The sequence below is a fragment of the Marmota monax genome, unplaced genomic scaffold (genome assembly GCF_021218885.2).
Source record: "Marmota monax isolate L192 unplaced genomic scaffold, Marmota_monax_Labrador192_F-V1.1 WCK01_AAM20220418_F8-fsc00033, whole genome shotgun sequence".
Lineage (NCBI taxonomy): Eukaryota > Metazoa > Chordata > Mammalia > Rodentia > Sciuridae > Marmota > Marmota monax.
This window is the reverse complement of record NW_026694282.1, coordinates 10,350,604-10,422,692: the sequence shown is the minus strand read 5'-3', so window position 1 is coordinate 10,422,692 and position 72,089 is coordinate 10,350,604. Positions and strand designations below refer to the sequence as shown.

General features: G+C 35.6%; 1 protein-coding gene and 1 pseudogene across 2 annotated transcripts; both read left to right on the top strand.

Moving 5' to 3' along the window:
* The first annotated feature begins 24,709 nt into the window (after nucleotides 1-24,709).
* Izumo3 (IZUMO family member 3) lies at nucleotides 24,710-27,052 on the top strand. 2 transcript variants are annotated; one of them, XM_046467310.1, is made up of 7 exons: nucleotides 24,710-24,941; nucleotides 25,081-25,155; nucleotides 25,296-25,385; nucleotides 25,590-25,607; nucleotides 26,056-26,136; nucleotides 26,547-26,637; nucleotides 26,914-27,052. In XM_046467310.1, exons 1-7 carry the CDS (start codon nucleotides 24,710-24,712, stop codon nucleotides 27,050-27,052), a joined length of 726 nt encoding a protein of 241 aa, XP_046323266.1. The 2 variants fall into 2 exon arrangements, with proteins under 2 accessions (XP_046323266.1, XP_046323267.1); XM_046467311.1 differs by lacking the exon at nucleotides 25,590-25,607.
* A 16,116-nt stretch (nucleotides 27,053-43,168) lies between these two features.
* LOC124108880 (small nucleolar RNA U3) lies at nucleotides 43,169-43,254 on the top strand (annotated as a pseudogene).
* Nucleotides 43,255-72,089: the final 28,835 nt, after the last annotated feature.

Below are 72,089 nucleotides of genomic sequence, written 5' to 3'. Positions count from 1 at the left end.
GCACTAACACTTGGTTTTTCCTCTCCTACTTTTTCTGCCTTTCCAAGTCTCCAGCCTTCTTTCAAGCATGAAGATGCAGACTGTGTCACTCTTTCACAAAGTGATTTGTCACTCTTTCACACAGTGATTATCAACATGCTATATTCTTTATCTATCCAGCATCACTATATTTATTAATCATAAACACCAACATTAAAAAAAATGCAGGCTCACCTATGAAATTCCAAACACTTCTTTAAACAGTTAAATCATCTAAACTTTGCATCAGCTTTGCATCTCAGTTACTATTGGTATTCCCAGAGATGTTGAATGATTGCCCAAGGGTATAAAACTAAGTGTGAAGGAACTTAAATTCCTAACTCATTTGTGTTAGACCCTAGAATTTATACTAATATTTATGCTATATTCTCTTTTGTAACAATGTATTGTAATTTTCTGTTTCTGTATCCACAAAATTGCAATAAACTTTAATGCATGAGCTATGTCTTTGATATTTGAATCCAACATCTTAATAATTACCTTGCCCAATAGGTGATCACTAAAATGTATGATGTTAAAGAGGAGATGAATTATTCATACTCTATTTCTTGAGATACTTATTGCTTCAACTATTCCATTATGAAGTGCCAAAGGGAAGTGGTAAGGACAAATGAGAAATAACTTGGGTAAAGGCAGTATATTAGTCAGAAGAACAGAGCCAACAGGATATGTATATGTTACTACAGAAGGGGATTTTTTTAGATTGATTTATATAATCAGAATCAATAGTCCCACAATGGTCATTGGCAAACCAGAGAGCTAGAAGAACCAATAGTTGCTTACCCCAAGAAACTGGAGCCTCAGAAGAAGAAGGGCAAATAATATAGCCCCAGTCCAAGTCAGAAAGCCTGGGAAATGCTTGGATAATCATTGATCAGAGTTCACATTAGAAAAATGAAAGAGCTGGAATCTGATGTCCTTGGGTGATAGCCACAGCAATGGGCAATGATACGCCTGTGCTCAAGAAGAATTGAGCTTGAAACTACCTCAGCTTTCTCTAAGCCTGAAATCCTGATCACTCTCTGAAGAAATGCTGGTCAGAGTCCACATTAGAAGAATAAAGAAGCTGGAGATGGATGTCTTTGGGCATGCCTAGAGCAAAGGACAGGCCTGCTCAAGAAGAATTGAACTTCTTCCTTCTGCATTTTGTTTCATCCAGGGCCCCCCAGCCTATTGGACTGTGCATCCTGCATTCAGAACAGGTCTCTTGCCTCAGTTTTTTTGTTCCACATGTCAATCATCTCCGGGAACACCCTCATCAACACACCCAGAAATTTCTCAATCCTCAGTATCTCTTAATCCAATCGAGCTGACAGTCCAGATTAATCATTACAAATCCACCCCTGATCAGCCTGACACCCAACCGTCTCTTTGAATCATACCTAATCATACTTAATGTCATATGTAATATTGTTATTATATTAATAGCAAGGTCATAATTTTACTTATCATGCAGGTATAACTACCCTGCATATAGCTGAAAACAGACTATTTCCTTTCCCAGAATAGGAGGCAAAGTTTTTGAGTGATCTTACTCATCTGACATTCCACAATTTAAATAATATAATGTAGATTTAACAATTATGTACTTACATTAAGAATATTATATGGAAAAGGAATAAAAGAGGACAGAAAACAAAATATATTTACTTAATACATATGGATGTATACACAAACATATTCTTAACAAAATGGGAAAGAAATACTTATGAAAATTGTGGTGAGCCGTGTTTGTAGACCGTTGCCGCCATTAGAAGATGGCGCCGGTCTCAGTTGTGGATCTTGGTAAACAACTCCTTATTTGGGAGAGTTGGCGTGCTGTCCCTCAACACCCTATGAGAAAACCCCGCGTGGCAGCTTTGGACTGGACTTGAGTAAGCTTTATTAGGCTATGCTTGGGCGCTCGGCGGGGGGTCACTAGAAGATGATACTTGAATCAAGGCCTGAATAAACTGCTGAAAGAAGAATCCTGTGTCGTGTTTTCCCTTGCCGGCGAGGGGTCGTGACAATTGGTGGCCCGTACGGGGAATTATATTCCTCGAACCCAGGATCCAGAACTTTCAGCAGTCAGGGTGGTGCACCGGTAAGTTCCCAGGTAAAGTGGGAATCCGCAAGCAAATAGCGGGGCGCTCTCTCTGTAAATAGAGAGAGAGCGGGAAAAAGGACGCTCCCCTATAAAAGGAAGAGAGCGGGGAATTCATAGAACGGAACGCTCCCCTGTAAAAGGAAGAGAGCGGGGATTTTTGTACTTTCACTTTCTTTATAGCTCTAAAAACATTATGGGCGCTACCTCTTCAAGCCCAATTTTGTTGGCCCTAGATGGGTTGATTCGTTCAAAAGGACTTAAGGTAAAGCAGAGCACTTTGCAGATGTTTTTGAGAGAAGCTGCCGGGGCTGCGGCCGCGGTCTGGGCATGAGGATGGCGGTGGGCTCAGTCAAGATGCAGCTGCCGTGCGAGAACCCGGCCCTGGCCGCGGCGGTGGCGGCGGACAGCGCTCTGCGCCGCAGTCCCAGCGCCCGCGAGCCGGAGCGCGAGCAGCCGCTGGCGTCGCTGCGGCCGCGGCTGAAGGACCTGCCTGCACTGCTGCGGAGCGGGCTCACGCTGCGGAGAAAGCGGAGCGCCACCGGGGGCCGGGACCGGACGGAGCCGGTGTGGGTTCCAGAACGCCTGACAAGAAGAGTCCCGACAAATACATCTGAGTTAAATATAACCACTTTGGCCATTACTTCCCAGGTGTTAATTCCGTTGTCTCCTTCTAATGAGACCTCTAATGCCACTCATTTTAAGGCTTCTCCTTATTGCACCCCTGAGTATGGCTTCCCTCCTATATTTACACCTTGTCAAGATCACTCTTGGGAGAAACATCAGGTCGCCAAAGGTTTTTCCCTTTCCCCCTCTCTCAAAAGGTACTTGTATAATTCTTCCAACAATAATTCCTCTATAGGAGCGGGCTGGTCTTGGTTTCAATGGTTGATTTCCAATGAAAGGGGGGCCACAGCCGACATCTCTGCTTTGGCTCAATTACGAGGAGTCCAAAGTTGGCTGTTTAATGTTTCTGGCAGTACCCAAGACTCGGGGTGGGGTAGGAGACTCAAATCTATTTCACACAATGCACAATTAAGTAATGCAACGTTACCCTCTGCAGCAGTCTGTCTCCAATCTCCGTTTCTGTTCCTTTTGGCTAATGTTACATCACAGGGGATGCTTAATTGTTCTAATACTACCTGTTACTTGTCTGAGTGTTGGAATGGATCCTGGCCTATGGCAGTGGTTATGAAAATTCCAACTTTTGTCCCGATCCCGGTTACTGCGGATCCAGAGTCATTTCCTATTGTTGAACTGATTAGAGCCCGTAGAGATTTTGGAATTACGGCAGCTATAGTGACAGCTGTGGCAGTGTCTGCTGCTGCAGCAGTTACAGCTGGAGTAGCCATGGCCAGCCAGGTTCAAACTGCTGCCACTATTAATCAGGTCATCCAACAAACTTCCAGCATTTTAGAGTCTCAAAGTAAAATCAATCAACATATTTTATCAGGAATTTTGGCCGTTAATCAAAGGGTGGATCTCCTTCAAGCTCAAGTTGAGGAATTGTCAGACCTAGTACATTTGGGTTGTGTTGATCATCGTGCACATCTATGTATAACATCTCTCAGATTTAATGACTCCAGAAATACCTCTCAAATCATCGGACAGTACCTGGCCGGAAACTGGTCCATGGAAGCAGAGAAGCTGATCCAGACTCAACTGACACAAATTGCCATGTTGAACAACACTCATGTGGACCCTGTGACATTGGGCCAATTTACGAATTGGCTGTCTTCTGCTTTTCTTTCTTTAAGGAATGGGTGGGAGTAGACATTTTTGGAGCGATGTGTTGTTTTGGGGTTGTCCTTTGTCTGTGGCTTTTCTGTCGCCTAAGAGCTCGTCATAGCCAAGAAAAGACTATGATCGTCCAGGCTTTTGCAGCCCTAGAGAATGGTATCTCTCCACAAGTTTGGCTTGCGCAACTTAAGTAATAATTTCCTGGGTTTTGGCCATTGCACCCCAAGTTATCTTTGACATTGCACTGGGATTGGCATGCCCTCCTCTTCCTGCTTTCCCAGTTATGGAAGGCCCATGCACTCTGCAGGCCTTGTTGCCATTGCACGCAGGCGGGCTTCCATGCTGGTGCTGCACTTTATGCTTTGGACCCTTCATTTTCTCAGGGGCTGAGGGATGGTGTTGCCACTTCCAACCTCATAGTCACTGACCGGCTACTTGTAAAATCCCCCTTCCTTTTCACCGTCAGCACGATGCAGGATGCGAGGCAAGGCACTGCACTTGAGTGATCCGATCTCCGGACCTCAAGGGAAGCATGTCCTATTGCATACGGGTTTGACGTCCACGCCCCGTCCCACGAAAAAAGGCGTCGGCTGATATGGTGTCAGATCTAGGGAAGGCGCCTCCTTGGGACTGAGCCATACATTGCAGCCATGTTTGCACAGTGGGATAGGACCTCTACTTTCGCCTGCATTGTTTTTTAAGAGATAAGGGGGAACTGTGGTGAGCCGTGTTTGTAGACCGTTGCCGCCATTAGAAGATGGCGCCAGTCTCCGTTGTGGATCTTGGTAAACAACTCCTTATTTGGGAGAGTTGGCGTGCTGTCCCTCAACACCCTATGAGAAAACCCCGCGTGGCAGCTTTGGACTGGACTTGAGTAAGCTTTATTAGGCTATGCTTGGGCGCTCGGCGGGGGGTCACTAGAAGATGATACTTGAATCAAGGCCTGAATAAACTGCTGAAAGAAGAATCCTGTGTCGTGTTTTCCCTTGCCGGCGAGGGGTCGCGACAGAAAATCATAATTCTCATTTTTGTAACTGGTCACATGACCATAGTTGCTACATATAACTGCTGCCTTCTACTACCCATTATATATTCCCTCTGCCTTTAGCAAGCATCTCAGAAGGTGTTAATTCTTTACTGAATGGGTTACTCACCTATTCCTTTTCAAAGTGCCTAAGACACTTGTCATTCTGCCTAGATTGGGTTGTTGTAATTTCCCAAATACCTTAATAATAGGCTATGGTAATACGAAGGATGACCTAAGGGATCTCCTACACTCCCTGCATACTCTTCCTTACCTCTATTGTGAAGTAATAGTCCAATTTCCCCTTGGTAATCAGGATAAATCAGCTCAACCAACATCATAACTCATTCTTAGCCAGTTGACTTAAAGGCATAAGGAGCCCCAAATAGCCTTTGGGAAGTCTTAATTTCAAGTTCAATGGAATTATTGGTGTGCCCCCTGGTACCACTTCCCTCTTTGGATCTAATAATTTTATGCCAGCAGAGCATAAGTTTGCAGAGACAGAAAGCAAATATATAATCAGGTACACGGCCTGAATTTCTATCCACTAAAAAGATCTTCTTTCACCACTATTCTCAGGAATGTCCCAGAAAGGGGCTACAGTAGGTCAGCTGTCCACTTTTGGTTGGTAACCACATATGGTGTCTGTAAACCAGGCTCAGTCTTTCTTCCTCTGTCAACTGATCATAGGGTGCCACAGTCTGGCTGGGCACACAATCACGAGCCACCACACAGCTTGTAGATTCAAACAGCAACTCTTTATTCCCGAACTCACACCAGCCGTCTACAATCACGTTCTGGGGAAATCCACGTTCTCTGCCCAAATCCACCTCCACTGGGCTTCTATCTCCAAAATATACTGTCTGAATCCCGTGAGAACTCAAGGGGAACTCAGGCAGCAGGATACGCCCTATTCCCAGCAGGAATAATCTTAAACCTTAAACCTGGAACCTAAACTGGGAACGCCCTAAACACGATTATCTTAAAACCGGGAACACCCTAATCTGCCTTGGTCCTTGAGCAAGGTCACCTACATTCAATGTCACTGCAACATGTCAGCAACATGGGGTACGCTGGCAAGGAAATTGTCATACCTACTTGGCTAATGGCTCCCAGCAATAGGGCGTACCCTGTGAGGCCAGAGGTTCATGCTGGGATACAGAGGCATTATAGCAGGAGGAGGAACCATGGTCATTTGGGTCACTTCTTCATGCAATTTACTTGTACCTTCAGGACCTACTCAGCCCAATCATGTATATACCACTTCCATTTGATGGATGGCTTCTGGCACATTCAACTGGCTTGGTGGGTCAGATAATACCAAGTCCATGATGGGAAGATTAGGTCACATGGTAACTTCTTGGCCCATAGCCAAGCATTCATATTCTGCTAAAACCAGCAGCAGACCAAGAGCTCTTTCTCAAAAGGAAAGTATTTGTTTGCAGATGACAGCATGGCCAAGCTCTAAAATCCCAAGGGCCTCCTCTGTGATTCACTTTTAGGGTCTGCCAAAGGCTGCAAAAAGCATCCCTATCCGCCACTGATATCTCAAGAACAATTAGGTTTGCTGGATCAGGGGGCCCAAATGGCTGAACAGCTTGTCTAGCAGACTGAACCTGTTGCAGAGGTTTCTCTTGTTCAAAAATTAGCAGATTTTTTTTTTTTTAGTTACTCAGTAGATTGTCTGGAGAACACAATCAAGTGAGGAATGTGCTATTTCCAAAATCCAATAGACCCACCAGGCACTATGCTTCTCTCTTGTTTGTAAGAGGAGCCAGATGGAACAGTATATCCTTTGTCTTACAAGGAATATCTTGGCATATCCCACTACACAAGACTTCTAGGAATATTACTGAGATAGATATTCCTTGATTTTTAGTTGAATTTATTTCCCACCACCTGATGCAAATGCTTCACAAAGTCCAGAGTGATTGCTATCTCTCACTCACTGGGTCCAATCAACATAATGTCATCAATGTAATGAACCAGAATAATACCATTTGGAAGAGAAAGGTGATCAAGTTCTCTGTAAATCAAGTTATGACAGAGGACTGGAAAGTTGATACACCTCTAAGGAAGAACAATAAAGATATCACTGGCTTTGTGAGCTGAAAGCAAATTGGTTCTGTTCAGTCCTATGAATAGGTATGGAGAAAACGTACTTGCCAGATCAATAGACTTACACCAGGTACAAAGAGATATGTTAATCTGCTCAAGCAAAAAAACCATATCTGGTATAGCAGATGCAAATAGAGCACCTGATTAAGCTTATGATAATAAACCAGCATTCTCCAAGATCTGTCCTTCTCCACAGGCCAAGTAGTAGAGTTAAATGGGGTTTCAGTGGGAACCACCAACACAGCATCTTTCAAGTCCTTGATGGTGTCAATAATGTCTGCAGTTCCTACATGAATATTATATAGTTTTAATTAAATATTTTACCTGGTAGATGCAACTCTAAAGGCTTCTATTTGGCCTTTTCCACAATCCCCCTCACTCCACAGATTTGAGAACCAATGTGGGGGTTCTTAAAGGTTCTGAGTATATCTATCAGAATTATGCATTCTGAGACTGGGGAAATAACCACAGGATGAGTGTGGACCCACTCTGAGTTGAAGCTTAGCTGAAACTCCATTGATCACCTGACCTCTCTAATTCCCTACTTTAACTGAGGGATGACAATGATATTTTGGCTCTCCTGAAATTGATGTCAATTAAGATACATTGTCCAGTAGTCCTCAAAATTTCTGATAATTGCCTTTTCCCCATTGTAGTTACCCTGGTAAAAGTTGTGTGTGTGTGTGTGTGTGTGTGTGTGTGTGTGTGTGTGTGTAGGGGGGGATCTCCTTCAGGAAGAATGGAAGAAAGATTAATAATAAAACTTTCTGGGTCCTTCCTCAAGGAGATCTGTCCTCCTCCTCTTCATTTGAGTGGGTATTTAAACTGGTTCAAATCTAGGAATTGGTTGAGGGGCCATAATCCTCTGTTGTTATGATTTAAGGCAGACTTTTATACCTTTGCCCTATAATTCTCCTGCTTATATAAATCCAATAAAAAAAATGTAGTCAGTTTCCAGTCTATTTCACTTCTGGGAACACCATGATTGATTAGCCAGTGTTATAGAGCTACACAAGTCAGAACTTCCTGTTCATTGCTTCTCCTTTGTTACTTATTATGTAAGTATGACCACCTTGCCTTTGATGGTTGAATGCCACAACTTGGCCCTTGCCACTTTCAAATATAATTAAACCCATCACATTTAAGTTCCCCAACTGAATGACTGTGGCTCCCAAAGTAAGTTTTGGCATACAGAAAATAACAATGACAGAGCTATTCAAGTATGCTGGTTCAATTTAGGCCATGCTTTGATCCATATTACAGGGACTCACTGGACCTATTTTTGAGTCAGAAGCAAAATCTCTCTAGTAAAAGGTCTCTTTCCAGAACTTACCATTATTTTATGGTCATAGGAAAATTGGTTAACACATACTGGTGAGGAAGTCAAACTACCTTAATGGAACTTATAGTACATAGCTTTGGAAGTAAAGTACATGATATAAGACAATCATAAATATGGTGCAACCACCATGCAAGACATTCTAATCCTACCATAAAAAATAGATGTGAATTAGAAAAATCATCATTTTCTATATAATTTTGAAAATTTCATGCATTCATGTTCAAAATAGAGGTATAATTGCTGCTAGGAAAATTATAGGTGAAATTCTTCTAAAGTTCCTAAAGGAATTGAAGTACAACCATTCTCAAGAGTACAAAAATTTGATCTACCTTGTCACCTTAAATAAATTACATGATTCATTCCATTATGTAAATAGGTGCACATATTTAGGTTTTTCTTCACAAGAAAGCAAACTCCATGAATGTATGACAATAGACTCCCTGCCTTTTGAGAAATGCTGAGGTATGAAACAGAAATAAATTGTCAGCTAAAGGACAGAAAATACTGAATGCCAAAAGAATAAAGGACAGTCAGTGAACAGTGGGGTGGAATGTTAAGACCCATCAATAGAGGAAGGATTAGAAGAAAGTGAAAACTTGGGGAGAAGGCAAGAAGTTAGTGTTGTTGTGAATATTTCTGTTCAGGAAATCAGAGTAATCTAATATATTTCTGGTGAATGACATATTGGCATATGTGAATGTTTGAACATGACAGACATATATGTGTGACTGGTTCTCCTGCTGAATATCTGGAAGGTCCAACATTCAAGCTGATCATATAAGACCAATATTAAGATTCTAATTTTTTTATATGGCTACTTCCTTTAACTATTAATTCCTAGTTGGTTTGATTAAAATTACAAAATGTGGTCCATTTTCTAACATAATCAATTTATTTTCCCATTGCCTTTAAAAATCCTTGTTTTCTTCATTAATAATGTTCTTCTTCAGTCCCAATTAAATAATAATTTTTCTTCACTCTCCTTTTATTTAAACATTTTAAAGAATTACCTCTTTTTGTTTTCATTTATTTATCTCCAAATTTTAACATTGTCTTTATAATATTTCGCATTTTATAGATAGGTAAATTGAGATGCAAAAGCATATAAGTAAATTGTGCAAATCCATACAGTTCACAATTCTTAGACTCAAGAGTTGGACCTGGGCAGCCTGAGTCCAAAGATCAGTTTCTTAACAACTTTTTTAGGCTACTTCGGAATCTTCCTGCCTGAATATATTCCAGTGTTACCCATCTCTGTGAAAGTCCCTTTTCTGGTACCTATCATAGCATACAATGAGAAACAGTGTTATTCTTTCTCTGTCTTATTTGACTGCCAGTTAAATACACTCTGCAGAGACTTTTCTCCTTAGTGTTACAAAAATCTTCAGTATAATTCATATCTTAACTGCTCACTTAAGACACAAAACCAAGCTAATTCCACTAGTTAAAATACTAAGGACTTAGTAATAATTGAAAATCTAAAAATCCATCAATCCACTTCCATGGCTGCCATGTCTGCATCTCAGGTCCAGTATAATAGTCTCTTTCATCTTGACTATTAACCAAAGAGTTTACTGCTACCCCTACATACATTCTGGCACTTTTAAATGCTTTCCAAACTGAAGCTTGAGTACTCTTTTCATACATAAATCCGTTTCATATCAGCTGCTGCTTAAATTATTTCAATAGACTCTCCCTCTTCTTAAGCCAAAGATTAGAATCTGTAACCTGTCCTGTGTAGGCCAGCTCATGCCTCTTTCTACAGGTTCATAACACTGTTCTCCGCCATGATTCAATCAAACTTCTTTCAGGTCCTAAATTAATTATTCTCCTTTTTATTTCAAGGACTTTTCCTTCTCTTTCTGGAAAGTTCTATCAAAATTCTTTTCCTTTATAAACTCCTAGTCATTTTTTGTATCTCAACTGAAATTTGTTTCTATTATAGGAAGGAAGGAAGGAAGGAAGGAAGGAAGGAAGGAAGGGAGGGAGGGAGAGAGGGAGGGAGGGAGGGAGGGAGGGAGGGAGGGAGGGAAGGAAGGAAGGAAGGAAGGAAGGAAGGAACCTTGCTTTCATACTCATGTGGAAGCCAGAATCCTGTGCTCTTCTAAAACCAGACTTTATCCTTTAGGGTCTTCTGTCTTTCTTTGAATCACTCATTTCCCTGTATAATTAGACTGTAAGCTCTATAAGAGTATGCTATGATAGGGTCCAGAAAAGGGACGTTCACAGAGATGGGTAACACTGGTATCACTATCTATTGTAATAAATATATCAATCATTGATTGATATATCCTTAGTACCTAGTTCAATGTCTACCATGTTATAAAAATTAAACAAATACATTACTACAGTTATTTCACTTACTGGACTAGCCTGATTTTTTCTATAAAGCCTATTAGTATGCTAATATTTATGAATAAAGTCTGTCCTTAAAATTATCCTATTATTAAATATCTCAACATGGTACTAATTAGATAAGAAAAAAATATTAAGTACGCATTTCAATTTTATCATGCTCATAAACATTGCTAAGGATGGACTGACAGATTCTTCTTTTAGGTCATAATATCTTCATAATGCCCACATGGATCAATCAGCATTATTCTTCCATGACCTATGTTCATACCAACAGTCTCACAGACACGTGGCCTGGGCCATAGGGAAGACAGAGTGAGTCACTTTAAGTGGATTAGCATAAAACTAATTTTCATAACTCGAAAAAATCACTGGTTAGTGTTAAATCACGTCATATTATATAGAACGTTATAATAAGGTTGCTCTACTCTATGGAGAGTTAATAGGATGACAGTTTTTCAGAGTAGAAAGAACACAGGTTGGAGCTCAGATAGAGCTGCACTTGAACCATAGGTCTGCTAGAGATCAACTTTATGACATGGGCAAATGTCCTAATATTCACAAGCCTCATATTTTATCTACAAATATGGGAATTATAAATACCTTTTTCACAAAATTGTAAAGATTAAAAATATAGAAGACATAATGCTATAACTATGGTTTCTAGCAGCAAAGAAATTATATGATTTATTAATCCTGAATCATCCAAAGATTAACTTTGATTTTGTTTTTATCGCAAAACCTCAGTTTTCCTCCACAATGATAATTTCAGTTATTTCTTCATCAATAAACTCATACTTTCTATCTCAAGTATTCCAAAGATTTTTTGATAATGTTTTGCCAGTAGATTATTTTTTTAAACAATCTTCCATTTTTCTCTCATTGCAATGTACTGTGCATTGATAACACAAATTACAAGAAGTCTCTGTATAAAATTAAACCAAAAGCATATAGGAATACCGCCTATTTGTATTTGTTCAAGTGTTAGTGGGCATTCTCACTCATTTGCAATTCAAAATTTGAATAAATCAGGTGATTTGGTTTGTGTTCTTTTCTGTTTAATGAGTTTTATTGCCTGAAGTGAGAGAAAACTGTAAACTACATTTCAATTCCTTAAATATATAAAGTGAACTACTGCCTAGTCATACAACAAAGATTGGTCAGTTATTAGTATTAAGTCTAAATTTATTTCTTTATATCATCTTACATAAAATCAGCAGCTTTTGAGTGATATTCATCTTCCAAAGAAGAAAACGGACAATTTAAAAGAAAATGTCTTTTTCAATGTTAGACTTACATACCATTTTTTACCTGATGTAGTTAATTTTTTAAAATTTTTCTTTCAGGTTGAGTTATAATTAGTTTAAGACTACTAACTGGAATATTAACAAAGGGATTCTTATTTCTCCAGTGTAATTCACACTAACCCAAAATCTGAAGCTAGTACAAGGAGTAGGCATTAATTTACAATGTGTGAAGCTAAAACTAGAAATAATCTTTCCATGCCCTATGATCTCCTCTCCTTATCCCTTCAAAAAACTTAGCATCTGCACACAATTAGTGTTGAATAAATATTTCATGAAGAAACAAGTGGATGAGGAGGAAGATGGCTTAAATTAAATGCCATAAGGTTCTTTACCATAACTGAACTAGGCTGACTTTGCTTAATTTCTCCTCTGATGCTACTTATTTCTTCCCAAAAGACTATAACCAAGAATTATGATAAATATCTCATTTTAATGATATCTGGTAGTACATACATTTCAGTTACTTCTATATCACTATTGATTGTAATAATGAGTTTGGATAAGGTTTTATAAAAAAAAATTCAATATACTTTGAGGAACACTAATCCTTTAGTCATTGTCAAGCTTCATTTGGGAAATTTCATTTTATGATGAGGATAGGTGCAGTACTAGGGCTATACTGTATAAATAGGGAATGAGAATTCAACATTATATGGCGGGGGGGTAGCTGAAATTAAGCAGAATGAGATAAGACAAGGATTAAGAGGAGCCCTGGAGAAGGCCTGTGATTATGGGGTCAAAAAATAAACAGCATTCTGCAAAGAAAATGAAAAGAGTAGAAAGAAAAAAAAACTGTACATGAAGAAAATTGAGAAAAAAGAAAATTATATTATTTTGCAAATGATAGTGACCCTACCCTACACAATTAAGATTATAGCATTCTAGAACAATCTTTATAAATGAAGAAACTAAGGCTTACAGACACCCAAAAAATTATGCAACATCTGACAATTGTCAAATCAGAGTGGAAGAGAAATTATTTTGTACTACCAGTAAAATCAAGAACAACTGACATTTAATGAATTCTTACATTTCATAAATATCAGGTACAGTTGTTAATTGAATTTAACTCTCAGAGATATATTTTATTATTATCTCCAAATCACAGATATAAAACCTTAGGACCCTAAGGGATAATTAAATTCCCCAGGATGATAGAGCCTATACTTTCAAGCACTAGATATATATATATATATTATTTGTAGTTAGACACAATATCTTTATTTTATTTGTTTATTTTTTATGACCAGGGTGCTGGGGATCGAATCCAGTGCCTCATGCATACTAGGCAAGCACTCTACCACTGAGCCACAAACCCGGCCCCAGCACTAGTTATTTCAATGGGACAAATGATGTTCGAAATTCCTCTAAGTCACTTGTCTGGAAAATAGAGATATTAGTTATTTCAAGATATTTTTTGTTAATCTGTATTTTTCCTATAGAATAAAGATCACAGGCATCTGAATTCAGGTTTGGGCTTTCCCTCTAGCCTACAAATATTTTCCAAGTACTAATTCAGATCAGTATAAAAAACTTCCAGATTCATGTTAGCAATCATCATCAAATGTTTCTTTATAATTCAAATTCATTATGCATGAGAATTGGTTCAACTATTCTAGTCATTTGCTTAAATTTTTGTCACTTTCTGTGTTATCTAAGCAAAACTAAAGGTATGGTGTCCCTCTTAATAGGACTAGGATGAAATATGCACTAAGTAATTGAAATGATGAGATTCAGCTAGTATGGACATTGGAGTGGCATCCAAAATCTTGCCCTCACAGACCACATAAGCTTTGACAAGTAATTTTGCCTTTTGGAAGTTTTGTTTTTTTAACCTATTAAATGGAGCAGATCTGACCTTTGTTTATGGGATTTGGATAAGAATAAAATGGCATAGTTTCTTGGAAAAGGCCTAATATATATTAGGAGTACATTAGATACTGAAGTTCTAACACCTTCATTAATTTTGTCAGTAAATTCAACAAGAAAGGTTTTGAATAAATATCAACTTTAAAAAGTGGACCAATGTTTCTCTATAAACAATTCATTTGTTGTATCATAATTTAAGTATAATTTTTCTATTTTTACATGGAATACATTAGTAAAAATGATGAATTTATTTTTCATTAAGAGTCACTAAAAATTTTATTTTAGCATTGGTAGAATTATGTGCATCCACTGCTTCCAACTCATATTAAAATAAAATTTTAATTTGACATATTGTTATTTGGAATTTCCTCTCTATTTATTCTCAACTCACTGACTGATTAGCTAGCCATCGATCAGGAATGATAGACGTGTCTTTACAAATTTTACCAGGGCAATACCTAAGCTCCTTTTACTGGAGTATACCTTACAGATTTTTCCAGAGTAAACTTATAATTGGAATCAGTGCATAGGTCAATACCACATTTTATTTAACCACTTAGCCTTTACCTCTGCAGGCACCACATGCCTTCAACAATTAAATTGCCTTTTCCAAATTATCAACCCCCTGAGCACCTGCCACCAGATGTACCTTGAGAAGCAGTTACATGCTCAAATCTGTCAATCCCTCTCTTTAGAATCCCGAGACACATATTCCCTTTTTCTGTAACCCCAATTAGCACTTAAGAATGCACTTGGAGTCATGCTCATTTAGAATAGTCTACCTTCAATGAATAATGTACATTGACCATGAAACTTTGTGATTTTGTGAGGAAGTTATACACGCACATTAAGTGAAAACTCCAGAGAGGGAGCAGGTTTCTACTAGAGCTGGATCTAGTAATTCAAAGCAGAGCATCAAACCTAGTCAGGTGTGGTGGCCCACATCTGTAATCCCAGCAACTTGGGAGGCTGAGGCAAAAGGATTGCAAGCCTCAGCAACCTAGTGAGACACTGTCTCAAAATTAGAAAAAAAAAAAAAAAAAGGCCCAGGGATGTAGCTCAGTGGTAAAGCAACCCTAGTTCCAATCCACAGTCCAGAAACAAACAAGCAAACAAACAAAAACTCTCGTTTCTTATGACTCTCCACTGGCTTCCTACTAAGTTTTCACATTGGGAACTCTTAACAGCTACTTGATGGTAATGAACAATACTGGTAAACTGTCAAAGAAAAAAAAAAGAAAGAAAAAAGATTTTATGAAGTCATCATTTATAGTACTCGTCTCTTCCGTGGTATAAACACCAACCATGCCAATTTTAGGCTACTAGCATAATGTCACAAAGTGAAGTACTGAATCCCCTCTCATGATCCACAGTTAAGGGCTGGCTCCATATACTTCAGGCATCTGCAATCCTATGTTCACACTTCCACATCACCATATTCTAAGGAATAGTCAGAGTTTCCTCTGATAGTTCTTCAGGAAGAAGGAAAAAAATATCTTTTCCCAAATGTCTACTATTAATATCAACTGGCATCTCATAGAGTTAGCTACTTTAAATACCCACTCTAGATTCCTCAAGAGGAATGGGATGTGCTAATTGACTTATGCAATTCAGGGCTCACCCTTGTGTCCCTAGACTATACCAGCCAAAAGCCTCCTCCCTTGTTTAGAGCAAAACAAAATGCCCATTCAGGAACAAGATGATTGTTACTTTGTTTAAAAATAAATAAATAAAATAAACATACATATGTAAATGTCTGTCTATATCCATATCTATCTATGTAAGTTTGTGCATGCATGGGTACGGGAAATAAATTCTGGGGAAGAAGCAAACACACAAAAAAAGCCACTAAATCACATAAGATAAAAAAAAAGTTAGATTTAGAATATCATTTCTCCCTGAGATTGTATTCTCTGTCAGAGGCATTTTGTTCTATTGATACTGGTTAGCTCGCTTATGCAAATGATAAGTGCTCAATAAATAGTTCTTACTTACAAGTTAAATAGAAGGCATTTAAATATTTTGAGTGGATATCTGAATAAAGTCAAAAAGTTTAAGCAAATAACTAAATCATTGCTTCTTATTATTAAATTCTCCTTGGATTTTGACAACAATTTTGCAAACAGTCCTACTATTTATAGTAATTCATTCCCAAAAGTAACCCATCGCCATCATATTAAATTCTAGCCTCTGTTACATTATGCTGAAAGAGTAGTATATTTTTCTGGTTCATACTATTTGAATCAGCCTGTTATCATTGCACTCTGTAATGCTTCTGTTGTTAAAAAAAAAAAAAAAAACTGTTCTAACATTTTAATACATTTCTCACTGTACCATTCAATTAATGTTTCATGAGATTGACTTGTGCAGTGGTCTGCCATATATGACACTGGGGAAAATAGAGACCAGCAAGGTAAAGCCCAATCTCTGTGTTCATCCACAGGCTTCAGCATCAGCAGGTTATTACTGACTAACTTGTAGGTTTTTTCCATCTTTGGGCAATTGGAAATAATATAGGAGTATCGCAATCAGACAAGCATCTTCTTTTTATTTCCTCTTTATAAAGCATTTTGTGAATGTTAAAATACTATCTCAATTGTTTTCTCCCTAGTGTCCTGTGGGTTTTTTTTTTTTTTGTTGTGTTTTGTTTTGTTTTGTTTTTTGTGGACTATGTGGAGATTAATAGCAGTCTGCAATAATCTGTTGTCCTTTGTGGGAAAAACTATGCTTCTATTTCTGGAAAGAAATAATTGGTACGTATCTTATGGAGTCAACGTCTGAATTTAATGGAGCATAAAGGGGTGGTATTTCTCATGAAGGAGGCATATTATCCGTTTAAACAGCTTTCAGTCTTGTACATAAATTAGACCTTCGACAAGCTTTGGAAAAAGAGAAACCACACTGTACTGAATTAACATGCTTGCATATTCCTAACAAAGGAACTGTCTCTTTTGAAAAAAAAAAAAAAAAGAGAAAGCACCAGTGTCTCTGTTACACTTGGAAATCTGAAATTAATTATTGACTTTTTCATTTTCTTTGCAGCCACTTTGTTTGCTCATTTATTGTAAAATGTATATATGGTAATTGTTTTATGGGAGCTCATAAAACTCAGACTGCAAATGAGATAATGGATGACCAATTTATTACACATGCCCTTCAGACATAGAACTAAACTTGGCATAAATGAAACATGGTCAGTGCACACTTTGTCAAGGTCTTTTCTTAAGGCATTAAGAGAAAGAACTTTATAGAGTATTTATGTTGAAATTCTAAAAAACTGCAATTGAAAGCTATTTTATATTTATATTTTTTTACTAAATTATTCCCCTTACCACTAAAAACAAAAAATGCTGATTTGGAATAGTTTCTATAATCCATCTTGTTAATATGTTTATCCTAAGATGGACAATAATTTGTAGAATATGGAACTTGACAAAGTTCTTTCCCAGAAATTAATATAATGATTAATTAACATGATATCAGGATTCCTATTCTTCAAAAAATAAATTATATGTATGTTACATGCAATAAATTTTAGGATGAGTTAATATAGAGAAGACCCTTTTCCAGTTATCATTCTCTGAGCATTATAGCAGCTTTGTCAGCTAGAAGGGTCCCTAATTCAATTAAACCCAAACCCGAAGGTGGGACTGATGCACAGTGATGGAGCAATGGAGATTCCACATCTTCTTTTGTATCTGGTTCCAACAATTAAATTTAATGATCCATCCCACCAAGGTCATCTTTTCTCTACTGCATTGAAACCTGAAACCTTTCTGCCTCACTATTGGCCCATTCAGTTTCCTGATGTCATTTTATGGTGATAAATAGGTAAATAGCAAATTTGATTAAGGCTCTTTTTTCAGAAGACACTCCAAGACAAGCAGAATTTGATTAAATTTCCCATAACCTGATGGTTAACCCAATGCTTATAGTTGTATTGCTAAAAAAAAAAAAAAAATTAAAAGTTTGTATTTACACAGAAATTTTTACTTTGCATGTTAAAAAATCAAGAGGATACTATCTGACCAATATTTTAAGACAAGAAATGGAAATCTGAAAATAGAGAAAATTCCAAATATAAAATGTTGTACTGATAAAAGGTAATAAACTGCAAAAGAATTGTTGACAATAAAATTAGTTTTAAAGGGTGGTATTCATGAAGTTTAAATTAAACTGACTTTTTCCTCTGTACTTTGAAATCTGTCACTACAAGGACCAAAATTAGAATTGAATCTGGTACCATATAATAGGCCATAACACTTCATCCACTAAGTGGTTTTTCAGAACTCTGTCATTTCATTAGGCATAGTGGCTGGGTGTTTTTTTTTCCCCACTTTTTCTTTTTAATGTGGCCAATAATGAATGAAAATTTAGAGGTTAAAGTAACATAGTAGGGGATCTATCAAAACAGGGTAAGAATGCAAGTTCTATCAATGGGAAGCTCTGCTCTGGTGCCAAATACTTAACTAAACATTCTCAGTCCTCTCACCTCTAAGTGGGAATGACACTACCAGCTTAGCCTGGCAACTTTGTAAGATCATGCATGTAAAAAGACAAAACACCCACCCATACTGTGAGCTGCATGGTGCTGCATCTTGCTGGCTAGTTTTCTAAAGGCAGGAAAGCAGAAATACTATATTTACCTGGTGTTTATTTAAGGAAAATTAGATTAACATCTGTCTTTTTATACAAAATATTAAAGCAAAGAAAGAAGTTACAGTTTAATATAAATATTCTTGAAATCATTGCTATCAATAATTGTGAGGCAGGAAGAGAAAGAAGTGGGTATGGGAAAATATTAAAAAGATGGTTGGAATTATAGACTCCATTTATTTTTTTTTAATAGTGGGAAATTAGAACAAAGTATCTTTCTTCTCTCACCAAAAAAAAAAAAAAACTCCTTGAGGGCCCCTCTTCTTACTAATTTGAGGCAGTCATCAGAATACATTCAGGAAACATTCTGGTACTCAGGAAAGAACATGGAACTGAGGGTAGACATGTCTGCATTACAACCCTAAATTTTGCCCTCACTAGGTGTGTGACCTTCCATAAGTCAATTAGTCTCTCTAAACATCATGTTCACATTTTACAAAATGGGAACAGCAGGCTTGACTTGAGCATGAAATATTCTGGGGTTAGATTTGCAAAGTCATACATTTATTTACACAATTCACAGATAAACCAAGGAGTCGTAGACTCTTCATATACTATAATTTGAGTTTTTTTCTGAACACCTCACTGGGAAGAAAGTAAAAGCAATATTAGCACAATCTCACCAAATAATTTAATTGTTTAGGTAGCTACATTTCTTTTGAAAGAATCATTTTTCCCATAATTCCTTGCCCGTCTTTGCTTCTTTACAAAATAATATCTACTTGATCTACTCTATAGCACTCATACAGGGTTCCTTTACCTAGATGATAAATAATGGCAAGTTCCCAGTTGACTGTGGAGTTGTTGTGCATCTTTCCAGTAGTCAATATAAGCATCTTAATTCTTCCACACCACATGGAATTGACATTATTTTAGAAGCACCTACTATTAATCAATCCTGTCATGCTAACACTTTCTCTCCTGTGTGGGTACTTAGTATAGCCTTCAAAGCCCTACAGGAAGCAAGAAAATGGTTCATATTCATTCAGCATTTCCCTTAGCCTATCTAATATATTTTCCCCTCTGGGATCCTAGCCTAGAGAGAAATTGTAAGACATACTTCTACCTATGTTGTCTCTTTCCACACTGTCTCCTAAAGGAATTGACTTTCCTTTGAGTCAATTTCCCATCAGAAAAATGAGCCTTCTGAGTCTTCCAGGCTACCTAATAGTTTGCTAAATCTTACAACTTTTCCTAATGGATGAATAGAAGAGAAAGAGAGAAGGCTTAATGATAATAGTATATAATTAGGAGGTGCACAGAAGATATTAAACCTACTTGACATGTGATATGCCTGGTATGTAGGAACTATTTCAGCACTTATAATGTTGCCTAGAAAGACATCTTGTAACATAATCAAATACGAACCAATGGCTTCCTAATCTCAGATTACAGTTTGAAATGTGATACAAAAGGAATTTTCTCACCTGACAACAAAAGAAACTTTGGTTATTTGGTAGTCTTTTAAGGAATCTTGTGAAGTGGTACTGATAAAAAACAATATAGCAGGTCTCAATGAGGGCAAATAATTCATAATTCCTCAAAGAGGCAATAAAAAGCTTGTGCTATGTTTTACTAAGATTTTTTACCACTGTGCCCTAAAAGATCTGACCAGAACAATTGTAGAGGAGGAAAAGTTTATGTGATGACTCACAGAGTTCTCAGTCCATAGAAACCAGGATCCATTCTTCAGGGCCCATGGTAAGGCAGAACATCATGGAGGAAGAATGTGGTACCGCAAGGTGGCTCACATGATGATCAGAAAGCAGAGAGAGACTCCACTTGCCAGATACAAATATATACCCCAAATCCAGGCCCCAACTCCTCCAGGAACATTCTACCTGCCTTCAATTACAATTCAATCAATTAATTAATGGATTAAGATCCTGGTAACCCAATCATTTCTTCTCTGAACCTTTTTGCATTGCCTTTCACATGTGAGCTTTTGGGGAACACCTCACATCCAGACTACAACATTCCACCCCTGGTCCCCAAAAGCTTACACTCATCTAACAATGCAAAATACATTAAGTTCATAACCAAGAGTCCCCATAGCCTCAATAGATAAAATCACAGATTGCTGGCCTTTCTTAATCTCTAGGATCTCCACTGCAGCTTTGGCTTCTTCTTCACATCTCTACACTTTACACAGTCAAAGGGTGCCTGCAGGGACTCTGACCCTGCTGCATTTTGCCTGACCTCCCAGGCCTTCCTCTGAAATCTTGGTGGAAGCCTAAATGAGCCCTTAACTCCAGAGTCCTGCATTCTTGAAGAACCAGCACCATGTGGTTGACATCAAGGTCTGCCTCCATCTCCAGCAGTAGCCAGGCCTCTAGGGACCCTGGCTGCAACCTCTGAGTGCCCGGATAGCTGAGCATGTCAAAAAAACTTCCTAGGCCCGCTTGTGCAAGAAGGGTACCCCACTAGTCTCTTCTAATGAGATAGATATGATCTTGCTAATTCTTTAGATGCCCTCAGGCCATCTTACTGTCTCTGTGCAAAGTCTTTAGCATTTCTTTAGTGGTAATAATGTCCTTAACAACTACAACTTCCTGAGCCCCAGTTTTACTCTCACCTTTCAAGCCCAAGTTTTTCAACTCTTTAGGCTCTGCCTTCTGCTCCTGAATATCACAATAAACTTGGCAAAAAGCCACCAGCAATACCCATGCCACTTCCTAAATGATATGCTGCCTAAAAATTTCTTCCTCCAGCTTAAGAGATCCTTCACTTTAAAAATTGGCCACAGAGTCTCTTTTTTAAAATTTTTTGTACCAGGGATTGAACTCAGGGGAGCTTAACTATTGAACAACATCCCTATCCTTTATTTAATTTTTAAAAGTTTTTTAAATTTTGAGACAGGGTCTTGCTAAATTGTTAGGGCCTCCATAAGATTCTGAGGATGGTCTTGAATTTACAATCTTCCTGCCTCCTGAGACACTGAGATTACAGGCATGCACTACCACACCTGGCAAGAGTCTTATTTTTATTTATGGATCTGTATGGAAATCAGTATGCCAGGGGATGAAAGCAAATTTAAGAAGCTGCCTGCTCTTTTTTAGGAAACTGGTACTTCAAATTTTGAACCTCAGTGCATTATATGATTTGTAATAAAGTCAAAATACTGCAAACAAATTTATGAATTAGGTACACTGGTACCCCACTATTATATTAGTGTTAGTATTATAAAAAGAACTCCCCAGTAATATTTTATAAGTGCCACACATAAATAAATACATATTTGGTATAATATAGATAAAATATCACTTTGTACTTGATATACTATTTTAAGCAAATAGAGTTCAGCTACCAATTGTAAAATTTGTTCAGACTCTAAATCATACCCTTTCATGCAACACTAGCATAATCAATGCATGATTTGGGTTTTAGTATTTTTGTCTTCTAGACACAACTATTGTTATTTAAACAAAGTGATCATTTACAGACACTCCTTCTTTCTTGTAGTTCAAATATTCTATACTTATGAAACTAAAGACTATCCTGATAATTGTGAATATTTTCTGATATGTTATGCATTCTATCATCAGTACTTTCAGAGTGTTCCCCCTAAGGATTCTTGAGTATTGCTGGATTCTCACTCATCAGCACATATTCTACCACTAGTAACTGTTCATTCCATGAGCAAGAATCACCCCCCATTGTTATCCCTTTTACATGTTCCCTTTATTTATAAGCCCTCCTTGTCTTATTAGGAAGTGACTTGCCTTTTTCTAGCCTTTTCAAACCATGGAAAAGCTAAATGACTTTTTTTTCTCACATCGCAAAATCTTAGACTGAAAATTTAACTAGAAAAATGAGGCAGAGATAAAAATAGTAGATGGGCCACTGGGTCTGGTTTCAGATAATGTGCCATTGGAATAAGTTTTAATTATTCAGTAATGTTGCAGAGAACTACCTGTAATCTGTCCAAAAGTTTCTCTGTTGACTGAAAAACACCTGTAACATAAATTTGTCTTGAGGATCAGTTAATTCTCATATGTGGCCAACTGCCTGCCAGGCTTCTTAGCCTGCTTAGTCTCCAACTTTGGTTCTAGAGATCATTTTATCCAATTGGCTAACTTGCCTTCAGACCTGGGCATGTGAAACCCCTTAAAAGGATACTTTAAAGATGAGACAACATACTTAAAAGAATATAAAATCAGAGAAGAGACATGCTAATTTTAAGCAATGATTCATAGATAGGGGCCAGCTTCCTGTTGCCAATCTCCTGATTTTTCAAATTGTAAGAGATCATTTTCTGTATTATTCTGGAAAATGGTTGTTGAGAGATATATTGGAGTCAGATGGACTCGAGTTTGAATCCTGGGTCCATAACTATTAATTTTATTGCCATAAGGATTTCTTCACATTTCTGAGCCTCCGTTTCTTATTGGATAAACTGAAGATGACAATCTCTCAAAGCATTGACATGCCATGAGGATTTGTGATAGATGATTGATTTGAAACACAGGCACAAAATCTGTTCACATGATAGGCATACAGGTAATGATAGTTCTTTTCACTTCTCTCACTATTTTCCACTCCATGACTAATCCCATATCTAGATTTAAATTCTGCTACTATATAACCACTATGGATATCAGTACAGAAGTTCCTGAAAAGGCATGGAACTACCATATTACCAGCTACATCACTCCTTGATGTGTCTCCTAAAGAAATAAAGTCTTCATACTAATAGTTATATATGCATATGCAGGTTTACAGCAGCAAAATTCACAATAGACAAATTATGGAACCAGCCTAGGTGTCCATCAATAGATGAATAGATAAAGAAAATTTGGTATATATACACAATGGAGTTTTACTCAGCCATAAAGAAAAGTAGATATACTTATAACATTTTCAGGAAAACAGATGCAACTTGAGACGATCATGTCAAGTGAAATAAGCCAATCACCAAAGGATGAGGGTCATGTTTTCTCATAGATGGAAGTTAAAGAGGAAAAAGGAAAAAGAAGGCAGAGGTCGGGAGTTTCGTGAAAATCAAAAGGAGATAAGAAGAGGAAAAGAACCAGGGACCGGATGGTAGGAAACAGAGGATAGAAGTGCTGGGAGTGATATTGGCCAAATTACATTATTATATTGGGTATATGTACACATCTCATCATATGTACAACTTTAGTGCACCAATAAAAATAATGTAGAAAGAAAAAAATCTACTACTAACACTTTAGAGTGCCAGGGATTCCTGGCTTCAAGGAGATATAACCACACATGGAATATTTTAGCAAATAGGTAACTACTACTCTTACAAGTCTGCAAAGCAGCCTTTATTCCTTAAACAACAAAGAAGATTCTTATTCGAAGAGCCACAAACTGAAGGAAAAAGATGCTTATTTGGCCACCTTGCATGAAAGTGGCTTGAGAGGGCAGCACATAATAACTATAATTATGTTATAAACTTCATCAGTATTTCAGGATGTATCTGTTAAGGCACCCTGAACATTACTGAATTCCCATTGACCAATGTCTATCACTCAACTGTTGTTTCCAGTCTTTGGCTACAAATTCTCTTTTAGAATGCTATAAAAATGTTACAAAGATTGGCTGAAGGAATCATACCACAGACCAATGTAGACTGAAATTACTGATAAATTATCAGTTATATTTATATCATCAATTATTGTCTATATAAATGTCCACTCCTTAATTCTCAACAATTACCACTACCAATAGGGACTGGGCACTCAGCAACTCAGTATTCTTGGCTTTTCTTACCTCCTCTGTAGATGTAGAGCTTGGGTTAAACCATCCATCTTAGCTGACACATCATTCAAACAGGCAGAAGCAGTATGGGAATCTACCAGCACACAAGACGAAGAGAGAGGGAGCTAAAGAAACTTATTTCTGAGAATCTCCCTGCACAGAATTCCACTTGTATGAGCTCAAGGCTTCTCTCTCGTGGTGTTCTACACTCAGAACTCAGGTAACTCTCCCCAGCTGGCAGTTCCCTCTCTCTGGAATGAAAGATAAAAGTCAGAAAACAACAGAAGATCCTTAGGGGAATGAGATTTAAGTGAGATGGAAAAGGAAGGAGAGGTGGACTCGGAATATCCTGGACAAGGCTCTCATTCCTGGGATTTTGAAGGAAAAGGAACTAAGTGAACTAGTTTCCAGGACAACCTGCTGTTGGGGAGAGGGGGGGTTGGGGCAAGGAAATGGGTGACCTGTGGTTACTCCTGCTCCTGCCACTGTCCCTGGAAGCCCTCCATGGGGTCAAAGGCTGTTTGGAGTGTGACCCCAAATTCATAGAGGATATTAGGACCGTGCTGACAAATCTGGTACCCTCAGAAGTCCCTGGCCGAAATCAACTGCTTGAACGGCAGTTTAAGGAGACGATCCATTTAAGCTCCAAGGTCTCCCACGGGAACAAGATGCTTCGGGTATTGGGTGAGGGAAGCATGAGTCCCTGAGAGTTTTGGGGGGGTTAATGGGAGAAGGGAGGCAGGGGAGAGAACACCTGGGGCCACACAATTTCCTCCACAGATGTAATTATTCCCACGCATGTATCTTCTCTCTTCCCCTCCAGCTGTTCAAAAGGTTGTCAAGTTGAGAACATGGCTGAAGAACGAATTTTATAGACTGGGCAATGAAACGTGGAAAGGTGAGGTACTAATTCATTGTCAAAAGTTCATACTGCTCAAGTAAGTCTGAGGAAATTGGGGCAAACAAGGCAACAGTGAGAATTAAATTATGACAAGAAGAGCCATTGGAATTTCTGATACCTCCCCCATTCCCTCTTAGGTGTCTTTATCTTTCAAGGCAAGCTTCTTGAGATCCGCCAAAAACTGGAATCCGAAGTGAAAGAAACATTAACGGCCTTCTCTGAAGTTGGTAATGAAACACTTCCATTCAACCACACTGCAATTATGTGAAGGAAGTGGAAAGGAGGGGTGAGAAGAGCCAAGAGGGTTCAGATGGCAGCCATGAGAATGGTTGGAGGGCAGCCAGAACTTAATGGGTAAACAAAGACTACGTGGGTATAAGTAAACTCTAAGTTGATGATAAACTCATTAGAACTTTCTGATTCTCTTTTAGCTTGTTCTGAAGATTGCAGTGAGTACAGTACATGTGACACCGTGAGATTTCTGCCCTTGTTCTGTATGGCTCTGTCTCTCCCATCTGTTAACACTAAGAACCTAGTTCCTGGAGCTTTTGTTACAAGGGGGAATGTCAATAGTATCTGATAATAAAAATCTAGCTTAGGAAATCAAGGACACTTCACAGATTAAGGATGTACCCAGAAGCTTCCTAAAGCTATAGTTTACAACCCAGTACCCCATTATAAGCGAAGGCATTATTTTCCCTATTGCTTCCCCAGAGATATAACTTAATTTATAGGTTTCAATGCTTTAAGAAACTTGATTATAAGGGAAAGAAAGAATTCAGAGCAATGAAACCTAATTGTCCTGGGAATGCCTGAGATCTAATCCATACTTGATGTTTGACCGAAGAAATTTCTTGTTGACATCCTGCTTCTGATTATTTTTTTTCTTTTTATCAGTTGTGACTGAAGGTCCTGTCCTTGATTGTTGGACTTGTCTTCGCATCACCACCCGGTGCTTCAGAGGAGAATATTGTAGAGGTGACATAAACTGTGGTGTGGTAATACGAGGTGCTAGGGATCAAGGAATTGGGTTTTCCATTGATTTATTCAAAGTTTGTTGAGTACTTTCTCCATGGAAAATGTTACCAAATAAGAGCTAAAATAAATTTGCACCCATATGACTAACAGTTCTGAGCCAATTAAAGGGCTGGAAAATGAAAGGCTAGACGAGAGGTGGAGAAATTAGTCTAGGGACATCATCTAGGGGACATCAAGGGCAAAAATTTTGTAAAACCTAGGCATCTAAAATCAAGTCAGAAAGATCAAGAATGGTGACAAAGTAGCGATCATGGCAAACTGAGTTAAGACTCAATTCTGGGTAAAGGTCCCTGGTTACAATTTCTTCTTGTCCAAAACTTACTTTATTTTTTTTCCCTTTCTCCTTCCAGAAGAGGATCCTAGGAAGGCTGAACAGCGAGAGATTACATTATTTCTTGTATTGCTGGCAGAAGCTGGAATATTGGCAAGTGCTGTGTTACTGTGAGTTTTCCTCCCTCCAAATAAACATGGGTCAAGCCTTCCTTTGCCAGAGAGTTCACCCAAACTTCCTCCTTCCCCAGTGGAAAAAGGGGAAAGAAGTCATTTCAAAATCTGGGAAATGATACTGGCAGGAATGAAATGGATGGAAGTTTGATGGGATAATAGTTGGAACATAAGGAAATGGAAGAGAAGTATCCAGAAAAGAAGAAAACACTATCTAATTGTTTTAAAGAGTGGGGCTACTGACATTGAAGTTGGGATATCTTCTTTATCTAGATTCTATATGTGTGTCTCTCATCGGAGGAAAATGCAGACAATACGAAAGACGCTAAAAAAATATTTGGAGAAGAAACTTGAAGAATTAGTGGGGTCTGCAGATGAGGAAGAGAGAAAAGATTCTGGACCTAGAAAATAAATGCACAGACTCAAACAGGAGCTCTTTCATAATTCTCTTGAGTGTTGACTCAGAGTCGAAAACTGGAACTTGAGCTGCTTTGTGTTCATAAAGTCATAGTATTTTAAAACTGAAATAGAACTTAGGGTTTCTCTAGCGAAGACCCTAACTGATATTATGAGGCAATGGACACAGTGAGAGGACAAGTGATTTACCTGGAGTTGTACAGAAGTAACACTGATATGTTGCAATGCACACAAAAGATAAAATGCTGCATGATAATAAAGAATGCATTGTTGGTAACTCTCATTGATGGTATTAATTAGAGCAACTGATCTTTGAAAGGCTGGTTTCCATTTCTTTCTTTGTTTTGTTGTTACTGTTTCCAGTTACTGAACCTGATATTTATCAGTAGGTCCAATGTGAATGACTTCCTTAATTATAATATTTAATCTTTAACAGGATATCAAACACACACACACACACACACACACACACAAAATCAGTTCAAATATTAGTCCTGAGTAGCTAAAGTTTGTCCCAATCATTTTCTCCTGAATCTGTGTTGCAAGAAGTTGGATATTAGTTTTGTGTTCTTTTAGATGTTTCCACTGAACACTTTTTATATGCATAGCACCCTAATGAAAGCTTTACATGAGTTATGTGATGGAATTCTCCCAAAGACCTTGTGAGTCATATCACTGCCATCTCCATTTTAGGGCTGAGGAAACAGAAATATCTCAGACTACTCAACTCTAAAATGCATGACTTTCTACTCTATTTTGTTTCATTGTACTCTGGAAGCTTATTTCAGAAGGTAAACCCCACAGATTGCCAGTGGGATGCATTTTCAGGAGTCCTGAATCTGTGGCAAGTCTTTCACACAAGGTAGACTTGAGTAATTGCTTATTGCCATTGTATTTTATTGAGATATTGAATGCATGACAACTTGCTGGGGGAGAATTTGAACATTGATCTCTTTTAGGTGATACATTTGAAATCCTTGATACAAATTCCCCAATGAAAGAGTTGTGTGACACCTATTATTTCCCAAAGACTTACAGTTCTTCTTCCCCAAAACCTTATTGTGATATATTAATTTTATTCATGGACTTAACTATCTTTATACAACTTTTTATTATAGATAATTATATAAATGGGCAACAAACTTGTTAGGTTTTGTGACATTTTGAGTTTTAGTGCAGCATTTAATTTTACTTTCAATGTATATTTTATTTTATATTTTTAAGTTTTATGACATGCTTTGATATAAACTGAAATGATTACTGCAGTTAGGTCAGCTAATCTACTGGTCTGGTGGCCTCTTGCCTCTCCTGTGCTGTTCCACTCTTACCACTTCAGTCTAGGAATCCTTGACTAACAATTTAGGATGTAGCTTTCATTAGTTTGATTTAAGTCTAAACAAAAGTGAATGGGTAGACAAAAATGTGCACACAAACATTTATACTTGAAATTTTTGGAATCAAAAAAATCGTGCAAACTTTTCTACATGTCTATTTTTACACTTAAATACTTTGTGAAGTTTAAAAATCTAGTCTTCCGGAGGCAATTTTGATGTGCAATGTTTTTAGACAGTAGTGTTGCCTTGAGAACATTAAATCTCAAATGCCTAAATGAATTTTCTATAATATTTCAAAATAAGTTAGGTGGATCTTCATCATTAATGTGGTCTACTTACACTCTTGGCCCCAGAAAATATTAGGCTGTCCACAAAAAAGAGTATAAAACATATTGGAAAAATAGCCAGGCAAATATCACAAGAAAGCAAAACTACTCCTCATTGAAAACTTACTCAACCCTATTAATGATCTCATTGTATCACCTTCTGGCATGAAGTCTTATGTAATGGAGGCAAGAAAAGGATAGTGGAAGTAGAATTAAAGAAAGAAATTAAACATATAATTAAATATTAAACATAAAACATGTTTTGTGTCAAGAAGTAAAAGGGAATTAAAGAATTAAAAAACGAAAGGGAATAATGGATTTAAATTAAAGCAATAGTCACCAAGGTCACACACACACACACACACACATGTCACCTTTCATTATAAAATATTGAGGTGTGACCCTATGACCCTTAAGGAATGAAAATAGAATATATAGCATGTACATTTTGAAAGGGAGAAAGAGTTTCAATAAAATTCTACTGTCAAATGGAAGCAAGTAAGGAGGAAAAACAAAGTAAAGCACAAGTCAAAAGAACACACAATAATAAACAAATATTAGCAAAGTAGATGCATTGGTCAGAAGATAAGCTGTTAGGTTGGATATTTGTTAACCTAATTATGAGCTTTCTATAAGAGACAAACCTAAAATAAGACAGGCTCACCATGAAAATAAAAGAACTGAATATCTAGCAAATCCTAGTCAAAAGAAAGCAGGTATTGCCTTATTGATAGAATTCATAAATTAAGCCTAAAACACTGAACAAGAATTAAGAAGGGTATGATGATAAAAGTAGTAAGTAGACCAGAAAATATAACAAAAATAAAATTTTATGAGTCTAACAATTGTTTTGAGATTTTAAAAAGGGAAACATTTTATATAATTTCCACAATCATGATAGGACAGTTTAATGTACCTCTCTTAGAATCTGATGAATCCAAAGAAAAAATGTTACATGGTTAAGATCTGAAGAACACAATAAATGACCTTAAACATGAGGTATTAAACCTCAGAACTAGCTTATAGATTTTCTTCTTACTAATGTATTTGGAACATTTATAAAAATTTACGAGGACATAGGTTGGCCAACACTAGCTAGCTTCTTCCTGAACTAGGTCCCTGTCTTCCTAGTCACATGATAAGACTATATTTCCAGTCTCCCCTGCATTCATGTGGGCAATGTAAGTGAATTCCAACCACAGAAAAGTAGTGCAACTGATGAAAATATTTCCAAGCTTGTCACATACAAATATATGGAACAATTCTCCAGCCCCTCACCTGTCAGTGGGTTAGCACTATACAGAAATATCTTACAATATTAAATGCACTTCTTATTTGGAGCATTTTCATGTGATTAAAGAATAAAAGTTTATTTCATTAGACGTTTGAGGTTTTAGAGCAAGTATTAACTTATCTAATACATAGGCCAAAAAGAAAATGTCAACAAATACTGAAGAATTAATATTATGGAGAGCAATTATTCAGACTATGGGCAATAAAATTAAAAATTAACAACAAAGAATAAAAAAATATTTCACATGTTGAGAAAATAAAAATCTTATTTCTAAATAATTCATGAAATAAAGATGAAACTACAAAGCCAATTATTAAATACTTAAAAATAAACTGCAATGAAAATATTGCCTAAAAAATCTTGTGAAGTGTGGCAGTATATGCATTTCAAAATATAGCTTTCTAATCATATATCAAAAAGAGAAAAAAATATATTTAAAAATTCAAACAGGGAATTCAACTAAGCAGCTAGGATAAGAACAAAGTAAACTCAAAAATACACAAAGAGGGAACATTCGATTACATCATAAATAAAGTATAAAGCAAAAAATACAAAGATAATACCAACTGCTAATTTAAAAATGTTTTTGTTCACACTAATCAATTTTTTGAAAAATATGCATAAATATAAATGGAACTAAACTACAGATATATAGAAATATATTTTAAACAAATGTAGGGCTATAATGTTTAAAATTTGAATATAAGGGATACTTTTAATACAATATATATTATCAATATTGACATAGAAAAAGCAAAAATGTCAACATTATTTAAAACAGTATAAAAATAGTATAAACATAAATATTGAGAACAAATGCATGCTTAAGGAAAGTTCTAGATTGCAGTTCAATGTGTTGACATTGATTTTATCCCAGTGCTTAAACTGGTTTCTTCCTAACTTGTCTCTAGAGCTTGTATACCTAAGTAAATAATACAGAAAAACAAGTGAATTTAATAAAAATTGTCAGGTTTAGTTTTGAAAACACTTAGTATGGGTTCTTTAAAGATAGCAAGAGTGATGTGTTTTGGCTTACATATATGAACATATAGCAAGACTATCAAGCTAAAGTATTCGACAGAAGATGAAATAAAATAAGTAGCAAAGTTGAGAATAGAAGTGGGATTGCCCAAGCAGAGAATAGAGAAGTAATAAAGACCAAGGACTAGAAGATACTATAGAGCTTCACATTATAATAACAATGTAAAATATAACTCTAGGCAGGCTAGAGAGAGAGTAGCCAAAATATGCTAGGAAGATACCTGTAGTATTTATGAACTCAGAAATTGAGGCTGTACTATATTAACTTACTACTTTGAAAGCCTTTATTTGAGTTGCTGATTTTCAGTTGAATTCCTATCACTATTGAGTAGTGTTTTTCAATTGGGTGGCTTTCTATGTGCTCAATTTATTATAACTGCTTTATATTGTAGATCCAAAAGACAATCTATATTCTTCATAAAGTCATCACTAGGAAAATAGGCTTGTTTTCTGTGTTTATGTGTTTCTAATATAATACAGAGAAGATGATCTAATTAGACAATGTGTTCATCTACCAGGAAAGGTCTTATGATACTTCTGTTTTTCAAATGTAAACATGATAAAAATTAGTTGCTTACAATTCTAAATTTAAGCTTAAGCTAATAGTTAACATAACAAAACAAGGATATGTAAAAATATCCTCCCAACAAGCAAATGCTCAACCAAAATTTCATTTAGAGCAATAAACAATACAAATCATTTCATTACTGGAGCAATTACATTTTAAGAGCCAACACATACTCCAATGTCCTGATGTCAACCCTGCAGGAAACTAGTTAATAACATTTCTCTAGAATATACAAATCAGTAGGGGAAGATATTTCTCTAATAGCCTTGGATCTTGGCACTGATGGTACAATTTTTGACACTCCATCATTCTTGGAGACAATTTATTATGAATGAATATTCTCAGTGTTTTGCTTAGTTCAGGAGACAATGAACAGAGATGAGTTTTCACTCAGCTCTCCTGAGTGAAATTTTAATAATTTATTTATTGTAGAGATGCTATAGAAGGCATCAGTCAATCGAATGAAGGTACTCAATTATAAGTTATAAGAACATAAAAAAATAAAGCCTGACTCTTAAAACAATAGCTCATTCAACACTGGAAGTTTATTCATTTCCAATTAATACTTTCTAATCTTATTCCCATGATTGTATCTTCTTCCATCTTGAGTTAATACTATATCCTGAGATTCTATGATCTGATGATCTGAAGCGTTTTCTAGATCATGGCTTCTTCATTTCTCTCCCTCTTTGCTTCAATACAAGGTCTTAGAGAAGCATTACATTTCCTGCAACTATTTCCCATTGTTTCTCCTCCCAGTTCAGCACAATGTGCATTCTCTCCTGCACCATCACCTGGAAATCACTCCCTCCGAGGATTTCAGTGATTTCTTAGCTGTTGTAGTCAAAGAATACTCTTTATTCCTCGATTTATTTGTCAATTCAAAAATTTCCAGAATGCTGATGGTTTCCTTCTTAAAGCTCCCCTTTTGTGAAACACTAAGCAGGTTTTATTCTTATTTTTGAGATTTTTCTATAATTTAAGGCATGTTTTTGGTGCTTTGGAAGCTCTCTCTCTCCTTCTGCCTACCTGTTAGTTACTAGGGACCAGAGAAGGGACTTCAAAGTTTCCTCCCTTCACACCTACAGGAATGTCATGTAATTTTAACTACCACCTACTAATCATATGTCCAAATTCTTAAGCTTAGATTTCTAACCCATTTCTCAATTTCTACCTTTAAATACCTGCTAGATATATCCATCTAGACAGACAACTCCTCATGCCTATAAATGAACTCATTGTCTTAAACCATTTCTGATCCCACACATTTTTATCCATATTCAGGGTGTTTTTCAGTTCCCATGAAGAAAATGAATATAGATTGTGGACAAGATACTTTGATAAATGTTTTCATAATTATCTTCCCTATAGGCCCACAAAATTATTTTAAGCCATTTTGGTACCGATGAGAAAACTGTAGCTCAGCGAGTTTTCACAAGTTCTTCCAAATCCCTTAAGTTGCAAAGTCTGGAGCCAGAATTCAAACCCCAAATCTTAAGTCTTTCCACTAGCTGGCACTAGCCCCCTGGATACCATAAATAATCCAGAAGGTAGAAATCTCAATATATTCTAAGTCCTCTCTCCTCCATCTATCCTATCCAGTCACTCTTCAATTGGCATTGATTTTTTTTTTTACTCCTAAATATATCTTAAATCTGTGTTCAGTTGCTTCTCTCTCAGGGCCTATTACTAAGGCCTCCTCTTCTGTCTCTTCAGCTACCAAATTTATCCTTCCTTTGGCACTCTGAATGATCAGTCTTAAAACACTAATCCACATCAAAACCCTGATTAAATTAGTCCATTGCCTCTGATACTCAGAAAGGATAAGTGTAAACTCCTTCATACAGTACTACACATGCGTTGCATTTTACCAACATGTTCTCTGTACAATCTCCCCTTGGGTCAATTACTTCCCAGGCTTTTCTCTCGACTTAATTCTGCCAAACATACCAGGCAACATATTTCTTACTCCAAAACATTACTTGCCACATTCTCTTCTGTCTCAATTGCCTGATAATCTTCATCAGCGTTCAAAACTAATGTTCTTCAGAACTTAACATCTAAAGTTATCTCGTCTCATAAATCCTTTCTTGAGATATGCAAGGTAGAATTAATCACTCATAATCTTTATGATCCACTACAATTCATATGCTTCTATGCACTCATTTTTATAGATGACTGTTATTGGTTTGCGTGTCACTTTCCTAGACACAAATTCCTCAGGGACAGGGACTATGCCATGTTTATCATCAGTTTCGCATCATACAGCAATGTATCACAGGACTTAGTATCCACTTAAATGTCACTTAAGAAAGATTTTTCTGAATCACCATACAGTGTTAGCCCTTCAAAAGAAACTGTAGCATTATCTATTCTTTTTTTGTTTTATAGGAATTCAAGGAAATTATGTAACTATAAATTAATATCGGACTATAAGAGGTCAGAAATCATGTCTACTGCTTGTCCATAAATATACCTATTTCCAGAGCTCATTACAATGTTTCACACAGTAAACATGAATGGAAGTATGAATATATGTGACAGCATTGTAAGGATAGGGTAAGAGTTGGGTAAAGGGAAGTAGAGATGCTGGTACTGAGGCACCTAATGGTATTGACATCAATAAATACAGGAGGTTCTAGAACATTACACTGAGACTTTGTTATTCCTAACTTCAAGGCATATATTTTTATTTTTCACCTGACCTAAAAATAGGTTTAATAGCAAGACTGAGTGAAAGGATAATAATAGCTAGAGAGAAAACCAGGAAGAATGGAAGCAACTCTCTGAAGAATCAATGCCACTTTGCACTCCACTTCATCTCAAGGAGTCAGCCCGACTTCAGGTCCTCAGGTTTGTATTTCCAGATCCAGTACTGCTAAATTTGCAGGGTAATTTTACACTTGGGTGCACATCTTCCTCTTCAAGAGGAAACAAATACAAACTCTCTCCAATCAAAGGGCAACGTTGACAGGTAGGCATGTTTGTCTAGTATCCACTTTACACTGTTACAGGGCTTTCTGTGAGGGATTACTCTCAAAACACTTGAAGTCTGTACCTAATGAGGCTTCATCAATCTCCTGATGAGGTGGCCCTTCATGATTTCTGCCGAAAGTACTAATAAGCGTAGGCTCTTCAGGATTCAGAATTCATGCTTCTTCTTTTATCCACATTCTCTTTATCTTCCTAATGGTGTCAGAAAGCATTCAACAAGGTTTTCTAGTGAATAAGACACTTCCTGGTTTTATGTTTGGCACTGTGGAAATCTCTCTGAATAATACTTTCAAACCAAGGAGACATCATTTATTAAGTTGTTGTTTCTATAACAAATAACCTCTGTCTGAGCTATGAAAACAGTCCAAAGAGAGTTTTTTTTAAAAAAAAAAAGGGTGAAAAGCATTAAACATGGGGTTTGTGAAAAAGTGCTTATTAAAACATACAAAATCCTGCCTAAATTCCAGCAATATCTCTCTGAAAGAAATGTAGGAAAAAGTTACAGTTATTATCTCTAAGTGGGATAGGGTAAAAGTGATTTTTATTTCCTCGTTTTTACTCGTTGGTATTTCTGATTTTTTTTTATAGTGAGCTTGCCTTTTACTGGTGCAGGGATAAAGGCTATTTTAATTCAACATGAGAGCAATAAGATTTCCATGGCAAATACAATGTAACACAATTTGCTCCAAACTGTCCAATGGATTAATTTAGTCCAATATTTAGCTGTGGAATCCATCTTATGTACCAAAGTGCTTCCAAGTTAATGTTTCATTAGATTTCCACCCTGGGAAATGAAATTGCATTTAACATTCTCACTTCTATCTTACAATTCTGGGGAAGATTTTTTGTTTTAAAAGTTATTACGATAAAATCATTTCTCTGACTCTATGAGATTCACTTAGCACCATGTAGGAATCTAAAACGAGCTTGAAATACAATAATACTTTTTTTAAAAAATCAAACTAGTAATAATTAAAATAATTATTAGAAAAATAGCATGTTTGTCACTTGTCATATGACACAAAGAGCTCAAGTCTCATGTTCTTCACCCTGAGCCCTTAAATCTCAGTTCAGACATCCTAAGCTACTGATCTGACAACTCAGCAGGTAAGTCTCTACTTCTCTTTTGGTCCATTTGCTACCCACATCCCACTCTTGTCACTAATTCTTCCCTCTTGTCATCATATCCTATTTAAAATCTTGGTACTTCAAAGTTATTTACCTGTGTTTTCTTCTGTGGTTTAAACAGCATTGACCATTCTGACTGGAGTGAGATGAAATCTGAGAGTGGTTTTGATTTGCATTTCTCTAATTGCTAGAGATGTTGAACATTTTTTCGTATATTTGTTGATTGATTGTATATCATCTTCTGTGAAGTGTCTCTTCATGTCCTTGGCCCATTTATTGATTGAATTATTTTGGGGTTTTTTTGGTGTCTAGTTTTTTGAGTTCTTTATATACCCTAGTGATTAGTGCTCTATCTGATGTGTGAGGGGTAAAGATTTGCTCCCAAGATATAGGCTCTCTGTTCACCTCACAGATTGTTTCTTTTGTGGAGAAGAAACTTTTTAGTTTGAGTCCATCCCATTTATTGATATTAATTTTAATCCTTGTAACACAGGAGTCTGATTAAGGAAGTTGGGGCCTAATCCCACATGATGAAGATTAGGGCCTACTTTTTCTTCTATTAGACACAGGGTCTCTGGGTATATTCCTAAGTCCTTGATCCACTTTGAGTTGAGTTTTGTGCATGGTGAGAGATAGGGATTTAATTTCATTTTGTTGCTTATGGATTTCCAGTTTTCCCAGCACCATTTATTGAGGAGGCTATCTTCTCTCCAATGCTTGTTCTTGGCACCTTTGTCTAATATAAAATAATTGTAGTTTTCTGGGTTAATATCTGTTTCCTCTATTCTGTACCTTTGGTCTACCAGTCTGTTTTGGTGCAATAAGTGTTGGCGAGGATGTGGGGGAAAAAGGTACACTCATACAATGCTGGTGGGACTGCAAATTGGTGCAGCCATTATGGAAAGCAGTATGGAGATTTCTTAGAAAATTGGGAATGGGACCACCATTTGATCCAGCAGTCCCTCCAAGTGGTCTATACCCAAAAAACTTAAAAACAGAATACTACAGGGACACAGCCACATCAATGTTTATAGCAACACGATTCACAATAGCTAAATTGTGGAACCAACCTAGATGCCCTTCAATAGATGAATGGATAAAAAAAATTGGCATATATACACAATGGAATATTACTCAGCAATAAAAGAGAATAAAACCATGGCATTTGCATGTAAATGGATGGAGTTAGAGAAGATAATGCTAAGTGAAGTTAGCCAGTCCCAAAACAACAAATGCCAAATATTTTATTTGATTTAAGGAAGCTGATTCATAGTGGTATAGGGAGGGGAGCATGGGAGGAATAGACAAACTCTAGATAGGGCAGAGGGGTGGGAGGGAAAGGGAGGGGGCATGGGGTAATTAATGATGGTTGAATGTGATGATCATTATTATCCAAAGTACATGTATGAAGACACGAATTGTTGTGAGTATATTATGTATAAAGCCAGAGATATGAAAAATTGAGCTCTATATATGTAATATAGATTATATATATTTCTAGTTGTAATGCATTCCACTGTCATATATAAATTATATAATACATTATAAATATAAAATAATATAAATAATAAAAATATAAACATAAAATAATATATAAAAAATAAAATAAATAGAATTGACCAATAAAAATATAATGCAAGCTCATATATAAATTTTAAATTTTTCAGTAGCCACATTGGTAAAGCAAAAAGTGGTAGGCATAGTGGTATGCCTCTCTTCCCGGCTACTTAGGAGGCTGACAGGAGGATAACTTCAGCTCATGAGTTTGAGACCAACCCAGGTAACACAGCCATATCTCTATCTTGAAATGGAGAAGGCAGGCAGGTAACATCAATTTCAACACCTTGACCCAAATACCTAAACTGAGAATATATTCAATGTGTAATCTACATAAAATTGATAAACTATTTTAGTATTAAAACTTTAAAATCTGTTTTGTATTTTTTTCATACTTTCAACCCATCTCAATTTGTTATTTGTGGTTGAAAATACATTATCTTTCTTTAGATATCATCAAAAGTACAGATTAAAAAAATAAATCTGAAGTTTTTCCATAATTAAAGGGCTTCAAATCACTGAATCCAGCATTTGCTTTTAAACTTAAATTTACCTTTTAGGGGATATAGATCAGTGGTAAAGCACTTGCTTCACATGTGTGAGACCCTGTATTCAACCCCCAGCACCACACACAAAGTTTAAACTTATCATTTTAAAAAAAATTAAGCTTATTATTAAAATACTAAAATTTTAAAATAAAATATTATAGCTACATTTCAAGTGCTCAGTAGCCTCAAGTAGCTGGTGGCTTACTGCACTGAAAAGCAGAAGTTTAAAATCCTCAAGCAGTTTTTGTTTCAGACCTTTAAATGTTAGATACCCTACCCCCCCCCCGCCCCCCTCATCAGGTCCTTAAAGATTACCCACACACTCAAGCCCAGCAGTGTCTCTGAAAGACAGATAGATACCTGCTGCTTCTGCACAGATCATATTAAGAGAATAGCTTCTGAAATACACACACAAAAAAAAAAAAAGAAGAAGAAAAAAAAAAGAAAAAAGAGAAAGAAAAAGAAAATAAGAAAATAAGAAAAAAAAAAGAAATGCCTCAAGGAACAACTGTTGTTCTCTAACTTCATATGGAGATAATTTCTGAAAAAAAAATGCATGGTATTTTAAAATATAAATGGAAATATAAATATAAATGGAAGACAAATCTTAGCCAATGCAATTTAAAGCATAAATGACTCACTTTGAAATATCTATGCTCTACTAGGAAGTAAAGATTTATTTATTAAGTTATCAATCCAAAGCCAGTTCATTGCAGTAACCCAAAGAAATAAATCCTCAGTTACCTATTGTGTTGCTTGTGATCACATTTGGGGCTTTTTTCCCTCTTTTATTGATCCCCTTGTTAATAAATGTATACCTTGAAAAAGAAAACATGTTTTGTATGATGGTTCTGGGAAGGGGGAAGTACTGTTTTGTTTTTGCAGTGACAGATGAGAAAGGTATGGACAAAAATTCTTGTATAATTAATTTGTATTGATTTCTGCATTTAAAATTCTTCATTGGAAAAATAAATTATCCATGAATTTGTAGAATATATGCGGGGCAATTTCCTTTGTAATAACAATATGCCTATTAATATGGTTACAGGAATCATAGGTGGGACCCAGTCTTCACGTTGAAATAGTTAACAAATGAATATTTTGTGTTTTAGTTTGTGCAATGTTATCTTTACATAAACACATATGTAATTCACACTTAATATGTAATTGTAACTACTTTGTGCCCCTTTTAAATGCATAATGTAATTGTTTATATACAGCCATTTATACATAGCCTAAAACACACAAGTTTTATAATCAGAATGTGAGTCATTTTATGTGGTTCTGAGGAAGTAAGGATTCTTCACTCAGAATGTTATTTCCTTATCAGTAGTTTATTTATTAATTACATAAAACTGTGCAATCTTAAAAATAATGCAAGCCACAAATGCAAATCACATAAATAATTTTAAATTTTTCACCCCAATATTTTAAAATTAAAAAATTGATAACCTATTTTATTTATTTTAGTACCAAATCATTAAATCTGTTTTGTATTTTTTTCATGCAGTTAATAAAAGAGATTAAATTGATACATTATTAAGCTTTTTGTTCAAATGAGACTGCCTTTTTTAAATTGAGACTGAAATCTAGAGTGTATTTTGCACTTATAGCCCATTTCAATTCATAGGAGCCCCATTCCCCATATCAAGTAGGGAAACACGCAAGACTCAGCTGCCATATTGGACAGCACAGGCAGAAATAACACTCACAGGAAAACTTTGCTATATTTTACAGAATATATATTACTTTGTAAAGCAAACTAGAACAGAGGGCCAGATCAAAATTATTTTTAACCACCTCTTAAATGTTAATAGTGTATATTTTCTAAAACAAAATTAAAAGAAATCTATATTTCTTTTCTGAAAACAGCATTAGCTGGTCTATAGAATGTAGCACCTTCATTTTCTTTCCTATTTGTGATATCAGCATATTTTCAGGTCAGGCTCACTAGATCCATACAGTACAGACAGTTAAATATCCTTGATCATAGCTTAGTCCTTGAAATTAGTTCACATAAATACCTGTCAGTGGAATGTGTCATTGGTTTCTTTTTTTGAATAATTTTTTAAAAATCTAACATCTTCAGAGCTCCCTTAGAAAACTGAATGAAACATTAGACCTGAGTGAAAAATGTTCATTTCTATCTCACCCTTTCTTCTATTCAAAGGTATGAATTTTTTCTCAGTGTTGAAAAATCTGCAGCATTAATCTCTGTGACTTAAAGAATAACCTTATTTTATAGCACAATTCAGTAAGACACTGGATATACTTACAGTCATATTTACAAAAAGAATATATCCACAAGCTATTACATTGTCATACACTGGTGCACTTGTCTGCCTATGTGATATTTCTGTCCATGTTCAATGGTGCATATCAAGTTAACAACCACAGTTTATTATCTAATGCATTGTGTGATTAATGGGATAGCTCATATTTTAATCAGTCATAGATTTCTTCTCAATGAGTCTTCTTGCCTTAAGCATAGACTAGTCATAGAGTCTTAACTTTTTTATAATACTTTCTCATCTATTTTTCTTCTATTTATTTTTAACAAAAGAGAGTTCATGTGAATACTGTTAATAGATCTAATAAATCATTCCATGATACCTTTGTATTTTAAAAGATCTATTTGTTTAGCTCTGCAAGAATGCTTTGAATTTGGAATTAGCAATAATAATTATAAAATAATAACTGTGCTTTGCTGCTTACTGTCCAGTATTTCAAAAGGGATTTCCCTTTTCTTCTTACCATCAGAGAATGTTTTTCTACTTCCTTTTACCTATCACAATTTTACCTTATATTGGTAAATTGTATAGCCATTTTATCTCCTGCTTGGTTATAAGTGAGTTAATTAAAAGGATGATGTCATATTCATTTTCATATTTTATAAAGACTAGCAAAGTAATCTATATATACTAGATGTTTTATAAAAAATATGTGGACTTTACATATGAATTACTATAAAATTTTGACTGCATTATTAGTCTAACAAATGAGTTCACCAGTTGAACCGAGAATCATAATTGTTCTATAAGCTATTTTATGTTATGCTATAGTAGGACTATGCTATGGTTACTTGGTTCTAGATATTACATACATTAGCTGCAGTACTTTATAAAAGAATTAAATGATATGTTGTAAGTACCATGAATAGCCCCACTGTATGAATAAGAAAACTATGGTTCTCAAAGGAAAGCACCTGTTTCATGGCAGAGAGTCACAAGTAGGTTCAAGCACACATGTGTCTGGAGTCCTTAACTAGTGAGCAAGGACATTCCCAACAGCCCTTGGTCATGGGAATCTTAGACAAAAAGTCTGTTAAGTATCAGGGTTCTCAATTCTGGGGACACCTCCACTAAACAACATGCATTAGACAATTAGGCAAATGTGAGGTAGAATACATTATTCATAAGAATAAAAATGTTCATACCAAATCACTGAAATTTTATGTTCAGCAGTGCAGTAACCTTACTGTCAGCAGTAACCTTACTGCTAGTATTTGGTAATATTATCGTTATTTTTTCTGGTAGCCTTTATGTCCTTATTGTGAAACATCCTAATTTTCTTTGGGTCTTGATTCATTTCTTTCTTTCCATATTCTGACATATTTGCTTTTGACTAACAGAATTTCTGATCTTTGAGAACGTGTTTAACTTTGTTGGGTTTTACCTATAGTCAAATTTAAAGAGGCCACTATTGACTTTTAAACTTGACTAGACAATTGAATTTTCTCACTGACCAGAGGCCATTAAGAGTTTATTTGATTACAGTTACTTGGATTCATTTTTGTTCTGAGTTGAAATATCATGATGTATTCCACCTCCCATTTGCCTAAGATCAACCTGCTATAACATCGGTTGGAACACGTTCCTAAGGAACACAGCAAATCAACCCATTAAATAAACACACATGGACACATGGACACACACACACACACAGAAAGAGAGAGAGAGAGAGAGAGAGAGAGAGAGAGAGAGTAATTCTCCTATACTTTTCTTTACTTATTTTTTTAAGTGTGCCTCTCTAAGAAATTATAATATGCCCTCCTTTATTTATTGAGGGGTATTTGTGTGTGCATATGTGTGTGCATGCAAAATTTGCATTGCCTGAGCACCAGACACTTCATACCACAAAAGCGTTGTCAGAATATAGATTAAAAGTCAAGGATCATAGCAAAAGTATTTCTTATATTATATAGTAATATGTGGTCTTCATATTACAAGCTCCACTGGTTTGTTCTAGAGCCCCTAAAAGCATGATTCTTTTAAATGCCTCCATCTGGAGTAGAAGGAAAATTAGAACATCCATTTTCCACATCCATTTTCTGCTTTTTCCCTCTGCATCTCTTGCCAGTTCCAAATTGAGCAATGAACTTGAATTCTGTGTTCAGAGGTTTTTAGTTCCCAAGTACTCTGGTTTCTTTTCCACAATGTAGAGCAGGGATTGAATTTGGAAACATGTTAGCAGTTCTCTGGCATAATCTGCTCCAACAAACAGAATGGACAAGTGGCTGTGGGTGAATAAGTGTTTTCAAGTGAGCATCAAGTGATTTGCCTGCCAAAGTTCAAATTTCTGTCAAATGGGGCTCATACCAGTTATTACCTGCACTCTTGATTAGGCCTCCAAACAAGAAAGAATAAGAAATGTGTATGATTTGTGTTTCTAGTCAGAAAATCAGATATTTCCCCTTAAGTAATAGTGGTTTTTGCATGCAACATCGATGAGAAATGGAGGATGGAAGTCCAGGGGAAATACCAGTGCTTCCTGAGAATAATTATTTTACAAAAAATGTCATTCTGTGCTCAGAAGTCTTGCAGCTAGGCCCATGATTAGTCCAGCTGCATAACCCCCTTATTTCCTATCTAATGCACAATGATCTTAATTCAACTGCATTGCTAAGCACTTGAAAATCCCTAATTGTTTCCTGTACATTCTGTTTTCCTTTCCTAAGTTCATCCTTTAATCAGACCTATTAGCAACTTATCAGCATGTTTAACTATAAAGAATTCATTACAAAAATTTACACCATCTATATTCACGTCAGCCCTCTTCAGGAAGGTGTTCTGTTCCGCTGACCCTCACATGCACTGCCTTGAATCTCCTCCAAAAATCTGTACCATGAAATTTATTATAACATTAATGCTACAGAGAACAAAGGTCCATACAGTTTTGAAGCTCATATGTGAACAAGTTACAGTCAAGTTAGACATGCCACTAAATGTCCATAGAGGTACATCTTCTCATCTTCTACCGGTGTTTATATAACAAGAAAGAAAAAGGGAGTTGAACATTCCAGCCTCTAGAGACTCCTCATTAAGACTATACTTTCAGGGATCATTTCTATAGTATGTTACTAGAGACTCCTCATTGTATGAGACCAAATCCCTGCATACTACTTGGAATGTCACACTACTTGAGACACAATCCAGAATCATTCTTTCAAAAGTTATCTCAGAAACATAAAACCCACCCATTCGGTTTATGCTGCCCCATCTCCTATGCCAGATGATACAATGGATCACCAAAACAATGGAAGATGAAAAATTCGTCCTGTTTCCTAAAGATGAGATTAATCTGAATAGAGAAAAAGGAATTCCAAAGGTGAAAAAATAATAACCACCAAAACAAACCAAGCCACTTATTCTAAATTCAGAGGTTCTGGCTAGTTCAAACAACTAATAAAGAAAATGGGAAGAATATAATTTGCAGCAATTTTGCAAAAGAGGAAAAAAAGCCTTACTTTACAAATAGCCCTGGCTTCATATCTAGCCAAGCAAGCAGCAAGGCAGAGGCAGATAATAATGTGATTACTCTGGTAATGATATGCGTTAGATACATTATGGGAAACAATCATGCTCCCTACTGAATGCAGTCAATCCAGTTATTGATTTTTCTTAATGTTAAAAGCGCTACTCTAAAACTGAAAAGAGATATCCTTTATTTATTCTCTTTCCCTTTCAGTTTCCAAGTCCATAGATCCTTTGATGCAGAGTAGTATACCAAGATAATGGAGTAATGTATATCTAATCTGACACCTACTGGGCCAGGCTAATGTTTCAGATAAAAACTGCTAGGATACTGCAGCTCATGGGAAAAAAAGCAGTGTATGAGCAGAAAAAAAAATATGAATTTGCCTTCTGTTTTTGTTTGGTTTAGTTTTCTAAAGCATCCTTACAGACCAAGCATGTTTTCCTTTTAAATCAGGATAGTAACATATTGATTAGTCCACAAACCAGGCCCAGCAGATGAATATATATTAAAATATTTTTCTTCCCAGAATGTTTCATCTATTTAGGCTTTTAATACATTATCATTGTAAAATGATCATTGTATACATATAGCACACAAGAGCCTAGATAGAGAACCCTTCTGTTTTCTACACTGGCTGTTTAAATCATGTTCCCCTATACACACACATACACAAACACACACACACACCATTATAGCTCGCCCTCAATCTACACTTTCTTCTTCTTAACACTCAGTGATATCTGAAAATAAATATTTCTACTGAACATCAGAGAAAATATTTCAATAAATACAAGGCAATATGACAATTCCTGACTTTCTTTTTTCATTTTATACCACATAGGAAGATTATTAAATCTCATTTAATGTTATTTCATGCTATCTTTGTCAAGTGAGTAATTAAGTAAAATAATAGATTAATGTCAAAAGTTCCCTGTAAGACTGATCTGTTCCATCAGAAAAATCAAACAATGTATTTGTACCAACTTTTGGCTGATGTCTGATACTCATTTCCTTTATTCATCTTGTGTCTCTACCACTTTTTTTTTTGTTTTAACTCCAGAGGAGAATAAAAAGCATTTCTTCTTGTCATTTTCACTTGGCCAATTTCATTTAAACTGCCCCCAGAGGATTTGAAACAGCATGTCCAGGGCCGCAGACCTAGGATCAGTAACACAGAAACTGAAAAGTGTCTCAATTGCTTCCTCTGTTTAACCAAAGAAAATCACACAGACATTTCTGATGAAGCTTTCAATACATTTTAAGAGAGAACAATCAAAATTAAAAAAATAATAATAATTTGATTTTACCAATGTGCCTAAATGAGATATCATCTGAATGTTTTAAAATTAATTATTAAGCATGAGAATATTACTTAATGTTTAAAGATCTTTCCACATGACAAACTTTTCATTTGGCATATTGCCTTCTTGGACTAAAACTATGTAGGTAAATAAAATATCTTTACCTGATATAGAAAAACAAACAGCAATAGGGATTAATTATTCAGTCTTTCTAAATGGCTCTAGGCCCACTTAAGATTATTTCTCCAAATTTTATGATGTAGAGTAAAGAACATTATGATAAAAAGTAGCTCCCTTTTTGTCAGAACACTATTTTCTCCTTCCTACTCACAGGTCTTTTTGAGTAAAAGACATTTGGTTATTTTGTCATTTAAATGGTTTTCTATGGAGAATCTTTTTCATATTTTTCCCCATTTACAATTTTAAAATATCTTCAAGAGGACTTTCTTCAACCTCTCCTTTGACCAAAAAAGAATTTTGAGACCTGTTATTTATATACCTCAATTTAATGTAAAGGCTTAGGCATAAGCAGCATTTTCTATCTCGTTTCTCCAAAATTTGCTGAAGTTTATACTATAAACATTATAGACTTTTTGTACTAGCTTAAGGATCTAAGTCAATATGCTTATCAAGCATAAAAGATAGAAATTAGTTTCAAAGTACTATCAAAATAATAGTGGTAATTGTTCCTAATTTCTCTTTTACCAAAGGGGAAAAAAGTGGATCTATGACAACTTGTGCTACAAAAGGGCTAAAATATTTAGAGAATTAATGCTTTCAGGTTTTTGCAGATCTTAAGGAACCATAAACTTTTCAGAAATCTGAAGGTATCAATGGTGATATATCCGAATTATTCATTTTCATTTTATTTACTTCTTGTTGATGCCTGAAGTTAACACAATATGAAGAAATTGACCTAACTTTATGGTATGTCTAGCAAATTACAGATTTTATTAAAAATAGCTTAACATGAATTTAATTGCTAGTATGATGATTACAAAAAATGCATATTATGTTTAAGAGTCTGATATTTTTATTATTTCACATAATGTCATAACACTGTTTTACAAGAGTCACAAACTCTCTTAACCAATATCTTAACCTATGAAATGGGAGTACTAATATCCATTTATCAGATTGACATGGGGGCTTAGATAGTATGTGCAAAGAATTTGCAGCAATGCAAAGCTAGTAGATGTTCATAAATAATAATCTCATCCCTCTTCCATTAATCCTCATGATTACTAAAAGAAAATACTCAATATCCTTTACTTAAATGTGAGAAAAGTAAATGCAAAAATAATTGACTTCTCTTTGTTAATATAGTGAGGAAGGACTGGAATCCATGTACCCTACTCCAAGCCCAATTTGCTCACTTATTCAATCCATATCTATAACTTCTCGGGAAGTGGCAATAAACCAGAGACAACATTTTTGTTCTCATGAGATTTGTGTTGCAATGAGAAGAAAATAAGCAATTCAATATATTCTGTGGCAGTAAATCAAAATAAAGCACATTAAAGAATGAAAACTGACACAAGAATAGTCGGGCATTTTACATAGGACCAGCATAGGTTAGTTATTGTGACCAGCGGAGGGTAGCTATTGTGATGAGGTCTTATTTGAGCAGAGATAGGAAGGGAGTAAGGGAGCAAGTCATGCTGGTTCTCAGGATTTTGTCCTGAGCAACATCAGTGTGTTCTAGAGACCACATGGAGGCCAGGGGACCTGGAGCAGGGCAATATAGGAAGATGCCATCAGAACAAAGAGGTCTGAGATCTTATCCTGCCATGTCCCTTCTACTTACATCACTATTCTGCTCCTGAGAGAATTAATGCAGTTTTTACTTTGTGTTACAGGGACTCTTTCCTAGTTCTCATCTCCACTTCCATCCCACCATTACTTAGTGAGCTTCATCAGTGATCCAAAATAATGATGTGAAATGTGAAGATTAAGCATTCCTCCAAATATTACTTTTCCATGCTCATAGAGAAGGTGTGGTCAATAATAATTTCTAGCTGTGGAAATGGAGACACTGAAGCACTGACTGGTTTATCCAGAGACATAACACCAGAAAACAATAGTTTGGAAATTCTAATCTCATTGTATCCTGCAGCCTCTATCTCACTGTCCTACTCTTCAATATAATCTTTTAATTTAAAAAAAATGATTTAGAGTCATCTATAATACTGAGAATGCTAGATTCAGATAGATGTCACCTCCAGAAGACACCAAATGCAGTTAAATGTAATGTATGTGAAGCTCTATGTATGAAGATGCTGAGAATAGGATTTATGAAGAAAACAAAAACTAGAATAGGATTTATGCAGAAGAAAACTAGAGCTAAGTTTTCAATAGAAAACACTTGAGTATTAATATCTTAAAAAAATTATCTCATTATATAAATTGGATCTGGCTCTTTTTAAAATATACTTTAGGAAATTCTTAATTTTATACACAGAGAAGAAAGAAATACTATTAAAAATAAACACAATCTCTTTCTACTTTTTATATATCAAGTTTGCTTCAATATGTGTATTGGTACATTTTATAACACATCTTTAGTCACCTTGGCTATGTGGTATTACCACACCTTTTTTGATTTACCATCAATAGATATAAAAAAGTGCATAATAGCAAAGCAACAAATATAATTTGTGCCTTAACTCTAACATCTAATCTTAGAAAAGTTGGGTAAGTGACATACATTAGCAGGAACTTCCACAAATATTTTGTTCATAGACAGAAAACATTCAAATTTTATCTACAGCAGGAATAATCTACATGCTGGCCAGCTATCATACTTAATTAAATTTGTAAGGGTCACATCAGAGGTAAAAATATTATCCACACAAGTAATGCAGTAGGAATACTAATTCACTCAAGGGGCTTCAGTTGCCCTTTCAGCTTCACCCTTTCTTATAGACATTCTTATTATTTTCCAGAATAAAAATATCAGCTAAGCAGATCTACTAACTCATAACCCTTGTTTAAGCTCAATTTGAATGTCTCATAAAACCATTCATTACTATGGGCAATGAGTATTTATATTGAGCTTTCATCCATCTGTTCTCATTCAAATAGAAAAGGATATTGTTTATATAGAGAGGGAAAAATGTATCCCAAGGAAATGTGTCTTTGCCATTTGTTCACCACAATTAATACTCAGAGTACAGTCATTTTAGTGTACTGGATAGCCACAGGGCTGGAGATACTGATTAGAATACTACAATTAGCAACTGTAAAAACCTTATCAAAATTCACCTCCATACTCTGGTAATTCCTGGTTGCCCTTTTATGATCCCTTCTTCCTGTCAACCTGTTATTGCAGACAAGTTGGTCCTTGATGTTTACAGCCCATGTTCTACCATGGACTAAAGCTTACTGCGATTTTCTAATGAGTAGATTAAGCTCCTTTATATCTTGAAACCATCAACATTTGCCAGTAGATTATTAATGTGCTACAACACCTCTGCACTGGTTCATTTCTGAAGTACAAAGTCAATGAGAAAGAGCAAGGGACTTTTAAAATGTGCAGACTTAGGTTAAAATTCTGGATTCTACAAACTGCTTAATCTTACTGAGCCTCAGTTTCCTCAATGGTAGCATGCTGATAATATGCTCTACCTTATAGTATTATTATAGATTCAAATGAGACAATGTACATAAATGGATTGGCATTTGTTGTGTGTATATATAAATATAAATTATAATTAATAAGAAAAACACACACACATATTTATTTATTTATATATATATATATATATATATATATATATATATATATATATATATATTATATTTCCCTTGTATAAATACCCCATATAGACATTACATAAAATAATCTTGGGCTCATAAATTCCAAATGAATTTATTTAGTGTAATCCTCAATCATTAAGCCTGAGTAAAGAGTTGGCTGCAAAAGATATTGTGTCCACCAATTACTTTGACATTAAATACTATATGCATTGGAAAATTTGGTTAAATTTGGCTCTTTATTTTCAAGTTATATCATTCATGATACTGATTTGCATCCATTCTACACCATCCATAAAATATTTCCTATGTTCAATTTGTTTTGATTCAACAGATAGAAATTAAGAATCAATTTTATGTAAAATAGTGCTAAGTATAGAAAATGGAGAGAAATTAGAAAAATATTAATGCTAAAAGATAAGTAATTCTTTTGGAATTTCACATTACTAATACTAAAGATTCTGCATATAGACTCAAGCTTATCAAAATTCATCACCTAATCCCCTCCATATTGATCTCAAAGCATTGCTTCAATAATGACACAATACATAGTATAATCAGTCCAGTCTCAGGGAATAAACAATGTCCTGACACAAATGAATCCTAGTCATTTTTATTGCTCTTGACTTCAATTCACCCATTTGAAAAATGATGTTTGGAATATTCAATTTATATTCTTATTCTTATATTTAAACTGTTTTCCCTAATTTTCAACTATTTCTCCAATTAAAATGTAAACTTGTTAGCTCTTGCCTACTTAAGTGTTAAAGTATCTAAATAAAATATATTGACTGGTGGTGATGTTTACGGTCTGAGAGCATTTTTTTCCTGAATGTAATCTTCTACCAAGTTTTGTTATAAAATTAATGAAGACTCATTAAAAATATAAGGAGGTCCATTAAAACTGTAATGTAGGACAATAGATTTTTTTCCAGTAAAATATTCACTTTAACTTTGTTGAAGTATACATCTAGGGTTGATGGGGAACGTTTTTCTAATTGTAACTGCTTTATATGAAAGACTTCTTGAAATTCACTTTGTGATTGGGTTATTTGTTTTCTTATTGTTTAATTTTTTGAGTTCTTTGTATACTCTGGATATTAGGGCTCTATCTGAAGTGTGAGGAGTAAAAATTTGTTCCCATGATGTAGGCTCCCTATTTACCTCTTTTATTGTTTCTCTTGCTGAGAGAAAACTTTTCAGTTTAAGTAAGTCCCATTTGTTGATTTTTGTTATCAACTTTTGTGCTATGGGAGTCCTATTAAGGAATTTGGAGCCCGACCCTACAATATGTAGATCGGAGCCAACTTTTTCTTCTATCAGACGCAGAGTCTCTGATTTGATATCTAGCTCCTTGATCCACTTTGAGTTAACTTTGAACAGACACTTCTCAGAGGAGGACATACAATCAATCAACAAGTACATGAAAAAATGCTCACCATCTCTAGCAGTCAGAGAAATACAAATCAAAACCACCCTAAGATACCATCTCACTCCAGTAAGATTGGCAGCCATTATGAAGTCAAACAACAACAAGTGCTGGAGAGGATGTGGGGAAAAGGGTACTCTTGTACATTGCTGGTGGGACTGCAAACTGGTGCGGCCAATCTGGAAAACAGTATGGAGACTCCTGGGAAAGCTGGGAATGGAACCACCATTTGACCCAGCTATTGCCCTTCTTGGACTTTTCCCTGAAGACCTTAAAAGAGCGTACTACATGGATACTGCTACATCGATGTTCATAGCAGCACAATTCACAATTGCTAGACTGTGGAACCAACCCAGATGCCCTTCAATAGATGAATGGATAAAAAAAATGTGGCATTTATACACCATGGAGTATTACGCAGCACTAAAAAATGACAAAATCATAGAATTTGCAGGGAAATGGATGGCACTAGAGCAGATTATGCTTAGTGAAGCTAGCCAATCCCTAAAAAACAAATACCAAATGTCTTCTTTGATATAATGAGAGCAACTAAGAACAGAGCAGGGAGGAAGAGCAGGAAGAAAAGATTAACATTAAACAGATACATGAGGTGGGATGGAAAGGGAGAGAAAAGGGAAATTGCATGGTAATGGAGGGAGACCCTCATTGTTATACAAAATTACATATAAGAGGTTGTGAGGGGAATGGGAAAATAAACAAGGAGAGATATGAATTACAGTGGATGGGGTAGAGAGAGAAGATGGGAGGGGAGGGAGGGGGGATGGTAGAGGATAGGAAAGGTAGCAGAATACAACAGTTACTAATAGGGCATTATGTAAAAATGTGGATGTGTAACCGATGTGATTCTGCAATCTGTATTTGGGGTAAAATTGGGAGTTCATAACCAACTTGAATCTAATGTATGAAATATGATATGTGAAGAGCTTTATAATGTTTTGAACAACCAATAAAAAAAAATTAAATTAAAAAAAAAAAAAGAAATTCACTTTGTGATTCTCTTAACACTGGAAGATAGAAAAGGAAAGGTAGGCTGTGAGTTTTCTGAGTCAGAATATATGCAGGATAAAAAATATTGAACATATTCTAAAGGTTAATTAATAAATTTACTGCAATTTATGCTGCCATTCAAATAAAATATGGGCTAGATTTTCTTTTAGCATTCATAACTCTTTCTTAGAAAAGATAATGCAAAATCTCACAAACCACTTGCCAGAATTGACTTCTATTTAAATTACACTGTTCTCCAAATGCTACATGTATACACAAACACACAAATAGATGCCACATAATCGTAAGTGGGAGCACAGTGTATGTGTGTGGAGGGAAGTGGGGAGAAGGAGAGGGCGAGAGAGGGAGAGAGGGAGAGAGAGATACTGCAACTGACTCTTGGTTGATAAAAGAAAAGATAAAACTGCCAGGGAAAGTCTTCACTCATAAGCTTTGGGTAAAGAGAGCAACTATTTCATTATACTTGCAATTGTCATTTCAAAACCCTGTCTCTGGTTTCTTAAGGCTCTGCTAGCTCTGTGATATAACTAGATGGAGATCATTCTGCTGTGACCAAGTTACATCTCAATATAGAACCCTCATTTTTCATGTCTCCTGCTTAAAAACAAGCAGTGAGCTCCAGAGAAAGACATGCAGTTAGCTGATATGAACCTAGACTAGAAGAGTGGCATTTTCAGAAATGAAATCAACAATTCTCCAAGGAGTCACATCTTAAATTTTCATCTGCAGAAAGCTTTCTAAAAAATCTTGCTCTTTGAGATATGAACTGTTTTTTTTTTTTAATCTCCCAAGGAAGTCAACACTAAGATGTTTGTGATACTGGTTTTAATAACTATTTGTGGGGGCAACAATTATTTTCTTCTTGGTTTCTTACATAATGGCTGAATTTCTTACTTTTCACACAAACACTTGTGCTTAAGATTTTTATATACAGCGAGTGAAATTTCAAAAGCAGTGTATTATATGAGCTGACAAGTAATCAGAAGGTTGTGTAAGACTGACACCTGGGATATAGGCAAATTGCAACTTCATTTTTGCTCCCTAGTATCCCCTTAAAATTTATCAAGTGGGGAAAGCAATTCCCCTGATATTTTGGTAATAGTTCTACATTGACTTTACAAAACAAAACCCCATCATGATTTAGTAATTAGATGCATATAATCAATATTTCAATTTTTTTCAATGATTTTCTTCTTCTGGAGCTATGATAACCCATTGGCTTTCTGGGAGAAGGTGTAGTTTGACTCCTGATCTCTTTCCTGCTCAGCTTTTTCATGAGTTTCCTCAACTAGTTTTCTATTTCCTTAAAAATCTCAAGTAGGACAAGGTGTATGGAAAGAGAAGCCAGGCAGAGAAGTCTGCTTGTTCCTGGGCCAGGCAGATATTAGAGCAGTCTTCAGCCCTCAAGGAGTTCCACCAGTGACCTCCTGCTCAGCCTCTATCATTGCAGCCTCTGGCCTCTCCTTCCCCAGCTTTGATTCTTCAGCGGTCCACAATATATACTTGCTATTGGAGCCCTCTGACATTCCCAGAAGGGTCTCCTGGTTAAGACTAAACTCCATTTCAGATCACGATCATGTTCAGTATAACAATCATGACTTTCTCAAGCAGGCTCCTACTTCCACACTTATCCCAACCGAATTCAGTTTTAGTGTTCTCAATTGCAGTCAGGCCTTATTGCAGGGTCCCTAGGGAATGTACATCAAGCCCACCAAGAAACTCTGTCTTTCAAGGTAAAGGACAATATGCTCTCAACATCTCTACCTAAGGTCTTGGAAATAGTTCTCCCATATCTAATTTTGTAATCTCGCCAGTATGGTCTTACTTACACTCACTTAACCATCTGACAAATTTATTTTAGTGATGAGGCTGAAATCTTAATTTTATCTATTTATAAGCTTACATGTAAAATATATCAGGCATACAGGGCATACTACAATGTCTGACACACAGCAGACAGTCAATGTTAGTTGCAATTATTATCATTATCACCTCCATCAATATAATACATATTATTTTGGGATAAATATGTCCTTGTCCTTTATACTAGATCTTTTATACTTACCTGTACATAAATATTCATAAAACTTTATTTGGAATAATCCAGATCTGAATACAATCCACATAGTATGAATAAGGAAATGAATAACAAAGTGTGGCATATTCCTACAATAGACTACTACTCAACAATAATGAGTGACTTAATACACACAACATAGATGAGTCTTGAAATAATTAAAAAGAGTCCATCATATATGATCCGACTTATAAAACAATGTTAGAAAATTTACACAAATCTGTAATAACAGAAAACAAATGATTAGCTGCTTGGGAATAGAAAGTGGTTTTTTTCTTGTTTTTTGTTTTTTTTTTCAGTACTAGTAATTGAACTCAGGACTTCGCACATGCTAGATAAGTTGTCTATTATTGAACTACATCCCTGGACCTTTCTAAAATTTTATTTCTAGACATGATCTCACTATGTTAGTCTAGGTAAATTGTCTAATCTGACCTTCAACTCGCCATCACCCTGCCTTAGTCTCCTGAGGACCGCATTACAGGTATAAACCACTACACCACACTACAGGGAAACTTTTGAGGATGATGGATATATTTATTATCTTGACTATGATTATCAAACTATTGGAGTAGACATATGTCTTAGAAAATGTACAATTACACACATTAAATTTATATAATCTATTACATGTCAGTTATATGTCAAGGTAGTTGCTATAAAGTTTAAATAATATCACCAGAGTAGTGAACTCATTAGAAGATACCAAAATATTATTGTTTTCATTGTATGATTATAGTCATATTTAATTTCATTATTTTCTATTTATTAATTTTATTTAATATTTTATTTGTATTTAATATCAATCTTATGTCTCCATGAATTCAAATTTCATACTATATAAAAGATTTGACCCCTTTTTTATCTTTTGGTACCAGGGATTGTATGTAGGGGAGTTTAACCACTGAGCCACATCCCCAAACATTTTTTAATGTTTTGAGACAGGTTCTTGCTACGTTGCTCAAGGCCTTGCCAAGTTGCTGAGGATGGCTTTGAACTCTTAATCCTTTGAATGCTGAGTCATGATTCTGAGAATGTTCTCAGCCCCCAGCCTGGATCATGGCATGTGCTCAGTAATTATAAGATATTTTACTATCGTATTTTAATGTATGGATTATAATAATTATTTTGTTGGTCCTGAGTAAAAGAGGAATGTAATGATACATGCATTCATTTACTGTCTAGATATGATTATGGTCTCTTTTATTCTGGTCATCTTTAGCAGCAAGTATGTGATTTTAAAATGGAATCATTTGAATTTTTCAATAAATTTATTACAAGATAAAGATTGATGGTATGAAATAGAATTTTATTGCATGTTGCATAAAACTTGTTATTTTCTTTCATAAGTTATTCAGCATTTCAGTGATACTACAACATATCATTTGAATGGCAAAATTCCGCCATTTCAACAAGAACTTTAAAAATTGAAAGACATTGCAGTGTAGTACTAGAGGCTATCACTGCTGCCCCCAAAAGTTGGTGCAATCATTCAAATAATTATGACCCACAGACATGCATATACACTTCCCCCCACATACACAAGGAAATCTCTGTAAGTGAATGAAAGTAAATTCATATGCTTGATGTTTTGAGAGTGAGTAACTCAGATGATCCATCAGGATGCTACCTTAGGAGACAGACTGAACAAATTGACCTCAATCCCTTCATCTGAGAAATAAGGAAAACATCATCTCCTTAAGGGTTTTCTGTGAGATTTGGAAAATAATTGCTGTTGGCACATGCATCTAGACTCCTCCATCCCACATTGTTGAAGGCTCTAGAGCCATGCCTTCCTGCCCATCAAGTGTAAGCAATTACTATAACACTACACAGCATGTTCCTGGCCAAAGATCAAATTCCTACAACACTTGAAACCATTCAGAAGATTATGTATTTCTTCTTTAGGCAGATAAAGAAAAGTGATCCTAGGGTTTGATGTTAGAGAGCCTAGACAAAAAACTTGGAGGTAAAAGTGCAGAATACTAATGTAGTAACTCTACAACTAGGCGTACATTTTGAAACAATAATCCATACCATGACTTGACAGATCTTGCTGGGTAGTACTGGGCTGAAATCAGATGACCTTGGATGTGAGACAGTATGACAGAGGGAGAATGAAACTTCTGTCCCATTTTATTAAACCCTCACATATAAAACCTCCTAACAGGAAGATCAACTTGACCCAGAAGTTACCTGCTCAATGATGCTCTAACACCCTACCTAAGATTATATTTCTCTTCTCACCCTGATATATCTTTATCCTTATCATTATTGATATTAATTGTGTAGATTATTTTCAGATTACCCTTACTAAAATGTGAGTTGTACTGGAAGTATGAATCTCCATGCTATTGTTCTCCCAGCATGTCTGGCAAATGGAAGCACCTCAGTATTTGTTGAGTGAGTACTGAGTCATGATACTGAGCATGGCCTTGGGGTTGGTGAGAGAGGAGCAATGAGACTAGACATGTGTTCACTCAGTTTTATGGGTGTAGCTGATCAGTGAAATAGGAAATTCAAACCCTGGCATTTTTAGCAAAACTGATCTCTGAGACAAAATACCAAGAGAAATATTCATTTTCTCATGCATTTCACTAAATCTTAATCCTAACTCCAGCCCTCTCTTTAGCAAATCTTGAACTAATGCTAGGAGCTTCCCAACTGGTTGACTTCTGACAGTTGCCTACATAGCAGACTGCTGGAAATTTCACATTGTACTGGTTCAACACCAAGGCAGTTTTTCAGAAATATCATTTTCGATTCCTTCTAAAAAGATACTTATGGCTTCAGATGCTTTAAAACACTAAGTTCTGAGTCCAGTGTCTTATCTCCATGGCTGAATGCAGGCCTTGGAGTTGGGTTTTCACTTTTTTCCTCACTAAACACTGACAATGGTGGTTTATTGCTGTGAGTTTCTGTAGGCCCCAGACTTGGGCTGCCTCCTTCATCCTAGATCTGGCATTTACTGGCCTCATACCTCTAGGCAAGTTACTTAATATTTCCAAGCCTTACTTATCTTACCTCTAACATGGACATAATAATCATATTTCTTTCACAGAAGTACAAAATCATGTAATGCAATGTGATTCTCTTAGCATTGTGATTGGTTATTGTTTGTGGTTGATAAATATTATGTATTTTATTGTCAAGTTTGAAATGTCTAAAAGGATATAACTTAGCTTTCCTTAAGATTAGGTAAATAATAAGAAGAATGGCATGGTAAGGTATACATTAACTCTCCCACTGAAAGTGCTGGCATTTCTCTGACAAACTTGGTTAACAAGACTGACTTAAAAGAAGTAACTTGAACTAATAGTGACTATGTAACTTCAGGGTGTATTGTGAAGTTTACCCTTAAAGCCTTTTCTTGAAATGTCTATATATAAACTAAATTCTTTTCTTTTTCATCTTCTCTGAGTATGAAAAAAATAAGGAAGACAAAACCAGAGACTAACCAGGGAAGGATGGAGCTGGTCAGGGGAGACAGAGGAGGAAAGGCAGGCCATGCTGTATTCTACAGAAAATGATGGTTGCATTAACCTTAGAGAAAAAGAGGGAGAGGAGGAGAAGGTATAGAGAATGGACAAAGGGACAGAAACTAAAGTTCCTCACATTCCAGACACAATGTTGCTCCTGCTCTCAATGGGGTGGCAGTAAAGTCCTCACATCCCTCTTTCAGTCGTGTGAATTTTTCTAAAGCTCAACCTTCCAAGGTGTTGCCTTTGTCTCATGACAAGGAACCCATGACAGATTTTCCTGCTCAGGACTCCATCTTTCAAAGTCATGTCATATGGATAGATGAGAAGAAATTGTCAGATGACACCACTTTGTAGAATATCACTCCAGTCTTTAAAAGAAATAGAGGCTACCTATTTTAATATTCTTCAAGTTTGGGTCTCCCCATAAGCCATGGTAGACATCTAGCATCCCCTCTACTACCATCTGACTGCTCACCCACATCTCTGTCTTCACTACTCTACTTGATATTCCCTTGTGGCATGTATCATGGATGCCATTATGTAAGACTTTAATCATGTTTATTTTCTATAATTCACACTAGAAGGAAGGGCTCATAGAGCATAACCTAGCTCGTTTCGTTGACCATGCTTCTCCATGCCTACAAGTACAGCCGCCGGTGCTCAGGCAATAGACACCTGGAAATGGATTAACACTTTCATGAAAGTAGAGAAACTGTCCCTAACCTTTGTACCTGTGAGAAAACATTCCTTATTTCTGCCTCAATGTTTTATCTAAATCTACACAATTCTACCATACAATAATTATGGTTTAAAGTAGAATAAGGCTAAAAGCAATGATACTTAGTAAAAGCTTTCAAAGAATCAAAACAGCAAAAACTATATGTATGACTCCTTACTAGAACCCTCACTCAACGCATCCATGGATACAATGAATTCAAATTTTCAGAAGGGAATATTTTTAAAATGTATCTATCCTATTTTATTTTTTCACAAAAATTTGGTATACTCCAATATTCAGAAACATTTGGTGCTTATGGAATCCTTCATTTTTTCCTAAATAAATTTGATCATGCAGAGACAATGACTAGGACCCTTCTTACTAATATCTTTGCATTTTGAAAAATGCATTTTTCTAAAATTGGCTATAGCAGTAAATCACCAACAAAAAACTTATTCTTTTTTCTCCATTTTTCCTTTCCCATCAAACACTAGGGGGGAAAAAAGGCCAATTTGTCTTGTGAAAGACCATGGATTTGCAAGAAAAGCAGTTCCAACTTGTACATTACAGAAGTCTCAGGCTCAACACTCTAACCCTTCCTTGGGCTGGTACAGTGGGATTTAACCTGTGAGGCTCCATTGGCATTAATGTTTTTTGTACACACATCAACCTCTAGGCTGTGATGGAGCAGACCTAATAGCACATACCTGTTAAACAGCTGAGAGAACTGTAGCCATTTTGTCCTCCCCTGTGAGACTGATATCCTCTTCATTGTCCCCACACTTGTGGCAAGAAAGTCAGTGACCGGAATAGTTTTAGTGCCACAGAGAGAGCGGTGGGATCTTAGCCCACGTGTCCTCCCAAGACGCATCCAAAACATTTGACAAAGCTCTGTAAATACTTCTACAAACAATATGTTCTCAAATTGTGTCAGCATTCAGCTCCTTGGAGGTTAGTAATGGATTTTCTCTAAGGCCAAGGCTTTATTCTTGATATCCTCTTGTTTTAAAAAATGTTAACTATTTATATTGCAGATCTTATTTCAGTTGTTTTTTTTTTTTTTTTCCCAATGAAATAAGGAAAAAAAAAAGTGCTACCTGCCATTCAGGAGAGCTACACTATGTGAAGGTGCTATATAGAAAAAAACTAATTCCTATTTTCAACAGCTATTAACAAAAGGAAAACAAAATACAACCTTAAAATTATGTCTCTAATTTTGATATTTTGAGAGTAAGCTACAAAGAAACAAAACATGAATGTGAAGCAATGAGGCCAACTCTAGAAAACATATACTAGAGAAGAAGGTCGAGATCAGACATATCTTCTTTAGAAAGAAATCCAGATTTTAATGAACAAGCTCTACATCAGGTCTGTCAGAAAAAAAAAAAAAAAACTTATTCATTAGAGAAATGTTTAGCCTCCAAATTTTGAGCATATGTACATGTAATATTCATTTTGTAGCACATATTGAAACATGTTTCAAGCATTTTCATAGAGTATATATTCAACAAGAGAATGTAGTTGGCAGAATTAAAAGGCATAAGACATAAGTTTAGAATCTTCTGACCTTAGGAAATACTCTAACGTCTCTGTGTCAGCTTTCTCACTTATAAAATGAAGATATGGTATTATCAAAAATTCGTTTCAATGTTTGTCACAGAAGATTGGATGGAAGAGGTTTCAGCATTCATTGTTTAGTGTCCATTAAAGGAATTACAGATACAGTTGAAGAGTTTTACACATACACTCACAAATGTGTGTGTGTGTGGGTGTGTGTCTGCTCGCACATGCGCACATGTTTATGTACACATATGGGCATGTAGCATGAGAAACCCATTTTTAAAATCTTTTCCACTTTCATTGTATGATAGAACTTGGAGTATTGAATAAGAAAAAATCAACAGCTATTAACAATAACTAAAAAATAAGAAAAAATCTCAGTTGCTCTTTCAAAAACTAAAAAGCCAAAATATTGAAAATTTTAAAAATGTTTTTGCAATAATTAGAAATATTCATTCCACAGCTACAAAAAACCCTAGGGAGTCATTAAATACATATTTTTATCCATATTTCTTTCCTTCCAACCATTCTGGGAGACCTCAAAATTGCTTTTCAGCAGTAAGTTTCAAGAGGAAAAGTTTACACTAAAACACCATGCCAAGTAATTTCTCACATTGTAAGTCAGCTGTTGAGCTCTATTCTTTGTCCTAAAACTATTTTTCCTTCTCCATCTGCATCCTGGTAAGCATTGCATTAAAAACAAATGTGCTCCCAGCTACACTGATATCTCAGGGACCAGTCACAGAAAACTCATGAATCCCCAATGTGACTTGAACACTGAGCACCAAAGTGCAAAATAGGCTCCTGAACTTCATCCTCCTGACAGAAGCCTGCAATCTTAACACTGGTACTGGCCAACCTTCTGTAATTAACTCAGTGTTCGTTGATTTCCTGTGTTTGTCTTTCAACAGAAGGGATATAATGCAATAGCTTGAAAAATGAAAGGCCTTCTCATTTACACATGAAAAACTATCTTCTGTGGTAGCTCCACAGGGCTGTCTGCAGAGCTCTGTGTCTACATTGCATTTAAGGGCTTAGATCTCTCTGCACCTGCTGTGTCACTACAGACCCCTACTAGTTTGAAGCCTGTTAGAGCAGGAGACTTTTCAGGCTATGTCTACAGGACGCCAATACAGCTGGTCAATTCAATTCATTTCATGAGGGAGGGGGAAAAAAAGAGTCACTCCAGTAGGGGGAAAATTCATCAAGCTATTTATTTGTTGTGTAGACAAATAAACTGGTTACCATCATTTTCCATTTTGCCACCTGTTCTGTGGGGTTGTATAGACCCAGCTCCAGGCTCATCATTTGTTTTAATCACTCCAAATGCAGCACTGAATCAAGTTTCCAATCAGAAAGCTGCCATCTGCTCAACTCCGGAGAAGAGATTTAGAAGATGCTACCCAGTTGCTACCCAGGGTCCTTGGGCAGTTTTTCCATGAAAAATGTAGTGCTAGTTACTGTTTCTGTGAGAATGCCCTTAAGAGACAAAGTATTTTGTGCATTACTATATAAAGAGATTTATGTCACTGACCAGTTGTTTATAATGGGAATGTAGTGTTACTGAGCTGATAAAAGGACAGTAACCATTATCCAGTTAATAGAGTTATTAACTAGAGCTAAATTGGTTCAATAATCTGAAGGCAACAGGGAGTAGCTTAGAAATTCTTTGACCACCCACACCCTGCCAAGGACTTTAAGGGTAATCCCCTAAGTGGTCTATAGAAAGCAGAAAGCATCAATAATACAGCATATAGTCTATTTACATTTTATGTGTTGCCTGCTCGTGATTCACTTGGAGCATACAGCTCTTGGAAGGGTTCTCAGCAGCCTCCGTACTGGTACCAGCTCCTGGGAACAGGGAACTCATCCCCAGAGAATAGCACATGAATAAAAGGGTGATATTATTTAATACAAAGGTACATGTGTATTACTACCTGTGCCTCATACAATCTTGTACTACACAGAGCAATGTAAAATTTACATAAAGAAAGTATTTTACTATATCTAAACTTTATATTAATCATATCTTCTATGAGAACCCATGTTCAAGATGTAACCATTTTGCTTTCAGTAAACTAGATTTTACCTATATAAGCTATGGTTTTATATATATATATATATATATGTATATATATATATATATATATATATATATATATATATATATATATATTTATTTATTTATATATATATATATATATATATATATGTAAGAGGAAAGAAGTTAATATCAAATATCATTAAGTTTTTAAAACAGTATTAAATTTATAGTTTGGTTAGAGAGATAATAAAATAGTTCTATGGTCCTAGCAATGAGCCCAAAAAGGAATTGCCAGGAAAGCAGTGTATTACAAGAGGGTAGGAGACTAAATTAGTAAGAGTGCCAAGGGTAGGTAAATGGCCAAACTCTCTTCATGTGTTCAAGATGCAAAGGAACATTATGGGGCAGAATTTCCACATCAGAAGACTACAATTTTCAAAAGTCATAAGCAGCCTCAAATTAGCCTTAAAACTATATAATCTTCTTTATTGTATTTTAATGACTCCATACCATGTTAAGACAAAATTTTGTTTTTGCCCTCAATGTGAAGCAAAGACAAAAGAGAAGAGAGAGAGAGAGAGATAAAGCAGGAAGAGAGAAAAAGAGCTGCACAAGGATTCTTCATGCACTGTTATGGCCAGCTGGTATCCCTAACAAAGCACCAAAAAGGAAAAAAATAAACGGACTTAAATAGCAATTTGAGAGATTTAACTGAGACATAAAGAAGAAATTCTTTAGCTGTGGGGAATTGTTAAGTGTTAGAATGGGTCACATAGGGAAGAATGAATTTTCTCGTAAAAAGCAGACTTTAATTTGTGTAGAACATTTAAGTGTAATCCTGCCAGCGGTAAGTAAGAGGCTGAATTCTCAGGGTCTTGCTGGCTAATTAAAACTTTACATTAGCAAAACTGGCAAATATAGCTCAGTGCTAAAAACACCTAGTATTTATTAAATATGAGATATCCTAGATATTTGGGATAGAGACAAAGTCCCTGCTCTCAATTGCATGTGTTCTTTCAAATACAGGGGACAAGATGATGTTCTAGTGCCAGTGTTCTGGGATATTCTAAAGCAAACAACTGCTTAACAAAATGAGTGAATGCTCTATGCAATGAAATGAAAACTTTCCAAAAATTTGGTAGGTGCCAAGATTGGGGCTAAATGCTAAATAGAGATGAAATCTGCAAAGTAAAAAACTAAAGGATGATAACCAAATACAGGAAATCGAGACTTTAACACTGACCTGAGTCATACAGGTTGATTCCAATTGATTCCTACAATTGCAGCATAGAAATGAAGGGAGGAAGTAAGACTGAGGAATGTTACTAAATATCAGCCTTCACTTTTTCTGAATGCTTATTAATCTTTTCCAACTCCTTTAGTAGAACTGGACATCCCTCTATAATATTATACTTCAAAGGATAAATTCCTTGATCAGTTCTTTTGTTTTTGCCTCCGTGCTCCTTCCCAAACCCCCTCTTCAGTGGTCTGGACTGAATCCTCTCTCTGAGCTTTCCTGTCCCCTTTCTCTTGTGTGTACTGTGTACCTCCCATTTTAACTGTCTAATCAACTGTTCTTATTTACTCCCCATTTGTGATAGAGCTTATCCATAGCAGCTAAGGGAATGTAAAAAGTATTTTTTTTCCTTATTAGTTAAGTCTAGAAGTATTCTTATCTGATCCTCAGATTTATTGAAAGTTTGATTCATGGAACATATTTTATTCCAAACTTTGAAGATCTTTCAGTTTCCAGTATTGCCACAGAGAAGTTCTATGCCAGGTCCTTTTTAATTTTGACATAAGGTCATGGTATATTTCCTTGATGAAGAGCTTTTCTCTGCCATTTTGCTGAGTGTTTTGTGGGCCCTTCTATCATAAGAACCCATAATTCTACCTTTCTGAAAAATATTCTCATTTTTTTGATATTGCAATCACCTTATCCTGCCCCCACCCTTTTGAAACTCTTATTGGTTGGTACTTAATTTCATCTCTTTGTCATTTTGTTCTGTACTCCATATTATACTTTTTCTTTTCTTTTTTATGCTTTTTCTTTTAATTTTTCAATTTTTTTCACTATTACATTTTTAATTTCAAAGAAATATTCCTCACTTCCTGAACTTGTCTTTGATTAATAGTATACTGTTTCAGTTTGATTAAGAACAACATTTTCTCTTATGTGAGAATATTAATTATAGTTTTATGATGCTTTCTCCAATTTTATGGCATAGTCTATATGTTTTCCCTGAGTTTCTTTTTGGTTTTCTCTTATTCTTTCATGTTGACATTGTTAACCAAATTTCTAGTGATCCTTGACTTTTCACTCATATTAAAGAGTGAGGAATTTAAACTCTAAGGTAGAACTGTGTGCATGGTCTGAGTTCATAAATTCAGGGGCTGCTCTATAATAAGCTAATGGTGCTCCAAGTTATGTTTTCATAGAGAGACAAAAAAATGTCAGAATGGAGCAATGACATTCTGCCATGATGGGAGTCAAAGTAAAAGGATGGACATTCTCATCTTTAGATGTGCTATCATGTAAGAACTCTACCTTCAGAAAGGAAGGTTATTCTACCTCTGTTTTGCCTGAATCCCTGATTCAAAATCCCTTCCAGATTAGCCTTCTTGGAAAATAGACTTAAATTTTCCTTCAGGCTGGTAAATTAGCTGCTTTGCTGTGAGAGGTGGGAGAGGGCTTCTAAAGTTTGCAATTTCATCTTTTACAAAAATAAACTCATCTTCCTTATTTTTTTTTTCCTCCCCTAAATTTTGACTTTCACAAAAACTGATACCTCTAAACTAATCCTTTGGAGCCTGAGGGACTTTCCAAGACCCAGTGGGGACAAAGTGACCTTCTTTCTGGTCTCCTTCTCTGTAGGCACCCAAGGTTCCACTTCTGCTCTGCCAACTCATTCATTACACACCCATCTGCCTTCCACCTGAAGATTTGTGTCATCTCTCTGCTGCTCTTGTCTTCAATACTGTTTGTCCCTGTAGACTTTTATCTTATTCCCTTTCTGTTATTGTAGTTGGGTTTCAAGAGGAAGGGCATACTTTGAATGTACCCAATTTAACCAGAAACTTCAACTATGTTTCTTCAACTGTGAAAACAAGAGGAATAATATGTAAGAGACTTTCAGATGCCAAAGTCTAAATCTCAGAGATAAGAGAAACTTATATGTAAGAAAAACTTGGGTAGTGTTTAAAGGCGGGGGCACACAGGAGAAAATCTATAGAAATGATCACTGTTGTTCCACCTTAAAGAAAGGAGCAGCCAAAGTCAAAGAAGTTTGACCTCCAGGAATGTAAACTACTCAGACTGAGGCAGAGTGCCAGCAGGGAGAAAGCAAGGGGAAAAATCAAGGAAAGCCAGGGAGACAACTCTGAATGCATTAGCATTTACAGTGTTCTCTTTAGCCCAGGTTCAAGGACAAGGGAAGATCCAGGTGCAGAGGAAGCATATGATCTGACTAAAGAAGATTATAAAAAATAATAGAAATGAAGGGGTCAGGAGCAGAAATAGTTTACAGAAATACTGTGGCAAGGGGACTGGAACTTTAGGGAAAAAAGAAAACAAATAAAACTAAAGACAACATTAATAAAGATTAGGAAAAATCATTTCTGTATTAAAGTCCAAAGGTTATAGAGGTATTCATTCAATTTTTGAGAAATGTCAAAATATATTTTTTATACTAGAACCTAAATAGTTAGTAAGATGAAGGTTTGACAGCACATCAAAGTTCTGCATTTGGAAGGGAGCCACATGCTTATTTTAATGATATTTTCTCTTCTTTCCCATTACCGAGGATGTTCAATTTTAAAAACTCTAACAGGAAACATAAAACGTTTTATCCAGTCCATTTCTTTCGCAAAATATGTGCAATAATTAATAAAGCTTTAGAGAGGTGAAATTGTTTTCTAAAAGGTAGTTTTGCTACAAATGAAGAATATTTTATTTGTTAGTCCATTTATTCTATCACACAGCAAATATTTTTGAGTATCTATTACATATGCTAGTCTATGTTATATATTCAAATCCAATTGAAACATTAAAAAATAATTTAAAAGAACTCACCATTATTTTGACAAGATGAGGGAAAAAAAGCACAAAATTAAGACACTCTATAAAATAAGTAGTTCTCTTCAGGGAAATATGTAACTTGGAATATAACATTTCTTGTACCTCAAAAATCAGGTACTGCTATAAAAATCTCATATAACAGCTGCAGCTGGCAGTTTGTAAAGGGGTATTTTGCTGGGAATTCTTTGTAAACATTTTCAAAATGCATACTGAAAAAATTTTGCATATGAAAAGAGCCATGTGGACACAAGTTTATACAACAGCAAATTGAAAGAGAAATAGCCAAAGAAAAGCAAACTCAGGAGATGCAACTGTTTATGACAGATCAGAAAGCTCTGAGCTTCAAAAATGGAAAATTTTGCAATTGCAAATAGAGTGTCTGTCTATAATTAGTACACTATCTCTGACACAAAAAATATTGCTAACACCTAACCCATTGAAAGAATTGATCAAGTACTTATAAGGTGAATGAATGGATTAAATAACATTTCAGTAGGGATTTGTGTAGACCAGTGGGGGTGAAAAACTATATTAAGGAATTATGCAAATCCAGAAAATAATACAGTGTCACCATATTCAGTGTTCTGTAAGTTGTCACCAACCTAGTGGCTGACATTAAATTCACGTTATTTGTGGTTCCTGCAGGCACACTTATTCTTCACCAGCACGTAACAATCTATTTGTAGCATAGTGAGGGATCCTTTCTTTTTAATAAATACTCTTGTCATCTTTATTAATGTCCAACTTAAAATAAAATACTCTTTCAGTTATTAAAGGGATTTCTGAATGATTTGGTTTGTAGACATTGGCAGTCAGGATCAAGTAGATAGCTTTTTGATCCAGTGGGACAGAAGGGATAGGAGAATTTGCCCGGCTCCCAAGCAAGAAAGGCTAAGGATTTTGAAAACACTGCCTAAGAGCAGAGACAAATCATTAAGGTTTTAAGAATGAATTGAATTTAAACATTTGGTCATACTAGTATGCAGACTCAATTGGTAAATATAGCAAATATTATTTAGTAGAATCAAACTGCTATGCTGAGGAATCACAGGGGCATTCAATCTTAACTACAGGATCATCCTTAACATACATCATCATCCCATCTAATACATAATACTATCATAATACCACCCCTGTCTATTTCGATGATGAAGTCTGAGGCAGAGAAAGGAAGTAAAACATTTCAGAATATAATATTTGATACCATTGTACTCTTGCAGGCTTGAGTTCCAATTTTGACCTTCCAAGCAATATAATCTCATTTTTTCTCATCTGTAAAAAGGCAGTGTGAATTTTAAGTTAGATATATAATATTTATTAGAATGTGAATACCAGGTTAGCTAAAAGTTATTTTCACCATCTAATATGTACTATAATTGAGAGTAGTAATAAGGTTTCATGTATAAGCTAGTGTGAAAGTTAATTTAAGAAGAACAACTACCTGTAAATTTCTGTTTATAAAAAGGCAGCAAACACCATATGATATAAGGGAAATGGGTTTTCCTAAATGCAAAATACTGAAAGGAGAAATTAGTATTAACTGCAGAAAAGAAGATTAGGTTTCTCAATGAATACTACGTATTGTTTTGTAATAAATAAAAACAACATTGGAGGCTGGAGGTATAGCTCAGTACTAGAGCCCTTGCCCTTGCACTGGATTCAAATCCCAGTGCCGCAAAACAAAAACAAAACAAACAAAAACCGATGTTGAGATAGTCAGTGTCAAGATCCTTTAAGTCTCACTTCAGAAATTTCTCAGGGTGTACACCAATTTTAAAAAAAAATCTAATACGAGCTTATCAAAAATCCTGAGCTTAATTCTTAGAGAATGATAGCTCACTGCCCACCTCACTTTTGCAAATACATCAGGCTTTGTTCATTCGTTGTTTTTTCTTTTTCCTCAAAATATGAAATACATATAGTTTCGAAATCTTCTGTTGTTATCTAGGGATACAATGGAAACAGACATCTCTAAATTCATTGGAGTTTAATTCTAGGAAGTGTATATACAAATGATTACCCAAATATTGCAAACAATAAGTAAAAATGTAAGTATCTAGGATGGTGAGACAGTAAGAGGTGGACTAGAGACTACACAGAACCATAGTCCCTTTCTCAAGGTACTTCTTGAGAAAATTCTGCTTTTGAACTAGGACCTTAATGAGAACAACTTGTCAAACACATCAGAACCAGGACAATAGAGCATTCCAGGACAAGGTTTACAGGACAGAAAAAGACAGGGACAAAAGAAAAGAAAAACACTGGCCACAGAGGTAAAGGGAAGGGGCCATGAGATGTGACTGGGGAGAAAGGTCGAACCTTGAGGTCCTTATAAACAATTTGCATTTTTTTCTGAAAGTACAGGGAGCCATCAAGCAATATTGAAGTGTGTGTTGTGTGGTAGGGGTGGCTATGATATGATCGACCTTTTGGAATAATATCTAACTGCTATCCATGAATGAACAAAAGCCAGGCACTAGTCAAAGAAGAGAGACAAGATAGAAAACACTTGAAATAGCTATGAGAGGGTTTTTAAACTAAAGTAGAAGAACAGAGATCGCTGTAAGTATGAAAATTCAAGATATACATTGAAGAGATAACCAATAATATTTAAATAGTATAGGGAGGGTTGGTAAAAAGAAGTAGAAATAATCAATGATAAACTAACTGTTAGTTGGATTAATTGAATAAATTGTGATGACATCAGTAACATGGAAAAGAATGAGAGGAACAGTTTAGAGGAGGGCTAAGAAACAAGCACAGTTTTGGACCCATAAAATTTTAAGTTATAGTTAATAGGGGATGTACAATTTAAAGTTGGATAAATGGATCTGGACTTCAGGGGGAAGCTTTGGGCTAGAGATATACAATTGGTCATCACTGTATAGATAAGATTCAAAAATCTTGTGAAAAACTGAGATTTACTGGTCAGCAATAGTAGACACACAGAAATGAGGATCTGAGATGAGGTCTTTACAGGCTATCTTGCCAAAGAAGTGCAGAGAAGTTACCAGGCCACCAAGGAGAAGGAGTAGTCAGCACAGGCAGAAAGCCAGGTCAGATTAGCATTCATTTGGTAACCAAGAATCCTTCCCAAGACTTTCCACAGCTTTGCTGCTATAACATAGACTTTAAAATTCATCCTTTTCATTCCTCAGAATCCTAAGCATAGACTAACCTGCTTTCTTATTGCTGCGCTTGGAAGTCTAATGAAGCTCTCTAAACACCAGTTCTTCCTCTATAAAGTGGAGAAGGAAAAATCAGATGATTGTGAGGATTCATACATGAAAAGCATAAAACACAGTGAGTAGAAAATAATAGGCACTTGGGCTAGGGTTGTGGCTCAGCGGTAGAGCACTTGACTAGCATATGTAAGGATCTGGGTTTGATCCTTAGCACCACATAAAAATAAATTTAAAAAATAAAGGTATTGTGTTCAACTACAACTAAAAAATAAATATTAAAAAGAAAATAATAGGTATCAATAAATTATAGATATTATTTCCATTTGAATTATACCTAAATCCTCTTTGTACCAATTAGTTCAAACTTTACCACTGTCACCAAAAAAAAAAAATGCTAATATGATAATATTAATTAATTAAGTCAAAGGACTGAGAAGCACAAATGGGAATGGTGATGCATAAAGGTTACCTAAAAAATTTGGAGGAACAATTACTTATGGATTATGCATAAATCTACTGGAATATTCCAAAACAAAAGAAAGAGAGGGAGAAAGGAGGAAAAGGAGCATAAGGAGGAATTTTTTTCCATCAATTATTCAGAGAAAACAGGCCTCTGTCTCAAAAAAATATATAAAGGAGACCCCCATCATTATACAAAATACATGTATGAAGATGTGAATTTGGTGTCAACATACATTATATATAATCAGAGATATGATAAATTATGGTATAATGGTGTATTAAAAATTGTAATGCAAAAATAAATAAATAAAAAATTAAAATAAATAAATATATATTTAAACAAACCCTTTCTTCTGATTTGTTGGGGAAGAAAAGGAAGCAGATAAATGATAATTTTTCAAAGACATAGAAATTCTACCTTGAGATTCTACACAAAATGTTTTTGGAAGATGTGATATAAGTGACAATATAATACACAAGAAAAATAGCAAAGAATGTGACTATTACTAGCACAAATAAGTTTATAAACAGATTTTTAGGTTTTAATGGAAGACTTCGGCAACAGTTATCAATGCCATTCTATTAAAAAAAATATGACTTTATGACACAAGGCCTATTGATTATTGTGTTTAAGAAAGAACAGTGCAAGGCTTCAAAAATTGAAAGCTCTTAAGACTATTGAATTCAAACCATAAAATATTTGTGGAGATTTTATTGCAAAGACAAATTGTTATATCCACTGGAATGAAATGTGGAATCCAAATGTGTAGAATAATAGGAAAGATGTTAACTTCTTAATCTTCTCCACAGAATTAGTAGAACACATAAAAACAGTAGGATGGTTTAGTTGCCTACTAAGTGTACAATAGGAAAATGCATTTCACTGCAAATAGCTTTCTATACATTCAATGATGATGTACATATAGGAGGATCCATTTAAATGTGTAAGGTGCATGAGAATAATAAATATCAATGTGGTTAGCAATTGATAAGACAGGAGATATATAGCATGCATATAGCAGATCCAGATGCATGTATGTAAGCTTCTAATGTACACATTGACAATAGGTGAAAACAGAAGACAATCCTTAAATGATTATAACATGCTAATGATGAAGAAATCCAAGAAAAATATTTGATGGCCACTACCGTCTTTGAATTGTAGAAAGTCTCCATAATTTCAATTTCTTACCCAAAGGTATTCATAATCAATTCCAGAATTTTCATATAATCAAAAGGATCCTGGAAATTAATATCTTCTCTATATAGTTGAATTTCAAACAGAGGTTTTGAAAGAGGATGTACATATCTCGGGTCACTTCTAATTCAAATCTATAAGGAGCCCCAGATCTAATTTCCAGAGTGGAACACAACTGAACATTACTATGCTGCAGGTTTCTAAACCATAATTAAACCCAGAGAAGAAAACTTAGGAAGGACAAACTATCTCAGCCAAATTCTCTTCAACTCTAATTAGAGTCCATTGAACAAATGATTGTTAATCATTTACCTAAGTCACACGTTTTGCTAGAAACTCAAAACATATGGTGGAAAAGACAGATATTATTTATAGATTAATTCTACTCTTGTAAAGGAAACAGACACCCAAATAGGAAATATCAATACAACATGACATGTCCCATGATATAGGTGATTATAGAGTGTTGGAAGTGCATGCAGGAAGAGTTTGTGTTTTTTTTTGATACTGGGTACTGAACTCAGGGGCACTCTACCAACCACTTAGCTGCATCCTCATCCCTATTTTGTATTTTATTTAGAGACAAGTTCTCACTGAGTTGATTAGCACCTCACAGTTGCTGAGACTGGTTTTGAACTCACAATCTTCCTGCTTCAGCCTCCGGATCCACTGAGATTACAGTCCTGCACCATTGTGTCCAGATACAGGAAGAGGTCTAAGTTCAGTTTTGATAGCTAGAGAAGGCGTTGTTCCTTTAAAAATTATGAAATTAGAAGAGAAATCATTTAGGAATGAATCAGACAAAACAATTCAAGCAATTCAAGCAGAGGAAGGAATGTTCTAGAGAGATAATATGCAAAATTTGAAAGTGAGAAAGAAAAAGGCATACAGAGAGATTGGTGTTGAGCATATCCTCAGAGGAGAACTATAGTAATGTGAGGATTATGAGGAGCCATAAATGCAAGTAAGAGATGATGATGGATTCTATTATATTCATTATATAATATATGTGTGTGTATATATATTCACACATATATATACACACACACATATTCCCTTAAAATAAATTTCCCTTTGCCTGTCTTTCCAAATATCTATCTCATCACAATATTTAGAGATTGTTATATAGATTTAGAATATAATGACCAAGAAGCATGATATCAGGTCCGTCAGACCCACAGAAGAAAATACTTTCAAATTAAACTCACTAAGCAAGACCTAAGACTCTTTCTTCTATTTATTTATTTAGTACTCAGGGGTGAATCCAGGGCACTTAAACACTGAACCACATCCTCAGCCATTTTTTATTTTATTTTATTTAGAGACAAGGTCTCAATGAGTTTCTTAGGGCTGAGCTAAGTTGCTGAGGCTGGCTTTGAACACTTGATCCTCCTGCCTCAACTTCCCAAACTGCTGGAATTACAGGTGTGTGCCACTTGTGGAGATTTTATTGCAAAGACAGGGATTACTGTCCAACTATTAAGTTCTATAGTATTTTTTGAGGCTGTGTATGGTTCACCAATAATTTATTGACACTTTAATATGGCTGGTTGTATTGTGGGGTAAGAATACCTACAAAAAGAGGAAGTTTGAATTGTTATACTTGTTCTTCACAGAGTAGGGAGTCTAAAGCCTTGGAAGTTGTCAAAATTAGAGTCATATCTGTTAAAAAATAGGAAGAGAGCTTGTGAGCTAAAAATTTGCAAAGGAGAGATGCAATGAGCACACCATGAATATTCAAAAGAGAGAACCAAATACAGTTCATGAAAGGCGAGCATTAGAAATGAATTAAAGGAAGGTAGACTCTACAGTTTTAGAAGTAACAGAACTTGTAGGGTGACCAACAGTTCAGTTTGTCCAGGATTCTGTGGTTTCTCAGGATGCAGAATTATCATTAATAATGCCAGAAAGACTCCTGGGAAAACTAAAATGCTTGGTCACCCTAGGTAGATGGAGAAGCGTAAGCATAGTGATAAAGATAGAAAGTTATGTACAGTGTATGACAAGAGAGATTAACAGTCAATATATTTGCAAAGTAAAGGACCTGTTTTCCATGTAAAATCTTACATAGAACCATCTATATATATTTCAGAGGAAGCAGAGCTCAAGGTGCTAATCCCACCCACTCAATTCTTATTGCAAATCTTAGTATTTCAGTGGAAGCCC

Excerpts from the sequence above, each read along its gene's own strand:
- Izumo3 (XM_046467310.1), top strand. The coding sequence starts at position 24,710 with ATGGGTGACCTGTGGTTACTCCTGCTCCTGCCACTGTCCCTGGAAGCC. Across the intron at positions 24,942-25,080 it reads CAAGATGCTTCGGGTATTGG|CTGTTCAAAAGGTTGTCAAG; the intron begins GTGAGGGAAGCA and ends CTTCCCCTCCAG. Across the intron at positions 25,156-25,295 it reads GGGCAATGAAACGTGGAAAG|GTGTCTTTATCTTTCAAGGC; the intron begins GTGAGGTACTAA and ends ATTCCCTCTTAG.